Source organism: Drosophila kikkawai, chromosome 3L, assembly GCF_030179895.1.
Source record: "Drosophila kikkawai strain 14028-0561.14 chromosome 3L, DkikHiC1v2, whole genome shotgun sequence".
Lineage (NCBI taxonomy): Eukaryota > Metazoa > Arthropoda > Insecta > Diptera > Drosophilidae > Drosophila > Drosophila kikkawai.
This window is the reverse complement of record NC_091730.1, coordinates 30823146-30886725: the sequence shown is the minus strand read 5'-3', so window position 1 is coordinate 30886725 and position 63580 is coordinate 30823146. Positions and strand designations below refer to the sequence as shown.

Sequence of the window (63580 nt, the reverse complement as noted above, 5' to 3'; positions counted from 1 at the left end):
TATATCTATATTCTAGATGGTTGTCATATCGAAATAAAACCATCGGCTGCAGATGCAGTCGATCATCACAACTATAGAGGTTGGTACTCAATAGTACTATTCGCTCTTGTGGATTACAGGCAAGTTACCTGCTGTTTAGATGTGTCATAATTTGCTAATTGTATTAAATTGTATATTAACTATAGGTACAGATTCACCTATGTAAACATCGGCTCTGCAGGGCGTTGCAACGACTAGACTATTTTTCAAAAGTCTAGCCTTGCAAGGAAATTGGGGTCGTCTACATTAATTTGGGAAAAATAAAAGGAAATTTGTGGCGTACAAGTTCCGCTGCTGCTTATTGGAGACTCAGCTTTTCGATTTTCCCAAACGCTGATGAAACCATACCCATTTTCGGCGACCGCGAGCATAGAAGAGCGCACATTTAACTACAATTTGTCCAAAGCTAGGCAATTTTTTGAAAAGGGACTTGACAGCCACTACAAAAACAATAATGCAATTGTTCTAACATGTTGTATTTTGCATAACATTTTAAATGAGCACAACAGCGTTATTAATGATAATTGGCAACTGGCTGCCAGTGACCTTCGGGAACAACCCAATCGAACCAATATGTCTGCAGATTTTAGCCAGCCAATGGCTGTCCGCCATTCGTTGCAGAATTTCAGTCTGCGTTTTCTGCTCCTCCAGCCTCTCTCGAGCAATTTCGACCAGCTCACTCTTTTGGTCTACTCTTGCTCTTGTGGCCGGAGGCAAACTGCCGGAACGACGACTTCCGCTCAGATTTGATTCCTCCGGGTCCTCCAGAACTTCCTCTAAAAAATACTGCGTCGTATCTGCAATAAAAACATGTTAATTATTGAATGTACATAAAAACTATCTGGGAGGGAACATACTCTCGTTGTCCACCGTATCGTGCTCCATATTGTGGACACGGAACGAACCGAGGAACGCGTGCAGCGCCTCAAAATGCTGCCACCCAGATGGAGCCCCACCGCTTGGCCCCATTTTGTTTTTTTCCTGCCTGCAAATAAGAATAATTTCGAGGAATAACACAATTAATGTAATGTGTTCTGGTACTCATACTTACTTGTACTTTTTCGTCATGTTCTCCAGCTTCGTTCTGACGTCCTTCCATGACACATCATCAAGGTCTGGGCCATCTCCATGTATATATGGAAGTTCTTGCGAGATCCTCGCAACTGCTCTATGTTCTCTTGCCATACACCGATGAGCAGGCACTCCATATGCAGGGTCCACCTCAGCTTCCTACCGGCGGTTCTCTAATCATCTGAAAAATTAAAGACAATTATTAATATTAAAATGTAATCAACCTGTTGATATACAACTTGTTGCTTTGGCGCCTTCCATTTTTCATTTGTTCCTCGCCAAGTTTGTTTACATTTTCGTGGTGAATGGTCAAATTAAGAAGAAGAATCAGAGTTGCACCGAAAAACTATCGCCTAACTATCGCCAAAAAAACAGTGGAAAGATTTTAACGAGTTCTAACGGCGGTCCATTTGGGAAAATTCGGAACGGTAAAACCTTATGGACCGTTTGTTCAACGGACGGTGAATGTGCTTTGACGGTGTGGGAGACCCTATAACCAAGTCTTCAGACCTCCTTTCTTGTGTATTAATATATCCTTGAATGCGTCAATTAACTTTAACGAACATGATGACGCGCTGCTAAAGTAAGTTCACGCTTGACACAGGCACGTTCTCAGCAGACAGAAACTTCGTAAAAAATATTAAAAACTGATGTTTTGCGGATTTTAGGCTCAAGAACGATAAGACAGTAAATTACCTGTCCTGGGGTTTGTGGCAGCAAAAGCTATAATTTTCGGAACCCGAAAAAGTACCGCTTGCGGACCTGTGGCGATACCGGAAAAAGTGAAGCTTGCAGACCCTTGTCGATACCCAAAAAAGTACCGTTTGCGGACAAGTGGTGATACCGAAGAAAGTACTGTTTGCTGACCTTTGGCGATACCCGAAAAAGTACCGTTTGCGGGACAATACGTTTCAGATACATATTTGATATCTATTTCCAATTCAAATTTTTTTTTTAAATGTTGGGGTTTTTAAATGTGAATAAAACATGCATTTATTTATGTTTATTATTATTTATTATTTATCATTATTTAACTTAAAAAATAAACATTTTACTTAAGATTTGTTCATTTCCTTAAAACTAATAATACTTAATACTAATACAAACCGTCCTGTGCATTCTGCTTTTGTGTCGCTCTATCGAAATCTGCGTCCTCCAACGCAAATTTGTTTATAAAAGCGGCTGTAAAAATATAAATTATTATAAGTATATAAGTATTAAAAAATAGACGAAAAATATACATACCTTTGACGGATGACGTAATAAGCATCTCTCGAATGCACATTTTGGACTCTGTCCCGGAAATTAAGTCTCGCCAGCATAAATGAATATAAATCAAGTCAATATTAGTTGATTAGTAAGAGATTGTACATATTAATCAATTTAAATTTAACACTTACCATTGAAAACACGTGCGACTTATAAAAAACTGTTCACTCACGTCCGCACAACCCGCCGGTCAAAAGGAAAAGAGTCCCGACGGTATAAATTCCTCAAACCAAAAGTGTTGAAAGATGATGCAATAATATTTGCCTCTCGCTCATTTGCAGCGAAATAACAAAAAACAGGCAAGCGACAAAAGAAGGAAGGAAAAGAACCGTTCACCGATTTCTAAAAATTTTGCTAGCGACATGATTTACAACGCGTGCACTGCGTTTTTGTGTCCGTTAGCGGGACATTTGCGGCAATTGCACGGGTCCCAATGTTCGCCCGTTTCAGTATTCGTTTTCGGGTCAGGTTTCGACAATCAAGCAAACCTATTGCGGTAAGTCCGCTATTTGGCCGCCCACTGTACGTTTCAGTGTCCGTTAGCAATAGGTTTTCGGCACATTCACGAGGAACGCCACAGTTTTGTTTTTCGTCCATTTGCGTGTTTGACGTTTTTGAGCATTCCCCGAACCTAATGCGGAAACTCCAATTTTTTGTCCGTATTTTATATTTTTATCGGACATTTCTCGGATCCATCCGCACTGAGACCGCTCTTTGTCTGCTGGACCAGCTCACATTCACATGCCGCCGAATAATGTAAAGGTTGCACTGCAATTATCTTCATTCAAATTGTGATTATTTAAAGCAGTGGAAATGGGCTATATAATACGTTATCGATATCAAAAGCAATTTAGTGTATTAGTAATATAAGTTCTGATTTAGTATATTCATTCCTTATTTTATAATATAGTGTGGGCACACTATAATGTAAATTCATTAATATATTTTCTGAACTGTTCACGTTTTGGAAAATATGGTCGACGAGGAGGTTATTTAATAAATTTGGTTAAAGCGTTGGACCAGACCAATAATAATAAATTATATTTCAGTTGTCAAGTGCTTTAAGAGATTTGCCCGGCAGGGCTCTAAGTGTGCCTGTGGAGGAACGGCAAGCTCTTTTTAGAAATGTGTCTGCAGTTTTACGAAATCCTGGTAAGCAATCTAGGTTGCTCCTGTAATCTTAAATTATTTTCTTATGTGTATATATGTATGTGCATACAGTGGCGAGCAAAACTGAGTGCATGTTCACGACTCTGACTTTGGCCATCAATAAAAACCAAACCACACAAGCAAATCAAATAAATTCAAATACTTAGAATAGAAAAACGAAATAAACTCAACTCAACTCAACTCAACTCAATTTTGCACGTCTTGTACCTACACTTGCTCTCATATCTCTGCGTACAGGGAAATAAAAAATCATAACATTGACTTTAATGTCAAATAACTCTGCAAATATTTTGCACTGCGAATCAAAAATTGGTTCAATCTATTAGTCATTCAATTGACGTCGCCTCTTTATTTTTCAAGAATTATGAGCCTAGCGGTTTTCTTATAATGACCATTTTACCCAAACCCATTTAAAAATAGCAGTCTCAAAAGTTTGCGTACAGCAAAGAATATCGTCATTTATTTACTGATTAGTAACTTGTCGGGTAGCCTTTAGTCTTCAAAACTTCCCTCAGACGTTTAGGCATCGATTCCACTAGTTTTCTTATATCCTCTGCTGTTATTTTCTGCCATTCCTCTAAGATTACAGCCTTTAGCATAGGTTCGGATGTAATGATGCGTTTCCGCATAGGACGCTCCAAAAGATCCCACAAATGTTTGATTGAATTCAAGTCTGGTGATTGTGGAGGAGTTTGCAACTGTTTTTTTGTATTATACAGAAGCCAAAGCTTGATATTGTGTGTACTTGTTATTTTGGCCAACCCATTTTCATGCTTTTTGGATAAAATTGACCCCTGTCTCTAAATTTGAAATGTAAAATCCTTTAGGCAGTTATTTTTATTATCTGGAATAAGTACGGAAACTAAAAATAAAGTGGGTTTTTTCCTTAAGTTTATCAAACAAATTTTATAGGACTTGAAACAAACCACATACGCATGTACTTATTATTTCGGCCAGTAGTGTACATACCTACACTGAGCCACAAAAGTATTCGTTGCAAGGTATCCGAAATGTTTTTTTTTTATTAATTAAGTATCAAATTGATCATTTTAGTTTTTATTTTATGTTACTCAGATACACAAGTCGGCATAATTATTTTGACAAATTAATGTCTGAATTTTTCATTACAATTTTGAAATGGCTTCATTAAGAATTCCTATTCCACAGAACTTATTTATACTTTAAATTTTAAACTACTAACTAACTACATTGTAGTGGCATAAATATTTTGACAAGTACTTAGAAATTAAAAAGCAAACAAGTTTCATTCGCTTCGACAACTTTTTGAATACGTCTCGGCCTCAGATTTACCAAATTTTGAAGGATTTTTTAGGATATCTCTTCCCGGGGAAGAGAAATGACCTCAGATGCGGTCTCCCCTCGTGTTTTTTCAACGAATTCTTCATTTTGAGTTGTAAAAGAGGCCACATGAACCCAATAATATTTAAGTCTAGACTTTGGAACAGCCAGTTGAAGATGGCCAGTCAAGATGGTAACGCCAACATCCTTTAAACAACTGGTAATTGGGTTTTGTGGCATGGAGCATTATCCTGTTGCAGAATAAATTATGATAATTGTTTGGCCCTTCTTTACAGAGATAGCAAAGGATTGGCGTAAGCATTCAGAGTCTCCAAATATTTTCCTTGGTTCATCAAAACGGTTTTGGGAATCTAAACCCAGTGGTCTACATGCTTACTATTTGCAACGCATATCTACAGAGTGACCAAAGCCCATGGTTCACCTTTTGTCACTTTTGACACTTTTTTGGCTTTTGTACTTTAAAAATAGAAAGAGTTGTATTTGTTTAAAAATTACCTCTACAGAACTTCTTCAGCTTGTTCAACCTTTTAAGCTTACTTGCTAATGGAATATGTGTCAACTCTTCAGCTCTTAGTATCTGAAGGTCCTGTTCCCTTATGCGTCGACGGACTCTGGTTCCACTTACTGTTTTTCACCCACTTTTAAGATTTGCAGCGTAATTAGGCTTGAGAAAAATATATTTTATATATGTATATATATTAAATATTTAAATTATTAAATAATAAAGCGTTCTTTGATTTCATGCGCTCAACTCTCTCAGAAAATTTTCTCAATGGGTTTGTCAAAATACTTATGCCACCTTAAAATTCGACGTCTGCACGCATTTCTATTACCAGAAAGTGAACGGTAACGGTAAAATGAGTAAATTTGGGCATGCATAGAGCTAAACATAGCTTCTTTATTTTGCGCATAGTTTTATCACTGAGCAGGACTATGCTCAACAGTCATACCAAGGTTTTGTCAAAATATTTGTGCCGACTAGTGTATTAAAAATAAGGAAAACAAGAACAATTTATTTCTAAGAAATTCATTTGAACTACAAAACTTCATGTCACAAAAGTATTCGTTTTTTTTTGTTTAGGCATTAAATATTTATTATTTTTTTTATTATTTTATATCTTTTGTGCAAACCTTTTTTTGTCTTTAATAGTTTATAATCGTCGTACATTGGCTCTACCTATTTTGGGCACCTCTTATAGGATATATTCGACCATTTCTTCCGCATTATGTCTTTAGGTTCCTTTTTAGGTAGAAATCCGATGTTCCTGGAATGTTAGCTTAAGATGGTGTCATAGATTTTCAGTAAGGCTAACGTCTGGGCTCTGTGAAGGAGTTTAAGTCTGGTTTCAATAGTACAACACCCAATTCTTGACTTTCAAAGTCGTTCGTTTGACGCTATTGTACTGTTGAAAATTGAACTTGTCGGGTTGTGGACCCATTAGGGTGGCACTGTAGATTAAATTACACCTTACTATATTTAAATATATATCAGCAATTATTATCCTGTCTAAAAAAAAAATATTTCCAAGTCCTGGGGTGGACAGACACCCCAAACTAGAACAGAATCTTTGACGTGGTTTACTCTTGCTGTATCATTTTTTAACTTGAGGGCACCTTGAAAACATTGAAAAACTTTTTTTAAACTCAATATTACTTGCTCTGAATACTATAAAGTTTGGTTCAAATACGACTTATCAAATAAAATAGCTTCGGCATATTGACGGATGAAAACAAGGATTTTATTTTAGGGCTTCTACCAAGCAAATCATGGCTTCTAGGAACTGTTCCGATAGTTTAAGTGGATACATTTGTTCCTAAGGATGTGGTCATGGCGGTGTTATTTTTTGCAGCCTATGATGTATATTTTTCCTCGTTTTTTTTTTTTGAAGAATTTTTCTATTTTCTCTAGTTAATTACTGTATTCGGTCAAAACGCGGCTAATTTTCCAGAGAATTTCTTGATTTCAGTCGAAACACTACGCTGTTTTTGAAAAACAAAAAATTATAAAAATATATTGATAAAAGCCCAAAAATAGCAAACATTTTGGGATAAATTGAAAATAATGTTGTAAACCTGACAAAAAGTGGCTGTTTTACTCGTAAAATCGCCAAAGGACTTGGTATCATCCAATCCCCATTCAGAAAAGTCGAAAGTTGACCCCCAAGACACAAGTCCTTGGCCGGAAAAAAATTATTAAAGGACTCAGGTGCTCGTCTAATATGTTCTAAAATGCTGACAAAAAAAACAAGGTTTTGATGCCGAAGGTTGCTTGTCTGGCCATGAACAAAAATATTAGCAATTGGACTGCTAGAAGTGCATTCCAAGACATCGGATACATATCGAGCGTAAAAAATAATAAACCTGCGTTTTCTAAAAAGAATGCCAAAGCTTGTTTAAATTGAACTAATTTTTACAAAGATTGGATCACTGACGATTGAAAACAAGTTGAGTACTCTGATGAGTTAATGTTATCCGGTTTCACAGTGATCAAAAACAGTATTGTTTGATTCGACCAGGCGATCGAATTCAAAGAAACCATGTAAAGCAACCCGTTAAACATGGCGGCAAAAATATAATGGTTTGCATGGTGCCATAGTGGACATTTACAATTAGTTGAAGGAATTATGAAAAAGAAGCATGACCTTCAAATCCTTCAAACTAATCTTCCCAACTGTTTTGAGAAATGTGCCTACCCCGAAATTAATATCGTTTTTTAACAAGATGGGTCCGAAACATAAACAGGAAAATGTATATAGAATGGATTAAAAAGCATCAGTTTTAATTAAGGATTGGCAAGCATAATGTCCCAAACTCAATCCGATTGAAAGTCTTTGGTCAATTGTGAAAGGACGGCTTGGACAGTACGAATCAGCTCCAAAGTTCATGGGCAACCTTTGGTATCGTGTTGCAGTGGCATGGAATCGAATTTGGAAGTAAACTCTTACAAATTTGGTTGAGAGTATTCTAAAACGCATAACATAAGTCTTTGTAAATATGGAACTACGGACTAAGTACTAAAATTAATTTAATTATTCAATTTTGTTTGAAACGTGCAAAATTGAGTTTATATGAGTTTATTTCGTTTTTTTTTTTTATAAGTATTTGAATTTCTTTGATAAGTTGCGGTTTCTTTCCTAAATTAAGAAAAATAATAAACATTTTTTTTCTTGATTTGCTTGTGTGGTTTGGTTTTTATTGATGGCCAAAGTCAGAGTCTTGAACATGCACTCAGTTTTGCTCGCCACTCACTTTTGTACTCACACTATTGAAAGCTTATTTTTTGTTGATGACCGGCCGCTGTATTATGGTCCCCGGCAATTATTTAAACCACCACATTCATATGTACACAGCTTTTAGACATAGATCTCGTTTGACACATTTTCGACTGGAACGAAAATACGCAATAAGTAGCTTAAAGAGAGGTTCCAAGAAACTTGGTATAAAATAAGGAGTTAGCGAGCTGGGAAACTTGGTAGTTTAATGCCTAGAAGACTAGATGCAGTTATGTGTGTATTTATTCCCATGGCAGCCATCAAAAAATATTATATCATAAAGAAAGGAAGCTAACCTTGACACGCCGAAGTTTGTATACTGTTGCAATTTGCAATTTAATTATTAAGAATCGATCCATTTTGGTTAATTGAATAGAAAAACTAACATATGTAAATATGTAAGTACATTGTAAATTAAAAAAAAAATTACTTTCCTTATTATTTAAACCAGACAATATCAAAAAAAACAAATTTATCACTTTTTTCACGCCACAGTTTATTTAATGCAGCTAGTTAAAATGTAAGAAATGATTAATTTTGGGCTTAGATATTGGTTTTTTTTCTATTTTAGCTTTAGTATTGCCAGTCTATATACATATATTCTCTTTATTGGCCTGATCACATTAATGGGCCGAAAAATTCGTATTCTTCCTTCAAAGTGAACGGACGTGTTTTTTTCTTGCGCTCCCGATTTGTGTAGAATTTACCTAAAAATCACCGGGGTTTATTAATATTTCATATTTGGTGTTTCTAATAATTCCCGTTCACTTCACGTGTGCATGCTACTTTTCTATTTGTGTTGTTTAACTCAATGCTGCGGTTGCTTTGCATTTTTTTTGCATTCCATTTTGGGCCTATTGCGTTTGTTGTTGTTTACGTCGTCGCTCTTCCAGTGCCTGCACTTACATAAGCCCTTGCGCCCTCTCTTAAATAACGAGATACAGTGGGAAGTCCCTAAGATGTCTGTTAATATGGTCTGCTTCTCAAATACTTGGAAAAAAAATATTATTTACGGTGAACTCACCATAACCTGTTGGCTGTGTGACAACATAGTACATGCCAAGTGCATTGGCGTTATTGCACGGACAGTTAATTCGGTGCAAAAAATTATTGTGGCGGAACGGCTAAAGTTAGCTTAATGAATTAAATACCATATAATAACACAACATTTGAATAATTTTTGATAAATTTTGTATTGAAAAATATTTAGACGTAGAGAAGTTATAGGGAATCTCCCGAGTCGCCTCCAAAAAAAGTTGTTTTGCGGTGTACATCCTAACAGTCCACAGGATCATCCGATCTAAAAAAATTATACCTCATTCGTTAAAGGATAAGTGTCCCGAGGTAATCAGGAAGCGTTTTTTTTTTTAGTTTTTTTTTTGTGATTTTTTAGGAAATTTGAAAGTAAAAAACCCGATTTTTGACTAAAAAAAAACGTTATTTCTTAATTTAAAAATATATAAAAATTAAAAATTAAAAAAAAGCCGACGTTCAGACCATACCAAAAAAATGTTGCAAAGCTTTTGCTTCATCTGAAAAAATTTTCCTTGAAGTAATAGAACTTTTTGGGGTATACGTCCTTGTAATCCTGTCTCATGCAGTCTACGACAAACTGTTCGAGCTCAAATTTAAATGTCAATTTCGCTGGAAATGGCCTTGGATGACCAAACAGGTCCTTTTTGGCAAGAGAGAGGTAACTGTTATGAGCTGGTCAAGTCAGTCTCCTGTCATAAACCTAAACTAAACATTATGGGGAAACTTAAAACGTCGTATTGTAACCAATACATTTTAAAATGTTGAAGATTTGTGAAGATTTGCTGAAGAAACCTGGTCTCAGCTTCTAGTACTGACTTGCCACAGACTTCCTGCTAGAATGCCAAAAATAATAGCGAAAGTTACCTAAAACGAGTGTGGTTTTATTGGATACTAATCTAAGTTTACTTATAAGAAAAAATAAGTACAAAATATCTAATACGTTCTGAGTTCTAGGCTTAGATGAATGGGTGTACTTGTTATTTTGACCAACCCATTTTCATGCTTTTTGGATAAAATTGACCCCTGTCTCTAAATTTGAAATGTAAAATCCTTTAGGCAGTTATTTTTATACCCTTGCAGGGTATTATAATTTCAGTCAGAAGTTTGCAACGCAGTGAAGGAGACGTTTCCGACCCTATAAAGTATATATATTCTTGATCAGCATCAACAGCCGAGTCGATCTAGCCATGTCCGTCTGTCCGTCTGTCCGTCCGTCTGTCCGTCTGTCCGTCCGTCTGTCCGTTTCTACGCAAACTAGTCCCTCAGTTTTAAAGCTATCTGAATGAAACTTTTCATATAGTCTTCTATATACTCTCACTGCTATATATGTCGGAACGGGCCGGATCGGACGACTATATCATATAGCTGCCATACAAATGTTCAATAAATTTTTAGAAAAATAATTTTAACTTGGCTGTTTTTCAATATTATTCCATCATTTTTGAGATATAGCCTTTTTATATTATTCCAGAATTTTGGTAAAAATTTTATGAAAATCGGACCACTATATCTTATAGCTGCCATAGGAACGATCGGGAAATTAATCAAAAAAATTATAACTTCGTTGTTTTTCAACGTATTTTAATCTACTTTGACACATGAGCTTCTGGTATTATTTCAAAATTTTGGTAAAAATTTTATGACAATCGGACGACTATATCTTATAGCTGCCATAGGAACGATAGGGAAAGTAATAGAAAAAATTATAACTTCGTTGTTTTTCAATGTATTTTCATCTACTCTGAGATATGAGCTTTACTTATTATTATAGAATTTTGGTATACATTTTATGAAAGTCGGACAACTATATCATATAGCAGCCATAGAAGCGATCAGATGTAGAGAAAATGTAAAGCTGGGAATGTATAACTGTAACTGTCAAACTGCAAACATAATAAGTATAGGTAAAATGGTATGTAACTCAGTTTAGTGTCTGTTTTCGGCATTATAATTTATGACATAAATATGAAAACCAATCTGCAAGGGTATACAAACTTCGGCGTGCCGAAGTTAGCTTTCTTTCTTGTTATTATCTGGAATAAGTACGGAAACTAAAAATAAAGTGGGTTTTTTCCTTAAGTTTATCAAACAAATTTTATAGGACTTGAAACAAACCACATACGCATGTACTTATTATTTCGGCCAGTAGTGTACATACCTACACTGAGCCACAAAAGTATTCGTTGCAAGGTATCCGAAATGTTTTTTTTTTATTAATTAAGTATCAAATTGATCATTTTAGTTTTTATTTTATGTTACTCAGATACACAAGTCGGCATAATTATTTTGACAAATTAATGTCTGAATTTTTCATTACAATTTTGAAATGGCTTCATTAAGAATTCCTATTCCACAGAACTTATTTATACTTTAAATTTTAAACTACTAACTAACTACATTGTAGTGGCATAAATATTTTGACAAGTACTTAGAAATTAAAAAGCAAACAAGTTTCATTCGCTTCGACAACTTTTTGAATACGTCTCGGCCTCAGATTTACCAAATTTTGAAGGATTTTTTAGGATATCTCTTCCCGGGGAAGAGAAATGACCTCAGATGCGGTCTCCCCTCGTGTTTTTTCAACGAATTCTTCATTTTGAGTTGTAAAAGAGGCCACATGAACCCAATAATATTTAAGTCTAGACTTTGGAACAGCCAGTTGAAGATGGTCAGTCAAGATGGTAACGCCAACATCCTTTAAACAACTGGTAATTGGGTTTTGTGGCATGGAGCATTATCCTGTTGCAGAATAAATTATGATAATTGTTTGGCCCTTCTTTACAGAGATAGCAAAGGATTGGCGTAAGCATTCAGAGTCTCCAAATATTTTCCTTGGTTCATCAAAACGGTTTTGGGAATCTAAACCCAGTGGTCTACATGCTTACTATTTGCAACGCATATCTACAGAGTGACCAAAGCCCATGGTTCACCTTTTGTCACTTTTGACACTTTTTTGGCTTTTGTACTTTAAAAATAGAAAGAGTTGTATTTGTTTAAAAATCACCTCTACAGAACTTCTTCAGCTTGTTCAACCTTTTAAGCTTACTTGCTAATGGAATATGTGTCAACTCTTCAGCTCTTAGTATCTGAAGGTCCTGTTCCCTTATGCGTCGACGGACTCTGGTTCCACTTACTGTTTTTCACCCACTTTTAAGATTTGCAGCGTAATTAGGCTTGAGAAAAATATATTTTATATATGTATATATATTAAATATTTAAATTATTAAATAATAAAGCGTTCTTTGATTTCATGCGCTCAACTCTCTCAGAAAATTTTCTCAATGGGTTTGTCAAAATTCTTATGCCACCTTAAAATTCGATGTCTGCACGCATTTCTATTACCAGAAAGTGAACGGTAACGGTAAAATGAGTAAATTTGGGCATGCATAGAGCTAAACATAGCTTCTTTATTTTGCGCATAGTTTTATCACTGAGCAGGACTATGCTCAACAGTCATACCAAGGTTTTGTCAAAATATTTGTGCCGACTAGTGTATTAAAAATAAGGAAAACAAGAACAATTTATTTCTAAGAAATTCATTTGAACTACAAAACTTCATGTCACAAAAGTATTCGTTTTTTTTTTGTTTAGGCATTAAATATTTATTATTTTTTTTATTATTTTATATCTTTTGTGCAAACCTTTTTTTGTCTTTAATAGTTTATAATCGTCGTACATTGGCTCTACCTATTTTGGGCACCTCTTATAGGATATATTCGACCATTTCTTCCGCATTATGTCTTTAGGTTCCTTTTTAGGTAGAAATCCGATGTTCCTGGAATGTTAGCTTAAGATGGTGTCATAGATTTTCAGTAAGGCTAACGTCTGGGCTCTGTGAAGGAGTTTAAGTCTGGTTTCAATAGTACAACACCCAATTCTTGACTTTCAAAGTCGTTCGTTTGACGCTATTGTACTGTTGAAAATTGAACTTGTCGGGTTGTGGACCCATTAGGGTGGCACTGTAGATTAAATTACACCTTACTATATTTAAATATATATCAGCAATTATTATCCTGTCTAAAAAAAAAATATTTCCAAGTCCTGGGGTGGACAGACACCCCAAACTAGAACAGAATCTTTGACGTGGTTTACTCTTGCTGTATCATTTTTTAACTTGAGGGCACCTTGAAAACATTGAAAAACTTTTTTTAAACTCAATATTACTTGCTCTGAATACTATAAAGTTTGGTTCAAATACGACTTATCAAATAAAATAGCTTCGGCATATTGACGGATGAAAACAAGGATTTTATTTTAGGGCTTCTACCAAGCAAATCATGGCTTCTAGGAACTGTTCCGATAGTTTAAGTGGATACATTTGTTCCTAAGGATGTGGTCATGGCGGTGTTAATTTTTGCAGCCTATGATGTATATTTTTTCTCGTTTTTTTTTTTGAAGAATTTTTCTATTTTCTCTAGTTAATTACTGTATTCGGTCAAAACGCGGCTAATTTTCCAGAGAATTTCTTGATTTCAGTCGAAACACTACGCTGTTTTTGAAAAACAAAAAATTATAAAAATATATTGATAAAAGCCCAAAAATAGCAAACATTTTGGGATAAATTGAAAATAATGTTGTAAACCTGACAAAAAGTGGCTGTTTTACTCGTAAAATCGCCAAAAGACTTGGTATCATCCAATCCCCATTCAGAAAAGTCGAAAGTTGACCCCCAAGACACAAGTCCTTGGCCGGAAAAAAATTATTAAAGGACTCAGGTGCTCGTCTAATATGTTCTAAAATGCTGACAAAAAAAAACAAGTTTTTGATGCCGAAGGTTGCTTGTCTGGCCATGAACAAAAATATTAGCAATTGGACTGCTAGAAGTGCATTCCAAGACATCGGATACATATCGAGCGTAAAAAATAATAAACCTGCGTTTTCTAAAAAGAATGCCAAAGCTTGTTTAAATTGAACTAATTTTTACAAAGATTGGATCACTGACGATTGAAAACAAGTTGAGTACTCTGATGAGTTAATGTTATCCGGTTTCACAGTGATCAAAAACAGTATTGTTTGATTCGACCAGGCGATCGAATTCAAAGAAACCATGTAAAGCAACCCGTTAAACATGGCGGCAAAAATATAATGGTTTGCATGGTGCCATAGTGGACATTTACAATTAGTTGAAGGAATTATGAAAAAGAAGCATGACCTTCAAATCCTTCAAACTAATCTTCCCAACTGTTTTGAGAAATGTGCCTACCCCGAAATTAATATCGTTTATTAACAAGATGGGTCCGAAACATAAACAGGAAAATGTATATAGAATGGATTAAAAAGCATAAGTTTTAATTAAGGAATGGCAAGCATAATGTCCCAAACTCAATCCGATTGAAAGTCTTTGGTCAATTGTGAAAGGACGGCTTGGACAGTACGAATCAGCTCCAAAGTTCATGGGCAACCTTTGGTATCGTGTTGCAGTGGCATGGAATCGAATTTGGAAGTAAACTCTTACAAATTTGGTTGAGAGTATTCTAAAACGCATAACATAAGTCTTTGTAAATATGGAACTACGGACTAAGTACTAAAATTAATTTAATTATTCAATTTTGTTTGAAACGTGCAAAATTGAGTTTATATGAGTTTATTTCGTTTTTTTTTTTTTTATAAGTATTTGAATTTCTTTGATAAGTTGCGGTTTCTTTCCTAAATTAAGAAAAATAATAAACATTTTTTTTCTTGATTTGCTTGTGTGGTTTGGTTTTTATTGATGGCCAAAGTCAGAGTCTTGAACATGCACTCAGTTTTGCTCGCCACTCACTTTTGTACTCACACTATTGAAAGCTTATTTTTTGTTGATTACCGGCCGCTGTATTATGGTCCCCGGCAATTATTTAAACCACCACATTCATATGTACACAGCTTTTAGACATAGATCTCGTTTGACACATTTTCGACTGGAACGAAAATACGCAATAAGTAGCTTAAAGAGAGGTTCCAAGAAACTTGGTATAAAATAAGGAGTTAGCGAGCTGGGAAACTTGGTAGTTTAATGCCTAGAAGACTAGATGCAGTTATGTGTGTATTTATTCCCATGGCAGCCATAAAAAAATATTATATCATAAAGAAAGGAAGCTAACCTTGACACGCCGAAGTTTGTATACTGTTGCAATTTGCAATTTAATTATTAAGAATCGATCCATTTTGGTTAATTGAATAGAAAAACTAACATATGTAAATATGTAAGTACATTGTAAATTAAAAAAAAAATTACTTTCCTTATTATTTAAACCAGACAATATCAAAAAAAACAAATTTATCACTTTTTTCACGCCACAGCTTATTTCATGCAGCTAGTTAAAATGTAAGAAATGATTAATTTTGGGCTTAGATATTGTTTTTTTTTTTTTCTATTTTAGCTTTAGTATTGCCAGTCTATATACATATATTCTCTTTATTGGCCTGATCACATTAATGGGCCGAAAAATTCGTATTCTTCCTTCAAAGTGAACGGACGTGTTTTTTTCTTGCGCTCCCGATTTGTGTAGAATTTACCTAAAAATCACCGGGGTTTATTAATATTTCATATTTGGTGTTTCTAATAATTCCCGTTCACTTCACGTGTGCATGCTACTTTTCTATTTGTGTTGTTTAACTCAATGCTGCGGTTGCTTTGCATTTTTTTTGCATTCCATTTTGGGCCTATTGCGTTTGTTGTTGTTTACGTCGTCGCTCTTCCAGTGCCTGCACTTACATAAGCCCTTGCGCCCTCTCTTAAATAACGAGATACAGTGGGAAGTCCCTAAGATGTCTGTTAATATGGTCTGCTTCTCAAATACTTGGAAAAAAGAAATATTATTTACGGTGAACTCACCATAACCTGTTGGCTGTGTGACGACATAGTACATGCCAAGTGCATTGGCGTTATTGCACGGACAGTTAATTCGGTGCAAAAAATTATTGTGGCGGAACGGCTAAAGTTAGCTTAATGAATTAAATACCATATAATAACACAACATTTGAATAATTTTTGATAAATTTTGTATTGAAAAATATTTAGACGTAGAGAAGTTATAGGGAATCTCCCGAGTCGCCTCCAAAAAAAGTTGTTTTGCGGTGTACATCCTAACAGTCCACTGGATCATCCGATCTAAAAAAATTATACCTCATTCGTTAAAGGATAAGTGTCCCGAGGTATTCAGGAAGCGTTTTTTTTTTAGTTTTTTTGTGATTTTTTAGGAAATTTGAAAGTCAAAAACCCGATTTTTGACTAAAAAAAAAACGTTATTTCTATGCTATAAGATTATGGAACCAATTACCAAGCTATCTAAGAAATATTAGCAGTGCCGCGCAGTTTAAGGTAAAACTTATTGCACACTTTCAAGAACAAAATGTGACAGAAAATAAAACAAAGCGACCGTAGTTTTTAAGTTTAGTATAAGAATAACTAAAAATTGTGTAACATATAGATGTGATCTGATAAGGAACTTGTCCTGTGTGACTAGCGCATTAACTTATAAGTATCTTGTACTTGTAGCGTTAGGAAGAAATCTTCAAATAAATAATAATAATAATAATAATACCTTACCCCTTGGGACTGTTTCACGGAATAAATCTGATTGTCCAGCCCAAAAAGTCCTTTGCTTTAGCAAGACGGACTTCGTACGTCTGAATAATTTCATAATTGATTATAATTGGTCCGATCTATACATATGCACTAACATGTCGGAATCCGTGGATATTTTTTACATGAATTCATTTTTTATTGAATGTGTTCCGTTATACTGTCCGTCAACATCAAATAAGCCTCCTTGGTTTACCAAAGAGTTGACCCCCCTCAAAAATAAAAAAAATCAAATCTGTATGCTAAATTTGAAAGTACCTTTTCTTCAACGTCCTATTTAGTTATTTATCAGCTCGGTCCACTTTCACCGTGCATAACACGCAGTGCTACAATAATTATTTAACTCGTTGCAGGTCTCAGTTTTCTGAGGACCCAAAACAGTTTTATAATTTTGTTAAATCTAAGCGTAAACCCATTACTCATCCTTCCTCGCTCTCTTTTGATAATACAACAGCAGATAATGATCAAACAATAACCGATCTTTTTGCTTAGTTTTTTCAAACCACTTACTCCAACTTAATAGACCCAAATCAGGCTTATTCTTACATCATCCCCAAATCGAACCAAATCTTCAGTCCTACCTTAAACGAAAGCTCTCTTTTTTTAGATATTCATCGGGTTTTTTTTTACCTGGTCCCGACGGAATACCTGGCTGTGTGCTTAGGAATTGTGCCGAAGCCCTGTGTAATCACGTTTTCAAATTGTTTACCTTATCCTTAGAAACCTCCCACTTTCCCCTTATTTGAAAAGAATCATTCGTTATCCCTCTCCACAAAGAATTAAGCAAATTGGAGGCCAACAATTACAGAGGAATCTCTAAGTTGTCGGCCATCCCAAAACTGTTCGAAAATAGGGGTGAGTGGGGATAGGTGAACCACTTTTTTTTATTAACATTATTATGTCTGAACAATTCTACTTAGGGTCTGCTGTATATAGAAATCTAAAAGAGCCCACATTCCTTGGAATATTAAGTATTATGCAAATTTTTGTCTCGAATGGTTCATCTATCCCCGTGGTTCACCTATCCCCACTCTCCCCTATCATTACTTATCTGCAGCACCTGGGTAGGTCAATTATTTCTCCATGTCAACATGGTTTTATTAGGCGAAGATCAATTACAACTAATCTATTGGAGCTCACTTCCTTTATTATAAAGGGCTACCGAATTAACTTTCAGACAGATGGGATATCCGATTGATCTTCTTAATTGTATCTCATGTTATTTAAATGGCAGGACGCAAAAGGTCCTTTTTAAAAATAAACTATCTAATGTTACATCTGGCGTCCCGCAAGGGAGTCATTTGGGTCCCCTATTGTTTACATTATTTATCAACGATCTGACCGAAGTTTTGACTAATTCCAGAGTACTTATGTACGCTGATGACGTCAAACTTTGTGTGCAATATAACGACGCTACTTGCCAGTCAGACTTACAGACAGATCTTAACAATTTTCAAACATGGTGCCGTGTGAACTTATTAAACTTAAATGGCTCTAAATGCAAATAGGTTGGGTTAGGTTAGGTTAGACCCCACGGCCCTCGAGGGGCCACACATAGGCCAATATGGCCCATAGCTATCCGGGGAAACTCCTGGATGGACCTGGAGACTATTTATGCGGGTTTCGAGATCCTTGAATCAAGTTTTTTTCGCAGAGGCAAGGAGTTCGCCTTGCTTCCTCTTGGAGGCATCTTCTAGCGATGCCAGAAGTGGAGAGCCTAGGTATCTCATTCTTGCCCTCGTTAGGGCCGGACATTTGCAAATGGTTTCGATTGCCTCGGATTCATCACATTTCCGGCATTTGGCGTTGTCGGTAATACCCAGCTTGACTGCATGTGCAGCAGACAGAATGTAAGAATACCCACTAACATTCTGCAGTCCTTCCGCGGAAGAAGCAGCACAGAGTGGGTGAGTTTCTCGTTGTGCTCTTTGGACATGATTTTTGATATTCTGCACCACCTGCTTTTTGCTCTTGCGTCAGCCCGTCTCTCTAGCTCGCTTTGGAGCATTCTTAGGGAGATAGAGACGTTTTCTGCTCTTTCACTCGCCAGTCCGACGCCTTCCTTTGCAAGTTCGTTCGCGGTTTCGTTACCGTCTATGCCTTGGTGGCTGACTTGATCCTCACTGAATTAGTCGTGCTTAGGCTATCTAGTGACTCCCTGCTTGCCAGTACATTTTTGGAACTGACCGCTGATGACAAATTGACCGCCTCATGTGGACGGTTTATGCTCTGCGCAAGCTCTGCTGCTTTCCTAATGGCGAATACTTCTGCCTGGAATATACTGCAGTAGCTTGCTTATACGACAGCCTCATTTCAGGGTCTGAACAGTATATGCCCGCTCCAACTCCTGCCATCTTGGAGCCGTCGGTGTATATATTGAGGTATTGAGCATGGCCTGACTTCCAGTCATATGGTCCCATGAATACTGTTGTGTTTACATCCGGGCACGTTCTGGGTATCATGTAGTCAGATGTACTGCTCATGTCTCGACCAATTGAACTCTGCCCGAAACCTTGTAGCGACCAGTTTACTGATGCAACCAGACGTTGTGCCGCCTTTCCTGCTGTCAGTTGCGCTTGGAAATCTAGGGGATATATACCGATTATGGTTTCGAGTGCTTTGGTGGGGGTTGGCCTCAGCGCCCCTGATATGCAGTGCAGTGCCTGCCGCTGGGTTCTCTCCATAAGCTTATTATACGTTTTCTTCTCCGTGGCTTGCCACCACACTAAGATTCCATACAGCAGAGTCGGACGCACCACCGATATGTAGACCCAATGCATTAGAGCGGGTGAGAGGCCCCAGGTGCTGCTAAGCATCTTCTTGGATGCATATAGCGCTATGGTGGCCTTTTTTAGCCTCTACTACATTGGCCTTCCACGTCAGCTTGCTGCCAAGTACAATGCCGAGGTATTTCACTTGTGTTTTCGGTGTCAGCCTGGTTTTGTTAATTTTCGGCGGGATCCATTGCGGCACCTTGTATATATTGGGGAAGAGATTGAGCTAAGTCCTATCCGTCTTGATATTGAGTCCTACCTTTTCCGCCCACTCACATGTCTCCCTGAGTGTTGTTTCCATGATCGAGCTGAGGGTCGATGGACAGACTCCCGAGATAATTATGCTTATGTCATCCGCATAAGCTGTTGTCTTTGGTGCTTTCCTTTCGAATCTCTTGATTAGGTCGTCTACCACCAGATTCCATAGGAGGGGCGACAGAACCCCACCTTGCGGCGTGCCTCTGTGCGCTCCTCTCACCATGGAAGCGGTGCCCCAATCTGATTGTACCCGCCGGCAACTTAGAAGATTTTTTATCCACAAGTTAATAGCGGGGGACGAGTTGGTCGCTTCTAGGCGATCCATTATTGCGTCCGTGCTAACGTTGTTGAATGCCCCGGATATGCCCACAAACACTCCAAGTGCTTATTCCTTATTGTATAGGGCTCTCTCAATGGTGGCTACCAACGAATGTAGTGCCGTCTCCACTGATTTCCCCTTCGTGTAGGCGTGCTGGTTGGTCGACAGTTGTCTCCCTACATCGTTCCTGATGTATAGGTCCAGCAGCTTTTCCAGCGTTTTAAGTAGGATTGAATTGAGGCTTATCGGTCTGTAATCCTTGGGGCTCATGTGGCTGCACTTTCCTGCTTTGAGCAGGAAGAAAATCCGAGAGGACCTCCATTGGATAGGGATATAGCCCGTGCTTAAACAAGCTGTATATATTGCGTAGAGCCATGGGGTGATCACCTCCTTGGTCACCTGCAGCATGGCTGGGAATATTCCATCTGGTCCTGGTGCTTTTATCCTCGCAAAGGAGTCTATAGCCCAGTGGATTCTACCAGAGGATATTAAACCTTTTGGGAGATGCTCTACTCCAGTTGCTAGGTCCTGGTGCTTATTTGCATCGGGTACCTCAGTGCATCCTGGGAAATGCGCGTGCATTAGTGCTGTTAGGGCCTCTTCGCTGCTCTCAGTCCACTGTCCGTCGTCGCGTTTGAGCTGACTCTGTATGGTTGGCTGCTTCGATAGCAGCTTCCAGAGTCTAGCTGTTTCCGGGGCAGTCTCTATATTGGAGCAGAAGTTTCTCCATGAGTTTCTCTGCGCCTTGCGTATTTCCTTCTTGTAGTTCCTAAGTAGGACTTTGTATTCCTCATTGATGGTGTCATCTTTCGCCTGCTTGGCGATTTTGAAGAATTCTTTAAGTTTGTTGCGTCGGAGTGAAAGGTCCTTATTCCACCAGGGTGGCCTGGTCCTCTTTCTCGTGTCCGATATAGGGCATGATGCGTGGTACGCATCCAGCAGTTCTTTGGAGAGGGTCTCTAGGGACTTTTCTTGTCTTCCGCGGATTCTACTGTGCCCGGAGAGATCGCGAGCCGTGTCACGATAGTCTCCTTGAACTTTCCCCAGTTAGTATTCCGGGGGTTCCTGAAGACTGATTGTTTTGGAGAGTGTTCGAGTGCGTATTGGAACCGTATGTACTTATGATCTGAGAAGGATTGTCTCTCAAGGACTCTCCATTCTGATACCAAAGTACCTTGTCCCCTTACCAGAGTAAGATCTAACACGTTTGAGGAGGTGGGACCTACATAGGTGTGTTCCTTCCCCAGGTTTGCTATACTCAGGTTGGTTGAGAGTATAAAGTCTAAGAGGAACTCACCTCTGTCGTTTATGTCGGGGCTCCCCCATACGCAGTGGTGCGCGTTGGCGTCTGCACCCACGAGCAGTTGCTGGTCCTTCGGGCTGGCTTCTACCAAGCTCATGAGTTCTTCTGGTGGGGCCGTCCTGTCGTGTGTCATGTAGCAGGAAGCTACCAAAAGGCGCTTTTTTCCGCTCTCTGGCATCACCACGGTCAGGTCATCAGAGCTGTAGTGAGACATAAGGTTAGCGTGGAGACCCTTCCGTACAAGTACGGCGGTTATATTCCTGCTTACCGTTGGTGGATAGAGCAAATTGTAGTTTGCGGACTTCAGTCCGGCGATGGCATTGCCTGAGGCGATCCATGGCTCCTGGACCAAAGCTATGTCGGCGGATCCTTGCTCCGTGACTATGTGACCTTGCCCTTATGGAGGTTGAGCTGCAGCACCATTAGTGTCATAGGTACTGGGCTCACCTCCATACGACAGATTGACTACTTCGGTCAGGTCACCGTCCTTTCGTTCGTCGCACTCATCCAGCATAATTCCCTGGGCGGCATCCACGATGGTTTCCAGACCTAGGTCCTTCTCCACCACATCTGCCTTCAGGGTGTGAGCAACCTTATCCCCGGAGTGGCGCTTTTTGAGGCGCAGGTATACGCTACCCATGCCCCACGCCATCTTCCCGTATCTGGGATAAAGGATGTCTTCTGCCTTCTTGTTTATCTGCAGGACTGCACTTTGGCGAAGTGAAGCCTCCCTTCAGCGATCCTCTCCTCGGCCTAGGTAAGCTTTACTTTCTCCTCTGGGGATAGGGCGGCATTTTCCTGGAGCCGACTCTGGATGTGGAGGGCAGCCTTGTACTGTGCCTTAGCTTTCATCCCCTCGCTTGACCGCTTTGTCCCGTCCCTGCGCTGGGAGCTGGTGCCTGGTTTCGGCGAGTAGAGAAGGCCTTCTTCCTTCTCTTTGGAGAGCTGCACGCTCTTAAGGTCCGAGTCTGTATCGACTATGGCTTAAGGGGTTATATATAGTTGTGATAGTCGAAAAAATCGATTTTTTATTATTGCATATTCTTAAAGTATATACTGTTGAGAATACTCTCACAAAAATTCATAACGATCGGAGCATTAGAACCGAAGTTGTAGCTATTTATAGAGCACTACCTGCACATGGGCCGAAACAAACTTGAAACTTTAAACGCGATTATCTCAGAATCTTGTTTTTTCGAAATTACCTTTGCGATGGACACGATTACTAAAAAACTATTAATCCGATCAACACAAAATTTTGACCACTTATTTATTATAATAAAAACTAGTCCGTGAACGAAGGATTTTTAATTTTTTAGAGCATAAAAACCGAAAATTTTACCCCTTAAAAAGGACATTTTTGTTAAAATCGTCGCCATTTTTTTTAATCAAAATTTTTACAAATCCTTCGTTCACGGACAAGGCAATTCAATGTACTAACGAAATTTTTTTGAATTTTTTATTTCTGATGAACCGTTCTCGGGATATGATGTCAACCGCAAGTCACTATCGGAAAAAGAGGGTATTTGAATTCGGCCATAACTTTTTATTAGTTAATATTTTTTTATAAAAAAATTGCAATAAGTACCCAGAAAGATGTACTAAACAACGCCGGCAAAACATTTTTAATAAATATTCTTTATGGTGTCAAAAAAAAAATCGACATAACTTCATATTTTTGTGCGGTACAACTGTATATAACCCCTTAACTTCCTCTGCGACTTTTTTTCGGCAGTAGCGTTGCAACTGACATGACCCGCTCCCGTCACATCAGAGGTGTAACCGCTTGCGACACGCAGAGAGGATTGCTCGGTGGTAGCGGTCACGCCTTCCACCGACGATTGGGCTGATATCCCAGCCCCGGTTTCTTCTTTAAAACCCTCGAGAATGGTTTCTTATTCAGGGGTACCACCCACTTGCGTTTTAAGCCTGCCTGCATTTTCCGTATCCGGGTTAATACAGTGCCCATTGCCCAGCCGGCACCATCGAGGAAGAATCAGATTCAAATAAAAAATAAAATAAATAAATAATTAAAAAATGAAGTTCATAATGGGGTTATGGCCAGAGAACGTCAAGGGTGTCACTTTTTGTCACCCGAATCACACTTATAAGTTTGGAGTGCTTGTCGCACTCACAAACAACAAGAATAGAATAATACACCCAAACGCACAAATCGCTTTCCGTGTTTCGTGTTTTTGCATTTCGTCACTCACTCAAAAAGTTTGCGTAGATTCTATTTCACCAGACATTCAAAAATGTTGCGCAGATAAGTGTACTGCACAATGCACTCAAAGCAAATGGACCAAAAGCAACGGTAGATCACGAAATAATAATTATAAGCATTTGTTATTTGTATGACTTTCTTAAAAACATTAAAATTAAATACGCGCAATGAAGCAGCAAAACACGGCTTTTTGTTCTCTCCATTTCGCTCATTCCTTTTGCTTTAGCATACTGATCGGCGTCAACTCATGTATACATGCAGAAAAGAGCACGAAATCGTTTTGCGAGTGTGCGTATGAGCATGTCCGAAAATGTCAGAGCAAGGCAACACACCTTATTTAAGAGTGCCGATCACACTCTAAGTGCCAAAAACGCACAAATGATTCGGGTACACTTATTGTTTGGGTGTACCCTTGCCGTTCTCTGGTTATGACTTTGTAATTCAGTTTTCATTAATTCCCTACTTTATTAAAACCTTAAAAGAGAGAATTATTTTGGTAACACGCCCACGGTCAAACCGATCGAAAAAGGTAAACAATAAAAACGATCGCCATTCGCGGCGTATTACTATGAATTTCTGAATTTAACGTCGAGGTATTCACACATAAATGAATTCGTAAAAACCTTTTAATTTATGTTTTTGACCTATAGTGCCTACAATTATTTAAATTATTACAAAAAAAATATTTGAATTAATTTTACAGCGCAAGAACCTTGCCACCGAGAACATATTATTTTTCCTAATTTTCTAAATTTTTTCTGTTCAAAAACCAGCGAAATGATATAAAAACAAGAAAGGAAGCTAACTTCGGCACGCCGAAGTTTGTATACCCTTGCAGATTGGTTTTGATGTTTATATTATAGATTATAATACTGAAAACACTCACAAAACAGTTTCAGTACATTTTACCTATACTTATTATGTTTACAGTTTGACAGTTACAGTTTTACATTCCCAGCCTTTGTATTCTATATACAACCCTAGTCAAAATTATTTTCACAACACACAATTATTTGCACATTCCAACTTCTTTTAGTTGTTATTCTTGTTGTTGTTGATTAATTTTCCTGAAATAAATTTTATCGCTTAGCTTGATCTATGCTGAAGCAACACAAAAAGAAATGCAAAAGATAACGGTTCATAGGACAAAGATAAAAGCAAAAGAAAAAAGGCTTATCAGTTGTCAAAAGTATTTGCACACGTTTTCGGTGTGTCAAAATTATTTTCACAAAACTTAGTTTGAATTATTTCAGCTTAATATCTAATTTTAACAAAACATTTTTTTAATTTTATAAAAATACATTATTAATATTTATTTACACCACCTTTGGCATCAAAAACAGCTGGTAGTCTTTTATGTATTGACCTTACCAAAGTTTGGGCAAATTCAAGGGTCAATATGGGCAAAATTTTCTCAATTTCAGCGCGTATTCTATTTTTTTCGATGGTTCTTTGATTTTTTATAAAAGCCCAAACGTTTTTGATGATATTTAGGTCTCGGCTTTGTGAGGGCCAAAAAGAGTCGCATGATTAAGGTCGCTGAAAAATTTGGTCGGTATCCAACCCTTGTGGCATGGAGTATTGTCTTACTGAAGAATCCATTCATAAGTAGGGAAAAGTCTATATCCTGACATAAAAGCATGCTAATTAAGGATTAGAAAGTATCCGTTCTGGTTTAAAGAGTCTTATATCGGTACGAGGTCTCCGAATCCATAGTAGGAAAGGCATCCTCAGAACATGATTGTGTCACCACCAAACCTATTGATTGGCTGAGCTGCCAAATGCTTTTGGTTTTTCTTCAAATGCATAGCATGATGGCTGTAGGACCACCTGGTACTGAAATGCAGCCTCATCCGTTCATAAAACATTAAATCAAAAGTCAAGAGGCTTCTTAATATATTCCAATGCAAATTGACACAGTCATGTTCTGAGGATGCCTTTCCTATTATGGCTTCGGAGACCTCGTACCGATAGAAGGAACCTTAAACCAGATGGGATACGTTCTAATCCTTAATAACTATGCGTTTATGTCAGGAAATAGGCTTTTCCCTACTTATGAATGGATTCTTCAGCAAGACTATGCTCCATGCCACAAGGGTAGGATACCGACCAAATTTTTGAGCGACCTTAATCAGGCGGTTCTTCTTGACCCCACAAAGCCCATACCTTAATATCATCAAAAACGTTTAGGCTTTTATAAAAAATCAAAGAACCATTGAAAAAAAAAGAAAACGCTAAAATTGAGGAAATTTGGTCCATATTGACCCTTGAATTGGCCCAAACTTTGGTAAGGTCAATACATAAAAGACTACCAGCTGTTTTTGATGCCAAAGGTGGTGTAAATAAATATTAATAATGTATTTTTATAAAATTAAAAAAATGTTTTGTTAAAATTAGATATTAGGCTGAAATAAATCAAACTAAGTTTTGTGAAAATAATTTTGACACACCGAAAACGTGTGCAAATACTTTTGACAACTGATAAGCCTTTTTTCTTTTGCTTTTATCTTTGTCCTATGAACCGTTATCTTTTGCATTTCTTTTTGTGTTGCTTCAGCATAGATCAAGCTACAAGATAACATTTATTTCAGGAAAATTAATCAACAACAACAAGAATAACAACTAAAAAAAGTTGGAATGTGCAAATAATTGTGTGTTGTGAAAATAATTTTGACTAGGGTTGTATTTACCGATCGCTTCTATGGCAGCTATATTTTTATGAAATTTATACCAAAATTCTAAAATAATAAAAAAAGCTTATGTTTCAGAGTAGATAAACATACAGCTGTGTTCACTGAAATAGCAGTGCGACAGAGGAACAATTCAAAACGTTTTTTTGTACATATTCCTTTTTGCAAGCTGATCTATTGCACATTGTTTTTGTAAAATGGAACATAAAGATAAGAATCGAGAAAAAATTCCGTTAGATTTGCTCTATTTTTATGTTTTATTGATATTTTTTCACATATGTAGCTCGTTTTGGCCGATCACTGAAATAGCAATGTTTAATTTTCTTTCGCAAAAAGTGCCGAAATTTCTTTTAATTTTGTAAAAAATGAGTTTAATTATGGTCGTTATTATAGTTTATACTATAATACACCTTTACAACGCAAAAAAAAATATTTTTGTGGGCGCAGGACCTCACTGCTCCATGAGAGAAAGGTATCAGATAACTTAGCCTAGAAAGAAGGGCAAAACATGTAAAGAGTCTCCAAATCTTTCAAATTGTTCTTTTAAAATAGTTTATAAGTCATAAAATATGAACCGAACCCAAAAAAAACCGAGGTACGATTCGCAAAACCACAATTGTACAGGCTCGACGCGTACTTCGCTTCAGCAAAGCTCGCCCTTTTGCATCCTCTAGGGATATATGAGCGGGAATTGGCATGGGAATCAGTCATGGGACCATTCGCCGGGGACTTATTGAATAAATTTTAGATTCGCGAAGTCCATGGAAAATGTCACTGCTTGGTTAAAGGCATATCAAGGCCAGATTGGAGTTCGCCAATAGCCACTTTAACTGCCACTATTCAAATGGCGTGTTATCCGTTGGACAAATGACTCCAAATTGGTTTTATTTGGTGGAATAGGACAAAATAATATGTCCGTCGACCTCCAAATACATAGTACCCCCAAAACCATACGCTGAAGACAGTAAAACACGGTGGCCTAAAAGTCATGGTATGGGTATACTTTTTATACAACGTTATAGGTTCCGTATATATGATCTGCGGGATCAAAGACCATTATGTTTATGTCTAAATATTAAAAACTGTCTTGCAGCCGTATCCTTATGGGGGACATCAAGGGCTACGTATTAAAGAAGTTTTCGACTTCTAAGATGCACCTTTGGCAATTTGTGCAGGAGGAATGAGGCCATATTCCCCTTAAGCCTTGCTAAGACTTGGTGGACTCCATGCCACCCAGGTATGAGGCTATGATAGCTTCTAAAGGCTATTTAACAAAATATTAGATCATAGTCAATTAGAATTTAAGAAGAAATAGGTTTCTTAAACGATATTTTTAAATTTATGAAGAATTTTAGTTTTTCACTGCTATTTCAATGATCGGCATAATATAGACCTCTTTTGTTGTTATTAGCTATATCTTCTAAAAGGTTTATGTTACATAAATTAAATGATTGTGGTATTGTTAATAATTAAATACACTAAGCCCTTATGAAAAAAATTTTTATGAAAATAGTGTTTGTAACAGTATTTTCCAATCTTAAACGTGCAGGTCGTGGGGCACTGCTATTTCAGTGAACACAGCTGTATATCCCCCCTTAAGTTTTGCGATTTCCAAAAAAAAATTTGAAAAAAGTCAATTTTCTGATTTTTGAAAATTGTTGAACTCTTTCGAAGTTTTATATCTTCCAAACTGGACGTGGGCAAACAAATTGTGGGCAAACATGTGCAAACGATTAACCAGCCTTCAAACTTCGAAAAAAAAAAAAAAAAATCCGAACCTGGATTCTCTGAGCTAAAAAATTGCACTAACTCATGAAAAAAAAATTACCAGAAACGAATACTTTTGTGATCATAAAAATTGTGACTCACTGTATTTTGAATAGGTCAAGTTTTTTTTTCTCTTTCTCTCTCTGTCGAAAAAACAAAATTTTCAAAGGCACATCAAATATTTTCTTTTAATATTTTTAAAATATCCTAGTCTATATCATGTCCGTATTCATCCAGATCATTACATTTAAATTTTTTAAATCGATCTTGCCTGTTTGCCAGAATCTTGTTGACCATGACACCTTTACTGGGTGACAATAAATAACCCGGACAAACAATTTTGATCATAACTTTTTAAGGAACTGTATCTGAGAAAAAATGCAGATACACAACTATTAAATAGCTATTGTGTTATCATATATTCAGCCGGTTTTGAAGTGGCTTCCTTGGGCTGCGATGCAGAGCCCTAAACGTTTCTGGAAATTTAGCGCAATGGGCCACAGGTCTTCTTCCGATAATCGATCCCATTCTTGGAGCAATGATTGCTTCAGCGCCTCCAAACTTATTTGGCGTTTAGCACATGCCCTGGACGCCAAATAGACCACACACTGTAGTCCATCGGATTAAGATCTGGCGAGTAAGGTGGCCATTCACTGGATATGATAAAGTCAGAAAAATTGGCTTTGCACCAGTCCTGAGTCAATTTGGCTGTTGAAACATCCACTCCGTATCACCGAAGTGCTGCTGGGCCCAAGGAAGCACAATAGTTTCCAAAATGTCCCGGCGGTACGCTTCCTGATTGATTTTGACCCCTTGATCGATGAAAATAAGGGGTGTTTTGCCGGTGGCGCATATTCCTCCCCAAACCATTAAGGACTGCTCACATTGACGGCGCTCGATTATTGCAGAGGTACCTGGAGCTTCAGCCGACCAGCTTCCGTCATTTTGGTGATTGTGCGCCTGTTCGATGGTGAATATCTTCTCGTCCGTGAAGGGAATACGGGGGATTAAGTTCATTTTTTGCAATCAACCGAATAGTTTCTCGATTCACTCCGATTTTACGGGCTATTTTTCTGACCAAGACTCTGCAATTCCGAGTGATCCTCTTTTTCACGATCTGGCGAATTCTGGAAGTTTTAGCGGCGCATGGTCTGCCTCGTCCGGGACGGTCACCTTCATGGTCAAGCTCATTAAATCGCCGGATAGCGTCAGATACCGTTTGTTTAGGTATGCCAAGCAAACGAACAATGTCGCATTGGTGATTTCCTTGTTGAAACAGTTTTAAAATTGCACAACGATTGTTAGACATCCCGAAACAAATATCAAATTGATGGAAATCACAAAAATGTAAATATATTTGTTTTAGAAAAGTACAAGCTATCTATAAATGCATTTATTTAAGGGCTATAATCGATTTATAATCGATTGCTTCAAAATTTGGCCGGGTTATTTATTGTCACCCTGTATTTATTTATTTTTTAGTTTAGTATTTTGGAACTCTGTATCTCAAAAATTGTATAATATATTAACTTCAAACAAGTAAGGAAGCTAACTTCGGCACGCCTATGTTTGTATACCCTTGCAGATTGGTTTTCATATTTATATCAAAAATTATAATGCCGAAAACAGACACTAAACAGAGTTTCATAACATTTTACCTATACTTATTATGTTTACAGTTTGACAGTTACAGTTACACATTCCCAGCTTTACATTTTCTCTGTGGATCGCTTCTATGGCAGCTATATGATCGGACAACTATGTCCGATTTTCATAATATTGTTACCAAAATTCAACCCGTCGTATGGAGGGGAGGCCAGTACCCATGACACTCAGGGTGCTGCAGCTCAACCTCCATAAGAGCAAGGTCGCGTCGGCGGAACTCCTCATAGCCATGGAGCAAGGATCCGCCGACATAGATTTGGTCCAGGAGCCATGAATCGCCTCAGGCAATGCCATCGCCGGACTGAAGTCCGCAAATTATAATTTGCTCCATCCACCAACGGTTAGCAGGAATAGAACCGCCGTACTTGTACGGAAGGGTCTACAGGCTAACCTTATGTCTCACTACAGCTCTGATGACCTGGCCGTGGTGATGCTAGAGAGCGGGAAAAAGCGCCTTTTGGTAGCTTCCTGCTACATGGCACACGACAGAACGGCCCCACCAGAAGAACTCATGAGCTTGGTAGAAGCCAGCCCGAAGGACCAGCAACTGCTCGTGGGTGCAGACGCCAACGCGCACCACTGCGTATGGGGGAGCCCCGACATAAACGACATAAACCTGAGTATAGCAAACGTGGGGGAGGAACACACCTATGTAGGTCCCACTTCCTCAAACGTGCTAGATCTTACTCTGGTAAGGGGACAAGGTACTTTGGTATCTGAATGGAGAGTCCTTGAGAGACCGTCCTTCTCAGATCATAAGTACATACGGTTCCAATACACATTCGAACACTCTCCAAAACAATCAGTCTTCAGGAACCCCCGGACTACTAACTGGGGAAAGTTCAAGGAGACTAGTGCGACACGGCTCGCGATCTCTCCCGGCATACTAGAATCCGCGGAAGACATTGAAAAGTCTCTAAAGATCCTCTCCAAAGAACTGCTAGATGCGTACCACGCTCATGCCCTATATCGGACACGAGAAAGAGGACCAGGCCACCCTGGTGGAATATGGACCTTTCACTCCGACGCAACAAACTTAAAGAATTCTTCAAAATCGCCAAGCAGGCGAAAGATGACACCATCAATGAGGAATACAAAGTCCTACTTAGGAACTACAAGAAGGAAATACGCAAGGCGCAGAGAAACTCATGGAGAAACTTCTGCTCCAATATAGAGACTGCCCCGGAAACAGCTAGACTCTGGAAGCTGCTATCGAAGCAGCCAACCATACAGAGTCAGCTCAAACGCAACGACGGACAATGGACTGAGAGCAGCGAAGAGGCCCTAACAGCACTAATGCACGCGCATTTCCCAGGATGCACTGAGGTACCCGATGCAAATAAGCACCAGGACCTAGCAACTGGAGTAGAGCATCTCCCAAAAGGTTTAATATCCTCTGGTAGAATCCACTGGGCTATAGACTCCTTTGCGAGGATAAAAGCACCAGGGCCAGATGGAATATTCCCAGCCATGCTGCAGGTGACCAAGGAGGTGATCACCCCATGGCTTTACGCAATATCCCTATCCAATGGCGGACCTCTCGGATTGTCTTCCTGCCCAAAGCAGGAAAGTGCAGCCACGTGAGCCCCAAGGATTACAGACCGTTAAGCCTCACCTCATTCCTACTTAAAACGCTGGAAAAGCTGCTGGACCTATACATCAGGAACGATGTAGGGAGACAACTGTCGACCAACCAGCACGCCTACACCAAGGGGAAATCAGTGGAGACGGCACTACATTCGTTGGTAGCCACCATTGAGAGAGCCCTAAACAATAAGGAGTATGCACTTGGAGTGTTCGTGGACACTCGGTGTCCCAATCTTTGACACCGCAGACTTATAAAAAACTGCCCAGGGTCAAAAAATGCCCGGATTACCAGCTGAAATTGATAATGCGTTACAGCTGTTCGAATCGCATCGGAAAATGTACTTGTCTATATAGAAGGTCGTAAATGTGAAGGAGGAAAAATTTAATTTTCGTGCGCCAGAGACATCTCATTGTTTAAGATAAGTATCTCGGTCGAAGTCTGATTACTTCTGGCACTTTATAGTGGTAAGACGTGGCACCTGCCCTTCCCAAACCTAACCAGTTCCCTCCAATATTTCTATCAGAATAATAGAAGCTTACGCAGCAAGCTACGGAATTGTATTCTGATAGTTTTTGTTTCGCTTACTAAGACCCGGTTAAAGCCGGGCAGCATTTGTTAGAGTAAGTACATTATTTATAGATTTGACCATCTTTCTCAGAGAGGAGGTGCCGTGTCGTTGACTCCAACGACATTTCCGAATTAGTTCTTATTGAGGAACTTACAGATGAATTTATCTGTGTTAAATTATAATTTCCAGTTAGCTTATTCTATTTAAATTGTTCTTACGTCCTCTATCTGCTGAAGAGCCTATTCATGGGAAACACCGTTTTGAGTTAATAGAGTAAAAGGACTTTAAAGGTTTTAATATAAAATGCTCTATCCAATTACTTCAGTGTCACATCTGGCGTTCCACAACGTAGCCACCACGGCACAAGGAAATTTACATTGTTTATCAATGACCTTCCGTGTGTTATAACGAACTTTAGAGTATTTATATACGATTACGGCGTTATCCAACGCTTGTAGCATAAGGACAGCTCTTCCCAGTAAGATTTACAAACGGATCTTAATAGCTTTAATTGCAAACTTATGACAGTTTCACTTGTCACTTCCCAGTTTGCCACCTACGAGTATATGCTTAAGAGTCCATTCTGATTAGTTTTGTAAACAAAAAATCTTTTCTTTTTTTGATAGATACAAGTGTCTAGAATATCATACTATTCGAATGCGAATCAAGATACGTAATATTTGAAGAGTTATGAGCCTCCGAGCAGGCAGCAGGCCTTTAGGCTAAGCTAATGTTAGTACCAAAACGACTGTCAAATATATGCAACAGGCGCTCCAATGTCCAATGTAATTTTTTCGACCCCCAATTTCTGCATTTCCTTTTACGTTGTGGAGTATTTTCCACTGGATCCTTTTTTTATACAGCGGCGCTAAAAGCGGTAATTTAATGTTCTCTTATTCAACGCTTGGGTGAAGGTAAGGTCGGTTTCTCATCGAAATCAAGAAAGAAAAAAAACCTTGGGTTCAGACTTTTTTTATGTGGGCTAGTTACGACTTAAAACATATCTTGTTTGGGAAAATTTCTTAAATGTTTTGAAGACTCATTTAACGTACAGAAAACGAATATTTAATTATTTATATTAATAATATTTTTTTCTTTTATTTTAGGTATAACTTCAGCAATAATACGAGGCATATGTAAAGTAATTGCAACCACTATAACCAAATACAAGGATTTCCAATCTCAACGAATAGTTCGAGACCTCATAGTTGATCTCTTAAGCGTTCATCATGATTTAACCATAGAACATTTGCTAAACGTCTTTAAAGCCATTTTATTCAAAGAGTTTGCAGGTGTGTCACCTCAAAAGACTTGCAAGTCGGCTCTTATAGTCTTGGGATGGATTTGTATCATAGAAAAGTCAGCAAATCGCGATTCTAATATCTACAAGACAGAAAAAAAAAGGCTAATTGAATATCAATCATTATTATTCCAAATAACTTTGCTATCTTCATACCAACGAATTAAAGATGCAAGAACTAAAATATTATATGAATTATGGGAGAATAAAACGATTTTTAATGAAACCTTGGACACAATATTTCAAATGGAAGCTACGACCAACATTACTATTATTTTAATGACTATGGTTCAGTTTGAGTTAAAAAACGATCAGTCATTAATTTTAAAGAAATATACGGAAAAGCTATCAGAATACTTCGTCAAGAGTATGGTTTCATGCAAATATAAACCGGATAAGGCTTTAATTAAGGCATGTCGTCCTTTATTGGAATCGCTTACCGAATCTGAATTTGATTCATTTATATATCCCCCTTTGCAAAGGTCAATTTTACGCAGTCCCGAAAATACTCTTGAAAGTATTGGGCTAATATTTGACATGGTTAATTTTGACTGCAGCCCCTATGCCCAGAAAATGGGATCCGTGCTAATAAAAAATTTATACAGTAACGCGGATACAGCACGGCGGGAGTCACTTGAATCATTAAAACTGATATCTATGAAATGCTCTGATTGGATTATAATAAAGGAGTTATTAGAGCATATTTTTTCAGTGTTAAACGGCTCTGATGGAAAAATAAATGTTATTGAATATCGTCTAAATATAATACAGGTAACTAAATAAATACAATTTTCGTAGAATTTGTTACAGAAAAAAATTGAAAACGATTGATTCATTAGATTTTGGGTTATCGTGTAAACCGACTTTCAAAAAGGCTCTTTTCAGTAGAACTCTTTAAACTTCTCTTTACTTACTCTTACTCTTACTCTTACTCTTTACTCATACATTGAACACCAACGAGTTCCGATCACCTAAGCATAACTTATTTAATTTTCGATGTAAAACTTTGACAAACCATTCTTAAGATATTCGACATTAATAATAACACTAGAGAATGGTGACCGCAGCTTTGCTTGGGGTGGATGTAGATATATTTATTTGGCGTGTAGATATATCCGTATATTTGGCGGATAGGTTTGTAAATCAGTATATCGCCTGTCTCTCTCTCCCTCTACCTCTTTCTCTCTCTATCTCTCCCTCTCCCTCTCTCTCTCCCTCTCTCTCTCTCTCTCTCCCTCTCCATCTTTACTATATTTTCTGTCTCCCTCTCTCTTCCTCTTTCTAGATATATCCGTATATTTGGCGGATAGGTTTGTAAATCAGTATATCGCCTGTCTCTCTCTCCCTCTACCTCTTTCTCTCTCTATCTCTCCCTCTCCCTGTCTCTCTCCCTCTCTCTCTCTCCCTCTCCCTCTTTCTCTCTCTCTCCCTCTCCCTCTTTCTCTCTCTCTCTCTCTGTCCCTCTTTTTCTCTCTCTCTCTCTCTCCCTCTCTCTCCCTCTTCCTCTCCCTCTTTCTCTCTGTCTCTCTCTCCCTCTTTCTCTCTCTCCATCTTTTCCTCTTTCTCTCTCTCTCCCTCTCCCTCTTTCTCTCTCTCTCCCTCTTTCTCTTTCTCTCCCTCTTTCTCTTTCTCTCCCTCTTTCTCTTTCTCTCCCTCTTTCTCTTTCTCTCCCTCTTTCTCTCTCTCTTCTTCTTTCTCTCTCTGTCCCTCTTTCTCTCTCTGTCCCTCTTTCTCTCCTTCTCTGTCCCTTTTTCTCTCTCTCTCTGTCCCTCTTTTTCTCTCTCTCTCTCTCTCCCTCTTTCTCTCCCTCTTTCTCCCTCTTTCTCTCTCCCCCTCTTTCTCTCTCCCCCTCTTTCTCTCTCCCCCTCTTTCTCTCTCCCCATTTCTCTCTGTCCCTCTTTCTCTCTCTCCCTCTTTCTCTCTCTCCCTCTTTCTCTCTCTCCCTCTTTCTCTCTCCCTCTTTCTCTCTCTCCCTCTTTCTCTCTCTCCCTCTTTCTCTCTCTCTCCCTCTTTCTCTTTCTCTCTCTCTTTCTCTTTCTCTCTCTCCCTCTTTATCTCTCCCTCTCCCTCTCCCTCTTTCTCTCTCTCTCTCTTTCTCTCTCTCTTTCTCTCTCTCTTTCTCTCTCTCTTTCTCTCTCTCTCCCTCTTTCTCTTTTTCTCTCCCTCTTTCTCTCTCCCTATCCCTCTTTCTCTCACTCCTTCTTTCTCTCTCCCTCTTCCTCTCTCTCTCTCCCTCTCCCTCTTTCTCTCTCCCTCTTTCTCTCTCTCTCTCTCTCTCTCTGTCTCTGTCTCTCTCTCTCTGTATCTTTGTCTCCATCTCTCTGTATCTTTGTCTCCATCTCTCTGTCTCTGTCTCTCTTTCTCTCCCTCGAAATGCTGATTTAATATTTTGAGCAACATGTGCCAATAAAAACCCGATCAAAACCATTTTGAATTGTTATTATATTTTGTGGAAATAAGAATAAATATTCATGCATATATCCAACGGATTTTTATAATATACTAAGACTTACTTAGAACAATGACCCAAAAGTATTTTGAATTTGTATGATCTACTGAACTAAGAACACATTCATCGAATTTACATATTTTATTTATGTTTTTTAAGTTTTTTATGGCCCACTGCACTATGGGCGATTTGTCGATTTTGGCAGCATAAAGTCTAAAAATAAAGCTAGAGACATAATTTTTTTTTTTTAAATGTTTGTTATATTTAACTCCAATTTCGGTTTTTTTTTTTTGACAATTGGGTCACTCCTTTTTTTCCGCATATGGGTAGGCCGCCAATAATAAGTGCATTTATGTAAGGGGGGGGGGTCTTTTTTTAATTTTTATATATTTTTAAATTAAGAAATAACGTTTTTTGACTTTCAAATTTCCTAAAAAATCACAAAAAAAAAACAAAAAAAAAACGCTTCCTGAATATCTCGGGACACTTATCCTTTAACGAATGAGGTATAATTTTTTTAGATCGGATGATCCTGTGGACTGTTAGGATGTACACCGCAAAACAACTCGGGAGATTCCCTATAACTTCTCTACCTCTAAATATTTTTCAATACAAAATTAAAATTGGTATTTAATTCATTAAGCAAACTTTAGCCGTTCCGCAACAATAATTTACAGCGCTTGCGTTACGAGTGTTGCCGTTCCAAATATCGGCAAGCAAGGGGGAAAACGGGGAAATGAGATTTTTACCAAATGAAAATAGACATTTAAGTTAGTAACTTGTCATTATTAGTTGCCTGCTCTGGCTTGCTCTTGATATAGAAATACTTCACGGAACACGATTACAATTGTTAAAATTTTAGTTCAAATACAACCAACAACACTGGACAAAAACAACACAAATATTTATGTACTTTTGCCATAACATACTTGATCTTTGTTTTCCATACTAAATATATATATTAAACTGCATAAAAACATACGCACACTAATCAATTGCAGAAGTAAAATTTTCGCGGTAACTTTTACAATCGAAAGCTGCTTGCTATCAGCTGACTTTAAGAGGCTGCCACATAAAGAGAGTTGCCACCCAGCAAAAAACAAAAATTTTTTTAAGCTTCCTGAAGTGTTTACTATTAATAAATAACAAGGTTTTTAATATTCTATCATACATTTTTTGACTTTATGCCACTTTTTTGGGAAAATCGCCCAATGTGCACTGAAAGAAACCCAACAAAACTTTTTTAAGTTAAAATAGTGTTTGTCGAAGTAAATAAATAAAATTAATTTTTATCTTTTGAATTATAATAATTTTCGTTAAAGTAAATACATAGTTAAATTTTGTGCGCCACACTGAAAAACCACAATCAAACTCTTGAATTATAATAATTTTGGTCACAATAAATAAATAGTTCAATGCTGTGCGTCACACTGGAAATAACCCACCCCAGCTCTTTTAAACTATATTAATTTTGCAAATTAAATAAATATTTTAAATTAGTGCGACACACTAAAAAAAAGCAACACAAACTCTTTTGAATTATAATCATTTTTGTCACCGTAATGCCCATATAATACACTAATGCAGTTTTCATTAATTAGCTACTTCATTAGAACCTTGAAAGAGACCACTATATGTGTAATTTTGTGTAATTTGGCTTGGATTTTGCTTGGATTATTTTGGTAATACGACTACGGTCACACCGACCGTAAAAGGTAAACAAAAAAAAACGGCCGCCATTCGCGGCCTATTACTATGAATTTCTGAATTCCTCGTCGAAGTATTCTTGCATAAATAAATGCAGAATCATTTAAATTTATGTTTTTAACCTATGATGCTTAAAATTTTTTTAATTATTACCAAACAAAAATTTTAATTCATTTTACACCGCAAGAACCTTGGCACCGCAAAACATATTATTTTTCCTAATTTTCTAATATTTTTTCAGTTCAAAATACCAGCGAAAATGATATAAAAATAAAATTCTCATTGTGAGACCATACTGTCAATGAGCTGGCTAATACATTTTTCAATTAAAATTTTCTTCATTAAACCCGTATTTTGTTATCTAGTATCTAGTATTTTTATGTAGATCTATCGATTGTCGCGGCAATGAAGTAGCTAATGCATTATTCTAATGCATTTGTGTAAAACGCTATAGCGCTGTCAAATCTTTAATGAAGTCTCTAATTAATGCGCCAGTGTCATGCCCGTATAAATAATAATTAACCCTTTCATGCCCACTGTTGCCTATAGGCAACATTGACTTTAAATTTAAATTTCGGTTACGATTCAAAATTTTTGTGAACTTTTTTTTATGGGGGATTCCCTTTATTAATGTTCTTTGATTTTTGGTAATTTTTGCGAATGCAGCTGCAGCGTGTGCTCAGTTATCACTAATTATTCGAAGCGACCACAGCTGCCGAAAAATTTTGCCAAAAAGTGTCCGTGAAAAAAGTGCGATTAACTAAAATTAGTGACAAATATTAAAAAATTAAGTACGTACACATCTTTAAAATAGGTAAGACTGTGATAAAAGTATAAAGATAGGCTTGAAAATTGTTTTATAAAGAGTGTGGATGGACAAATGTTGCCTATAGGCAACATTGCAGTAAGGACATACCAAAGGACTTAGAGTATCGAAAATCAAAATGAACGCTAATTGGGGCTCCTATTAATCATTTATGGCGTTAAATATTGTCTATGTGTTCCCAGTTTAATTTGGGCATGAAAGGGTTAAAACAACATTTTGCTTCCAGCTTTTCTTCTATTAGATTCTTTCTCCTTGTCTTTCTCTTTCTCTCCCGTTAAAATAAAAAAACACTAGCAACATAACAAAAAGAAATCAACTTTTATTTATTGTTATTATTTTGTTTGTCATTATTATAAAGCTGTTGTTAGATTTATTATTTTTTGCTGTTGTTTCTTCGGCTCAGGTAGTAGGTGGTTTCGGCTGCGGCTAAAGCTGTTGCGAAGTTTGTTTAAGGGGGGGGGGGGGGGGGGGGGGGGGGGGTAAGGTTAATTCGGTGCAAAAATAGCCACTTTTCAAAAAATTATTGTGGCGGAACGGCTAAAGTTAGCTTAATGAATTACCATATAATAACACAACATTTGAATAATTTTTGATAAATTTTGTATTGAAAAATATTTAGAGGTAGAGAAGTTATAGGGAATCTCCCGAGTCGCCTCCAAAAAAAGTTGTTTTGCGGTGTACATCCTAACAGTCCACAGGATCATCCGATTTAAAAAAATTATACCTCATTCGTTAAAGGATAAGTGTCCCGAGGTATTCAGGAAGCGTTTTTATACCCTTGCAACGCAGTGAAGGAGACGTTTCCGACCCTATAAAGTATATATATTCTTGATCAGCATCAACAGCCGAGTCGATCTAGCCATGTCCGTCTGTCCGTCCGTCTGTCCGTTTCTACGCAAACTAGTCCCTCAGTTTTAAAGCTATCTGAATGAAACTTTGCATTTAGTCTTCTATATACTCTTACTGCTATATATGTCGGAACGGGCCGGATCGGACGACTATGTCATATAGCTGCCATACAAAAGTTCGACAAGTTTTTAGAGAAAAAATTATAACTTGGCTGTTTTTCAATATTATTGCATCGTTTTTAATATATAGTCATTGTATATTATTCCAGAATTTTGGTAAAAATTTTATGAAAATCGGACCACTATATCTTATAGCTGCCATAGGAACGATCAGGAAATTAATCGAAAAAAATTATAACTTCGTTGTTTTTCAACGTATTTTAATCTACTTTGAGACATGAGCTTCTTATACATAGCTGCCATAGGAACGATAGGGAAAGTAATAGAAACATTTATAACTTCGTTGTTTTTCAACGTATTTTTATCTACTTTGAGAAATAAGCTTTTAGTATTATTTCAGAATTTTGGTAACCATATTATGAAAATCGGACAACTATATCATATAGTTGCCATAAAAGCGATCCGTAGATGTAGAGAAAATGTAAAGCTGGGAATGTAAAACTGTAACTGTCAAACTGTAAACATAATAAGTATAGATAAAATGTTATGAAACTCAGTTTAGTGTCTGTTTTTGGCATTATAATTTATAATATAAATATGAAAGCCAATCTGCAAGGGTATACAAACTTCGGCGTACCGAAGTTAGCTTCCTTTCTTGTTTTTTTTCGTTTTTTTTGTGATTTTTTAGGAAATTTGAAAGTCAAAAACCCGATTAAACCCGATTATTAAAAAAATATATAAAAATTAAAAATTAAAAAAAGGCCGAAGTGAATACCTGAGGAATTAGTTAAAGAATGTGTGTGCCAAATTTCAAATCTATCGGTCCAGTAGTTTTTCTGTAATCGTGTACACCGATTTGAAAAATTGAATTTTTCAGGAGAGCGCTTTAAACTTTGTGATTCTCATGCATTGAACACCAACCGACCTTCGTTCAACTCTGCATAACTTCGTCAACTTTCCCACGATCGATGTAAAACTTGGACACAATATTCTAAAGATGTTAAACTTTCAAAATAAAAAATAAAAAAAAATTAAATACCTTACCCCCCCCTTAAAAAAATTGGAAAGTACGGCAGAAGCATTTGTTGTTGCAGGTGTTGTAGTTGTTGCTGCTGATCTAGTTGTTGCTGCTGTTGTTGTTCCTGTGCAATTTGCCCGCTTGACGTTGATCCGCATTAAAAATTCATTTTGGCAATGAGATCGTCTGCCTTAATTATTCATAATTCCGTAGAGCAAGAAGGCCAGAGCGAGGCCGAAAGAGCAAGGTACGAAGAACCACAATAAGAGAAACCGAATAATAAATAAAGAGAAAGCGCATTTAACCTTGACGCGCATTTTTCTTCGGTTTGAAAAATTAAGAAATTACAGTTAAAACATTTGGGAAATTTTTTTAAAATGTTGTATTATCGTACTTACATTATCAATGAGTCTCAGCAAAAATCAAGAATCTCCTCCATAAATACAACCATAATTATTTAACAGAAAAAAGGGCATAAGACAACAGAAAAAAGGGCGTAAATGAATTCTTCAAAGAGTTAAATAAGTTAATACCTAATATATTCGTTTAATTGACAACTAACAAATCTACATAACTAACAAATGTGAATTGACGGAGTATTGACGGGGCACGGGCCCGTCCCTTTCCTCGTCGAATCCGCGACACTCGAAGAAGACATGTCTCGCATCCTCAGTTATACCGGATCCGCAATCCGGACAGCCCTCATCTGTGTCGTGGCCGAACCTCTTAAGGTAGCTACGGAAGCAGTGATGTCCGCTTAGCACCTGTGTTAGGTAGAAGTCTACCTGACCGTGCTTTCGATCGACCCAGGTTTCAATATTGGAGATCAGCCTCTGCGTCCATCGTCCTTTGGCCTGCCATGTTTCGTAGCCCTTTCTCCTGGCCGCGCTTTTCAGACCGCGCTGTGCAATGCTCCCTCAAAGGAACGGGGTGGCTAGCACCACCACTGCCTTGTCCGAAATCGTTCGGAAGGCGCTCGCAACACGGATGGCACATAGTCGATAGGTGGACTCTATCCCACTCATGTACGACTTCGTTTTCGCCGACCCCCTTTGAAACCCCCTTTCCACCTTGTTCCTGCGATCACGTCGACTTCCCTTTCCTAAAGCCGAAGTGGCTCTGAGAGAGGCCACCGGCACCCTCGATGGCGGCATTTAGCCTTGCTGCTATTACCTTCTCGAGAACCTTGCCAGTAGGCAGAAAGGAGGATAGCCTCCCCTGCGGTTTTCCCGCCTTGGCCAGTAACAAAAGCTTTTACCTCTTCCACCTCTCGTAAAAGGTACCCTCCGCGAGGCACTTCGATTACATGCTGGCGAACTCCTTCGGATGAAGCGCGATGGCCAGCATCAGTATCCTGGCCAGCATCAGTACCAATCTGTAGGCACCACCCCAGGGGTTGTTTTCCGCCTCATCGCAGAGACGCAGGAAGCAGTCCCCCTTCGCATCTCTGATTACCGTTTTTCGGCGACCCAAGTGGAGCCGCGTGCCCGGTCATTTGCCTCCAAGCGCGAAGGCAGCTGGTCTGGGTGTCAAGTCGCTCCACCGGAACATATGCTTCTGGTTATTCCGAAATGCCTCTCTTTACCGCATATTCTGGTCGCAGGTATGCTCCACCAGGGCTGCGACTCTATTCGCCGTCTCGGTAGCTCCACCCGCTGCCATACCATCCAGCGCGCCGGCGAATGCTTGGGTAGCGTGTCCGGTCAGTCCGCTTTGGTGGGTGATCCCACGAAGCACAGAATCGCTTTATGGTCGCTTCCAGCATTATGAGAGATTGCAGTGCTGGCAAAGGCAGGTCTATAATAAAGGCTGCTCGTGCTCTAGGAAAGGTGTGCCGCGCTTCGTCGTTCAGCAGCACGACGTCTGTCTAACGCCTCCAGCACCTCCAGCGTTGAAATCGCCTCAAATTATCACGTTGGAGCTCCCGCATACATCGCAGCTCAGGGCGACCACGATCCGGCAGAAAGCTCCCAGCGGAAGGCTTGGAGTCAGGTAGCGGCTATAGATACAATCCGCCCTCACGAATCCATCGGCAGCAAGAACGCTGGACATTGGCCGCTTCTTGTCTCCGCAGAGCCTAAGGACCACCTTGCCGGTAAGGTCCTTGGCCCACTCAGATCCCCCCTGCCTTATATGGTTCGCTGAGGATACGCACGTCTTCAGCAGCAAGTCTTGCGCTGCTCTGGAGTACTGAAACCATTGCATGCCGTCCTTGGGGGGCCAGCACCTCCGTTCCTGACCAATCTGCCATTGCTGCCGGGTCGATAGTTGGCCTCTCCGGAACCGGCTCCTCTGCCTGGAGGGCTCACTGTCTCCATTCTCTGCGTGCTCTGCGGGTCTGCCTTCTTTTCTTGACCACTGTGCTCCACAATTCCGCGACTGTCACGGGCTCGGCTTCAGAACTTTCTGCATTCCCTTGCCGACGATCCTGTACCCTAAGCATCGGTGGGGAAGCTGGCCCAGCCTTATTGGCACCGCTCCTCGGTACTGTGGGGCTGTGGCCTAGATTGGAGGAGCTCGCCTCTGCCTGGAGACGTCTCTACTACCGACTAGGCCTTCAGGTCTCTGCCCCTCTTGGCTGAGTCCGTGGGATCGTCTTATCCTCTTCAGCGCTGGAAATGGCCCGAGTGGTGGGGATTGGGCCATCAGACTGCTGGGCCTGCTGCCAGGCTTGATCTTCTGCCGACCTCTATTTCACAGACGCAGATCACGTAGCCACTCATTATGGGACAGACGCTACGTAGAGGGGTAGGGAGGGACGGCATGTGCACTAGCGAGATCACTCGTTGGCCGAAGAAGAAGAGTGAAATGGTAGCAACATTTAAAGATTTGTTAGGAAGGAAATACTTAAATTTTGTTTCATAAAATTTATTCTTATTTTATTATTTTTTTATATATATATTTACCTCAGTACATTGATGGTAGATTGGCTAAATCAGAAAATACACACATGCTGATACAGCAGTTTTAGTGCAACGAGAAATACAGTGACATCCGCCTGAAATAAGGTACAAAAAACGGGAGTCGTAATAAGAAGACCCGTTTAGTTTATAATCCACTATAGTATATTAGTCTAGTTCCAAGTATATCAGGTCAGGTTAGGTTAGTCCTGGTGGACCTCACGGGGCCACGCATTGGCCAATCCCTCTTAATCCCTTGCCCCCTCTCTTATCAACTGAAGTATAGTGGTTAGTCGTTACAATGTGTCACAATATAGTCTGCTTTGCTAAAAACTGCAAGAAATATATTTCCTATGGTGAACTTACCGGCATAGCGACATAAGTCCGCGCTTCATATCTCCGCCTGTCGTTTTCAAGCGACATAACTCCGCGCCGAAAAATATACATTATATCGCTCAGAAAGAGATCTAAAAAAAATATATTTATAGATTTTTTTAAATGTATCACTTCGTTAAATATAAACAAGAAAGGAAGCTAACTTCGGCACGCCGAAGTTTGTATACCCTTGCAGATTGAAATTGGGTCATTAAAAATCGAGCCATTTGGGTTAAATAATTAAAAAAATAATAATAAAAGAAAATATATTATTGTATATTTATACATAGCATAAATAAAATGCTGAAAACACAAAATAGAGTTTCATAACATTTTACCTATACTTATTATGTTTACAGTTTTACAGTTACAGTATTCGATTCCCAGCTTTACATTTTCTCTACATTTACCGATCGCTTCTATTGGAGCTATATAATATTGTTGTCCGATTTTCATAAAATTGTAAGGTAGTTTCGACGGCTGGGTTAAAACTCAGTCACGCTATGGTCTCTTTACAGAAAAATTTATAAAGGTCTGGGACAAAAAGGTCTTTGACGAAACGGTGCTGACGTGAGATGTAGAGTGTCAGCCACCGGGATACTGAGTGAGAAAAGTAATTGATTTGGTATTGGCAGAAGAGCGAAAAGGGTCAGCGGTAACGGGTATTGGGTCTGGCTCATGGAACTCGCCACAAGGAGACCGAGAGAGGGGATCGATTATGGGAACACCTTTTCTAAGGCAAAATCTTCAGGCTAAAATCTAGGCATCGGATGTGCCTTCTTCAGCACTCGCTGCCGTTTTGCAGTTTTTGGCCGGCTAAGCCTTGCCCTGAACAAGAATCGGATTTCGCAATACATATATTTATGCGTGGCCAGCTTTTTTATTCTTTGCAGTGTGCGTGGAAATAGTCGAGAAGTATTTATTTTAGCATTTTATTTGGGGCCGAGTTCATTTTTATTTCTCTCAGTGAAGACCGGTTCGACTTTCCTAATACGTATTTTTTCATAAAAATATTTATAGAATTATATCCGGGGAGAAAACTTGGCCAAGTATTGCGTTTTAATATTTGAGAAAATATTTATTATCTAACTAGCAACGTGTTCTAGAATTTCTGGTCATCCATTTCTCTCAGTGTCCCGGCAGAAAATCTTCCCGAATTTTATGGGTGAAATTAAAAGAATCATGGCGACGGAATTTATGTTCATATGTTAAGAAAATATTTTATTTAATTCATTTGCATTATTTTGGTTTCTTTTATATTTCAGGAGTTTCTCTCAGTGTTCAGGGGTTAACAGGTTAGGTCAGGTTAAGGGGACAAGTTTAGCCTTCTCTTTGGTGACACCGAATCGAGGCCTTCGAGAAATCTGTGCACGTGATATTCTCGCTGGCCAAAATGCGGTTTCACTCTGTACACTTACCCGTCTCACTCTCACGCACATACACACGCGTGAATCCGTAGGTGCTCCGCCGCTGGTCCTGGGCCGGCACACTCTGCTCCTGATCTCCTGGTTGACCTTCGTCCAACGTCAGCCGGCGGCTGGGAATATGTTCGCGTGATCTCCGCTGCTGTTGACCTCGCGCCGACGCTTGGCTTCTCGCTGGCCACTGGTGGGCTGCGGCGAATCTCACTTGGCACTTTGAGACAAAATAATCCTCGGGTTTCGTCTGGGTTTTCGTTGGACTCATTTTCCTGGCACTTTGATTGGCATCTCTTGGCCAAAATCCGAAGTTCCTCTGGTTCCTCATTCCAGCACGTGGAGTGGCAAAACGCCTTTGCCCGCTCCTCTCGCTCTTCCTTTTGGGCGCGTGCCAATTTGCGGGAGTTGCTTGTATGCACGATCCTGTGCTCTCTCGCTTGCTCTTACGTGGCGCTCGGTCACGTGACCACTTCTCGTGGTGAATATTTCGTTGCTCTGCTGGTGTGAGAACGAGTGGGTAATGGAACTATCGAAGGTATAGCTTAAATTTAAATATATACAGCTTATTCTATACTTGTTTTAATATTTACTTGTGGAAAGTCGGTTGACTCCTCACAAAATGTATACCAAAATGTTGAAATAATAAAAGGAGCTCATATCTAAAAGTAGATAAAAATACATTGAAAAACAAGAAAGGAAGCTAACTTCGGTTCGCCGAAGTTTGTATACCATTGCAGATTGGTTTTCATATTTATATTATAAATTATAATGCCGAAAACAGACACTAAACAGAGTTTCATAACATTTTACCTATACTTATTATGTTTACAGTTTGACAGTTATACATACATTCATTCATTATTATACATTCCCAGCTTTACATTTTCTCTACATCTACGGATTGCTTCTATGGCAGCTGTATGATATAGTTGTCCGATTTTCATAAAATGTATACCAAAATTCTAAAATAAAACTAAAAGCTCATGTCTCAAAGTAGATTAAAATACGCTGAAAAACAACGAAGTTATAATTTTTTTTCGATTCATTTCCCGATCGTTCCTATGGCAGCTATAAGATATAGTGGTCCGATTTTTTTGTGTGCAGCATCTAAGCGAATCCCAAATACCAGTGGCAGGCTCTCAAGAGCAGCCTCCCTCGGCACAGCCCTCGACCTCAAGACAAATACCAAGAATCCTCAGATCGAGTGCTAGAAAAGATTTGGTATCCGAATGTGTCGCGGGTGAGACCGTGCCCCCAGTGTTACCCATTTCCGTTTTGTCCCCTGGGGGGTCCCAACAGTTATCCTCTCAGAGCCCCAGTCCAGTTCCCTTTCAGGGTGTCCGGCCCGGACTACCGGCCGAAATTGGTTAGGCGGATGGCAATACCACCAACGAAACAGTTATTTGTTTCGCGGCTTACCCCTGACCTAACATCGGAAGATGTAATAGCTTTTATCCAAAGCAAAACAGGATCCGAAAAAAATAAGGTAGAAAAATTTAAATGTTCTTATCCTAGAAACATTTCTTCTTTTAAAATAAATGTTCCTGACGAATTCTTTGACAAACTATGCTCTGTCCAAATCTGGCCACAGCATGGTGTTGTCAAAGAGTTCGAGGGAAAGAAAAAGGAAAAGCGGCCAGTAGGAGTAATTACTCGTCCTAGGCCCGATTTAATCTTTGCGCCTTCTAAGTCTTCCAATTCCGTCCCAAAAAACTAACCAACTCCCTTGGTCTCCTATCAGAATGCAAGAGGCTTACGGAGTAAGCTTCCTAAATTGTATTCTGATGTGTCTCATTTGCTTCCCAAGTTATTGTGTTCACAGAAACCTGGTTAAAGCCGGAAACTCTGAGCTCCGAAGTTTTTCCAGATGTGTCCGGAATATACCGGCTGAATCGGCCTATCAGACGTGGGGGTGGTGTCCTTGGAGCTCACGTCCGAATTAATAACTTTCAAGGAGTGCAACGATGTTAAATTCCGTTGCGTGAAACTATTAGTTAATGGTAGTTCTATTTTTATTACATGTTTCCACATTCCTTCATTGTCGAATCTTCCTATTTAGTGGAACCATCTTTCCGCTATCCAGTCGGTTTCCAAAAGATTGTCTGATAACGACCATTTAGTAGTTCTTGGTGATATTAACATCCCAGGGCTATTTGATCCTTAGATAACTCCACTAATACACTTCTTACCACAACACATCATGATTTTATTGGTGGCGCCCCTGATGCAACCCTATTATCCCTTTCATCATACTTTCAATGTGACCATCGTCAGACTGTTTCACGGAATAAATCTGATTGTCCAACCCAAGAAGTCCTCTGCTTTCGCAAGACGGACTTCGTACGGCCGAATAATTTTATAATTGATTATAATTGGTCCGATCTATACATATGCACTGATTTCGCCTGATAAAGTAGATATTTTTTACAGTGCTATGAATTCTTTTTTACTAAATGTTTTCCGTTTCCGTTTTCCTTGGTTTACCAAAGAGTTGACCCACCTAAAAAATAAAAATTCTGATCTGTATGTAAAGTATAAACCGGTTCTCAAACAGTCCTATCTAGCTATTTATAGACTCGGTCAACTTTTACCGTGCAAAACGCGCAGCAGGGTTTGTATTTAAAAAAATAACAAGAAAGGAAGCTAACTTTGGCACGCCGATGTTTGTATACCCTTGCAGATATTATTTCATTACATTTTACCTACACATATGGACAAAATAATAGGTGTGAGTTTTTTTTCTTTTTTGACGTTTAATTTCTAATTTATTTCTTTATAAATCTTAACAAATCAAGTTTTTTTCATAACTCATAATATTTGTCTACATTTAAAAACTAAAAACAGCTTTACAAACTCTCTAATAAAAAAGAAAAACCATTTTATAGTTAAATTCACAAATTTTGGCTGGACAAAATAATAGGTGTAGGACGATTAATTTTCAAATTATATCGATTTTTCAATCAATTTGGTCCTGTTTCAGTTTTAAATCACTAATTGGCAGTCAATAATTGGTATATCCGCCATTATTTTTTAGAACTTTCTCCATTCGTCTTGGCATGGACAATATTAACTTGCGACAAGTTTCAACTAGGATGTTTTACCAAGTTTTTTGGACAATATCCTTAAGTTGAGCGATATTTTGGCAAAAAGTCCTTCCAACTTCTCTTTTAAGTTCACCCCAGAGATTCTCAATGGGATTGAGATCCGGGGATTGACTTGACCACTCAAGAACATCCACATTTTGCTCCCGGAACCAATCCTTTACATCTCGCGATGAGTGTTTCGGGTCATTATCCTGTTGGAACTTCCATAAAAATGGCATATTATCCTCGGCATATGGTAGCATTACATCAAACCTACCAGGAGGATTGCCCGAAGGGTTCCTTTGCTCCGGACGTTAAATTTACAGATGAGGCAAAAGTTTGCATTAGATCATAAGACCTGATGCGGCCCGCAGGGTGAGAAAAAATGGCGTAATATCCTTTGGAGTGACGAAACCAACATTAATTTATTTGGTAATGACGCTAAAAGGAATGTTCGTCGTCCTAAAGGCAAAACATTTGACGCCAGGTACACATGTAAAACCGTGAAACATGGAGGTGGTAGCTTAATGGTATGGGGCTGCTTTTCTTGGGATGGTGTTGGTCCGATTCATCGAATCGACGGAATCATGGATAGATTCGTTTATAAAAACTTATTGGAGACAGTAATGCCACCATATGCCGAGGATAATATGCCACTTTTATGGAAGTTCCAACAGGATAATGACCCGAAACACTCATCGCGAGATGTAAAGGATTGGTTCCGGGAGCAAAATGTGGATGTTCTTGAGTGGTCAAGTCAATCCCCGGATCTCAATCCCATTGAGAATCTCTGGGGTGAACTTAAAAGAGAAGTTGGAAGGACTTTTTGCCAAAATATCGCTCAACTTAAGGATATTGTCCAAAAAACTTGGTAAAACATCCTAGTTGAAACTTGTCGCAAGTTAATATTGTCCATGCCAAGACGAATGGAGAAAGTTCTAAAAAATAATGGCGGATATACCAATTATTGACTGCCAATTAGTGATTTAAAACTGAAACAGGACCAAATTGATTGAAAAATCGATATAATTTGAAAATTAATCGTCCTACACCTATTATTTTGTCCAGCCAAAATTTGTGAATTTAACTATAAAATGGTTTTTCTTTTTTATTAGAGAGTTTGTAAAGCTGTTTTTAGTTTTTAAATGTAGACAAATATTATGAGTTATGAAAAAAACTTGATTTGTTAAGATTTATAAAGAAATAAATTAGAAATTAAACGTCAAAAAAGAAAAAAAACTCACACCTATTATTTTGTCCATATGTGTATACTTATTATGTTTACACTTTGACAGTTACAGTTTTGCATTCCCAGCTTTATATTTTCTCTACATCTACCGATCGCTTCTATGGGAGCTATATGATATAGTTTTCCGATTTTTATGAAATTTATACCAAAATTGTGGAATAATAAATTAAACTTATATCTCAGAGTAGATAAAAATACGTTGCAAAACAACGAAGGTATAATTCTTTTCCTATTAATTTTCCGATCGTTCCTATGGCAGCTATAAGATATAGTCGTCCGGTTTTTATTAAATTTTTATCGAAATTTTGAAATAATATAAAATAAAATGGCCATATCTACAAAATTGTGCAAAAATGTTGAAAAACAGCAAAGTTATAATTTTTTTTTCTAAAAATTTATCGATCATTGGTATGGGAGCTATATGATATAGTCATCCGATCCGGCCCGTTCCGACATATATAGCAGTGTGAGTATATAGAAGACTAAATGCAAAGTTTTATTCAGATAGCTTTAAAACTGAGGGACTAGTTTGCGTAGAAACGGACAGACGGACGGACAGACGGACGGACAGACGGACATGGCCAGATCGACTCGGCTGTTGATGCTGATCAAGAATATATATACTTTATAGGGTCGGAAAGGTCTCCTTCACTGCGTTGCAAACTTCTGACTGAAATTATAATACGAATTTTTATTTACTCCGAAATATAAGCTTTTTTTATTATTCTAGAATAAATAATAGAATAATAGAATACATTTCATAAAAATCGGACAACTATATCTTATAGCTGCCATAGAAGAGATCGGTAAATGTTAGTGATGCTAGTTCGACAGAAAACATCGATGTCGATGCCCATCGATGTTTTCAAAATAGACCATCGATATATAACTTAACATCGGTATCAAAAAAACATCGAAAAACATCGGAAAATAACGCTAAAAATAACATCGATGTTCGATGCATCGATGAATTTTGTAATAAATCACAAAGGGCTTATTTTTATTATCTTATGTGTGATTAAAAACTGAAAATAAGCTACCGTAGTAATTATATATATTTTTCTTATTTTTTAGATATGAAATGACATAATTAAAAATTATATCAATATTGATGCTTCCATAGCACTCTTTAATTTTGTTTGAAATTATAAAGAGGGCAAAAAAAAAATATAACAAATCTTTTATAGAAGTCTTTCAATTTGTAAGTAGTTATCCAGAGGCACAAAAAATTAAAAATAAATAAATAATAAATATTGTGGAATCAGAGACCGATGTTTCGTCAAACATCGATGCATCGGTTAACATCGACATCAACAAAAACATCGCTAAAAAAAACATCGATGCTCGATGCATCGATGTTTTTAGCATCACTAGTAAATGTATAAAATATATAAAGCTGGGAATGTAAAACTGTAACTGTCAAACTGTAAACATAATAAGTATAGGTAAAATGTAATGAAACTCTGTTCTGTGAGTGTTTTCAGCATATAAATCTATAATATAAACATAAAAACCAATCTGCAAGGGTATACAAACTTGGGCGTGCCGAAGTTAACTTCCTTTCTTGTTAATAACTACTTTACACTTTTTATTTATTAACTTTTCCTATCATATTAATATAAAAATATATGGGACATTGGGACATCTACCATAGGAAAAACTTGCATACGTACATTTAATTTCACTTATCTCATTCATCAATTTTTAATTTAATATACATATCTGTACTTTTTTATTTTCAGGGAGCTGGCTATATGAGCTTTAACAACATTGACCAGAATAATTTGCCCCACATTTTAAATCAAGCTGTCACCATGTTTCGGAAAGCACTGGAAGTTGAAGCACAGGATAAAGTTATTTGCTGCATTTTGGAAATGTTTGCTTTGTGGACCCAAAAGTTCAGAAATGAACTACCTATTGTCATTATGAACATTTTTAAAAGCGGTATCGGACAAAAAAACTCCAATCAAATAATAAGGCAAAGTTATCTTGAATGGTTTCTATTATCGGTAAAAAATGCAAATATGATCAACCATGGCTCAATAGTACCAGATCTGATATCTTTATATACTAAGGCTTTACAAAATTCGTCACAGTTATGTAACATGTCGGAAGCAGCCTGCATAGCTTGTATACTGCTTATTTTGGAAAAGCCAAACGAAAGTGAAAATTTTTTTTGGTCTACAGTTTTTGATATGAACAAAAAATATTTCTTTAACGAAAAATTTATTGCAACAGCTTCAATTGATACACTATGTAACTTATCATTGATGAGTAAAATATTGCTTAGTTCCTATCCTGAAAAAATTAAAGGAGACTTGTGTCCTTTAATTCGTGCTCTAGTCTATAACTTGTGCAGCAATTCATTAAAAGTTAGAAGGCTTACAATTTTAGAGATTAAACAGATAATCAATGTTTCAACAGGCGTAGAATTCGTAAGGTTAGCTTTATCTGAATTTGATAAAAGAATTAATTTGATCAGCATTCAAACTGATGGTGACATTTCGACCGATCAATTTGGCACACCGACGCAAGCATATGTGGATGCCTTACAAGTTTTAACAAGCTTAACGGGAATAAAGCATAATGAAATTCTTGAAGTTGCTGAAGATCTATTGCTTATTTCAAACCATCCTGCAATCGTACTAAATAATCCACATTTATGGGAAAACACAATCGAACGATACTTTCAAATATCTCCGGAAGACTTCATCTTTACAAAAAAAAAATATATCTTTGATAAATATATCGATAATTTCCAACCTTTGGCCCAATACGAAAATACCATATCAGCGCTTGTTCGTATTTCTCCCAGTGTAATAATTCCTTTAGTTGTTATGCATTTAAAAAACTATCTTGGTGATTCCAAAAACTATGATGCTTCTAATGATGAATACTTGACATATTTGACTCCGGAAGGCGAGTTATATGATAAGAGCGTAATTCCTCACATAGACGCACAGTATGATACTGTCCGTATTAAAAGGGAAAACAAGGTATATAGCTACAAAGAACAATTGGAGGAGATTCAACTTCGACGTGAAATTGATGAGAAAAGACAAAAGGAAGGAAAATCAAAAACTATAAAGCTTACTCAAAAACAAGAGGAACAAATTAAAAATCAAACTGAAAAGGAGCTACGCATAAGATTACGTTTGAAACAGTTACATGATAAACTGATTTCTAAAATTCACTTGCTTAAATCATCGTGTTATGGAAATGGAGAACAGCTTGCACTACATTTTTATACTTTATTAAATGATGTCTTAAATGCTTCTAAAAGCCCTTTAAGTGCAAAGCTTCTTACAGATCTATATTTGTTCTTGCATACCTTGTGCTTCAGACTGCACCCAAAGCTTGGCCGTAGCATTGGTGTAGCTACAATAAAACTTCAAAATCCGTCATGTATATTAGGAGAGGAATATGATGATCTAAACTTACATAATTCTATCCCAGATATTATTTCCGATCTTGACAATCATATGATATCCAGTATTTTTGACTCGCCTTCATTTTCGTATGCGTTTGAGTTTATAAAGCGGGCATTATTGTTTTTAAATATTGATTCAAATACTGAACTAATTTTGAAATGCATTCATATAATAGCTTCACATACCTCGGAAAATGCTGTAACTAATTGTAACCCGAAATTTATGCCAAGATTGGGCATGTTCGAAATTTTGCTATATCTTTTTAAAAACAATACAAAACTAAGAGAACAGACCTCCTCTGCTATTAAAGACATTGCGAGATATTCACATGAAGATGGTTTTTGTGCTGGGACTTATAACCAAATTATAAGTATATTTTTAGATGACTTGCAATATAATGCAGACCCTGTCAGAAACATAGCATTACAAGCAATAGAAATAATGGTGGAACCAATAAAAAAACATTTACAAGTTGATGATAGCCATCAACAACAAATTATAAAAAGATTGTGGATAGCAAAATTTGATTCAGCTGAAGAAAATAGGGATCTTGCCATCGATATCTGGGATAAGGTCAATCTGACTTCACCGAAATTTAATGAAGTTATTTATGATATTTTACACCCAGAGTTGTGTATTCAAAAATCAGCTTCAGAATCCCTAATGCCTCTTATAGCTGGGGATGAAAATGCAATTAAATGCGCAATAAAGATACTTTTTACTATTTATAATGAAATGTTAACTCTTATACCACCTGTATTAGATAAATTTGACCGTGAAATTAAACCCTCTACTGATCAATGGAAACCCCGAAGAGGTGTTGCTATTGCTTTCTCTACACTTGCGCCTATATTATCCATTGAAGACATTAATGATATAATGAATTTTATGGTGTCCCAAGGACTTGGAGACCGAGAGGATGTCGTTCACAAAGAAATGCTAGCAGCAGCATTAAAAATCGTTGATATACACGGTAACAGGATAATAGTATATTTATTGCCAGTTTTTGAAGATTTTCTCGATAAAGCGCCAAAATCTCAAAGTTATGACAACATTCGGCAAGCAGTTGTCATACTTATGGGCTCGTTAGCGCGGCATTTAGAAAAAAACGATAATAGAATTGATCCTATAGTAAAAAGACTTTTAACTGCACTATCTACGCCATCACAACAAGTTCAAGAAGCGGTATCCAATTGTTTACCGCATCTTATGCCTTCTGTAAAAGATGAAGCCCCTGCCATGATAAAAAAACTTTTACATTCTTTGGCAAAATCCGATAAATATGGTGAAAGGCGCGGAGCTGCTTATGGCATTGCTGGAATTGTCAAAGGCCTTGGAATTTTGTCTTTAAAACAACTGGATATAATGTCCAAGCTGACGTCTTACATACAAGAAAAGAAGAACTATAAATCAAGGGAGGGAGCTTTATTTGCCTTTGAAGTGTTATGTACTACACTTGGTCGTTTGTTTGAACCGTACATAGTTCATGTACTACCACACTTGCTTCAATGCTTTGGTGATTCATCACAATACGTTAGACAAGCAGCGGATGATACAGCCAAAGTTGTCATGGGTAAATTGTCCGCACATGGAGTTAAATTAGTACTTCCATCACTTTTAGAAGCCCTTGATGAAGATTCCTGGAGAACTAAAACGGCATCAGTTGAATTGTTAGGAGCTATGGCATTTTGTGCACCAAAACAACTATCTTCTTGTCTACCTAGTATTGTTCCGAAATTAATAGAAGTTTTGGGAGACTCCCACACGAAAGTACAAGAATCCGGCGCGGAAGCCCTGAAAGTAATAGGGTCTGTAATTAAAAATCCCGAAATTCAAGCCATTGTTCCGGTCCTCTTAGATGCTTTAGAAGATCCCTCTAATAATACATCAACTTGCTTGCATAGTTTACTGAAAACAAAATTCATTCACTTTATTGACGCTCCTTCCTTGGCCCTAATTATGCCAGTGGTGCAACGTGCTTTTATGGACCGCTCTACAGAAACTAGAAAAATGGCTGCACAAATAATAGGAAATATGTATTCACTAACAGACCAAAAAGATTTAGCACCTTACCTACCTAGTATAATTCCAGGTCTTAAATCATCTTTATTAGATCCTGTGCCTGAAGTGAGAGCTGTATCTGCTCGAGCTCTTGGAGCAATGGTTAAGGGTATGGGCGAAGGTTCATTTGAAAATTTATTACCATGGTTAATGGAAACATTAACTTCAGAGTCAAGCAGTGTGGATCGCAGTGGAGCAGCCCAAGGACTATCCGAGGTAGTTGGAGGACTTGGAGTCGAAAAAATGCATAAACTTATGCCGGAAATAATTTCGACTGCTGAAAGAATTGATATTGCTCCACACGTAAAAGATGGATATATAATGATGTTTATATACATGCCAGGAGCTTTTCCTGAAGAATTTACACCGTATATCGGACAAATTATTAATCCGATCTTAAAAGCATTAGCAGACGAAAGCGAATATGTGCGGGAAACAGCCCTAAAGGCAGGTCAGCGAATCGTTAATTTATATGCTGAGACAGCAGTGGCTCTTTTACTTCCTGAACTTGAAAAAGGATTATTTGATGATAATTGGCGCATTAGATATAGTTCAGTGCAACTACTAGGAGATCTGTTATATCGTATTTCTGGAGTATCTGGAAAGATGACCACGGAAACAGCAAGCGAAGACGATAATTTCGGAACTGAACATTCACACACTGCTATTATCCGCTTTTTAGGCGATGAACGTAGGAACCGGGTATTATCGGGACTTTACATGGGTCGTAGTGACGTTTCGTTAATGGTCCGCCAAGCTGCGTTACACGTATGGAAAGTAGTTGTCACAAATACTCCGAGAACTTTGCGCGAAATTCTTCCCACGTTATTTGGTTTACTTTTGGGATGTTTAGCAAGCACAAGTTATGACAAAAGACAAGTGGCTGCACGAACGTTAGGCGATTTAGTTAGAAAACTGGGTGAAAGAGTTTTACCCGAAATTATTCCTATTCTTGAAAATGGATTAGATTCTGATTATCCAGATCAACGGCAAGGAGTATGTATTGGCTTATCAGAAATAATGGGATCTACATCAAAAGAAATGGTGTTTACATTTGTGAATAGTTTGGTTCCTACAGTACGCAAAGCCTTGTGCGACCCGTTGCCAGAAGTTCGAGAAGCCGCCGCAAAAACATTTGAATCCTTGCATAGTACAGTTGGCTCACGGGCATTAGATGACATTCTGCCATATATGTTAAAAGGGCTCTCAGACCCGGACCCTTTAGTGGCTGAGAATACATTAGATGGTCTTAGACAAGTAATGTCCATTAAATCAAGGGTAGTATTACCATATCTTGTACCACAATTAACTTCCAAACCTGTTAATACAAAAGCATTATCTATTCTCGTATCTGTTGCTGGTGACGCATTAACCAAGTATTTGCCTAAAATATTAGCTGCTTTATTAGAAGCATTATCAGAATCGTATGGATCTCCACATGAGCAGCAAGAGATTGATTATTGCCAAACTGTCATATTGTCAGTGACGGATGAAACAGGAATCAGAACAATTATGGATATATTACTTATTTCAGCCAATTCGAATGATCTTTGCACACGAAAATCATCAGCCAGTTTGCTCTCTGCATTTTGTATTCATTCGCAGGGAAATTACTCACAATACATTCCGCAGCTATTGCGATGCTTAGTTAGATTAATGGTTGACTATGATAAAGATATATTACAAAAGTCATGGGAAGCTCTTAATGCTGTAATTAAAGGTCTAAATTCTGCCCAACAAATTTCTCACGTATCTGATGTTCGTCAGGCAGTAAGGTTTGCAGCTAGTGAACTAAAAGGCCCAGAGCTACCAGGTTTTTGTTTGCCTAAGGGCATTACTCCTCTTTTGCCTGTTTTCCGAGAAGCTATTTTAAATGGTTTGCCTGAGGAAAAAGAAAACGCAGCACAAGGTCTTGGTGAAGTTATTTTTTTAACTAATGCACAATCCCTTCAACCCTCTGTAGTCCATATAACGGGTCCGCTAATAAGAATATTAGGGGACCGTTTTAATGCAGCGGTTAAAGCAGCTGTATTAGAAACATTGGCCATATTGCTTCATAAAGTTGGTGTCATATTAAAGCAGTTTTTACCACAGCTTCAGACTACATTTCTAAAAGCGCTGCATGATCAAAACAGAACCGTAAGAATGAAAGCTGGAAGAGCTATCTCTGAGCTAGTTGCGATTCACTCAAGACCAGATCCATTATTTAATGAAATTCATAACGGCATAAAAAATTCGGATGATTCCTCAATTAGGGAAACAATGCTACATGCCCTTCGTAGTATTCTGAGTCCTTTTGGAGATAAAATGACTGAGCCAATAAAAAAACAGATTTATTCTACCTTATTAAGTATGATCGGTCATCAGGAAGACGTCACTCGGAAAGCTGTTGGTGGATGTTTGGGTGTAATGTTAAAGTACATAACGCCAGTGCAAGTGGATAATTTATTCAGTACTTTAATATTACCTGATAATTCAGATGATATATTAGTAAAACATGGATATACTGTAGTTTTGTTTGTTGCTTTAAAAGAATGTCCCGATGAAGTGCTTACGATAAACCTAAAAGAAAAAGTAACATCATATATTCTGGCCAATATTTTATCAGACAAAGTGCCGATTGCTTGCAATGCTATCAGAGCTGCCACCTACTTTTTGGAGTATTTTCTAGTAAATGATTATAGCCCTCCAAATAATGTGATAGTTGCGTTAGCAAGAGCTATGAATCATAGCAGCAATGATGTCAAACAATTGGTTCCGAAAAGTTGCACTTATCTATCTAAAAGTTTAATAGGCTATGAATATAATCTGGATGTTTTAAAGTGTCTGGTACCAATGTTAGTAAATGGCACTAAGGAAAAGAATGGATATGTAAAATCGAATTCTGAGCTTGCATTAATATCTATTTTAAGATTACGAACTGATGACTCGACCCTAACGAAAATATCAGATATCTTAGAATCGGGTGCTAAGGACTCATTAAATGACGTTGTGATAAAAGTTTTAAAACGTACAGCGTCCCAGGCTACAGTTAAAGAAGAAGAATTAGATGATACATTACAAACATAATGATTAAACTTTTAAATTGTAATACAGAAAATTTGATAAAAATAAATGTTAAAACTATTGAAATATATTTAAAGTAAATATTCTATTATATTAAGGTAAAGTAAGGTAAGTTATAATTTTTTTTCCTAATTTGTTTCTTATTTTAAAGGCTTTTAAAAATATTGTGCGAAAGTTTTACAACGATCATAGCAAAATTGACGAAGTTTTGCCTTGTTGAACAAAGGTCGTTTAGTATTCAATGTATCAGTATGTTTAAAGTAAGTTTAAAGTGCCATTTTGAAAGCCGGTGTACACGATAACTTAAAATTTACTGGACCAATCGGTTTGAGGTTGTGGAGATCTGTTATATCGTATTTTTGGAGTATCTGGAAAGGTGAACACAGAAACAGCAAGCGAAGACGATAATTTCGGAACTGAACATTCTCACACTGCTATTATCCGTTTTTTAGGCGATAACCGGGTATTATCGGGACTTTACATGGGTCGTAGTTTTGTCAAATGAAAACAATCGAAAATTTTTAAAGTAGGTTTTTTAATATTAGATGTAAAGTACAAAATAATTTTTTTTTTAATAATTCGAAAACAAAATGGCGGCTGTGCAGCATTTCTTTGTAGACCCTTTTTTGTTAAAGGGGGTCCATGACCGAAAACCTAACGTCCTTAATTTTTGATCTAGAACAATTAATCCAATTTTGTTAGTTTCTGTATCTCAACCGCTATCGACACACGTAGGATTTTTTCGATATATTGATATTTTGCAAAATGGTGAGAGATTAAAAATAATTTTTAATTTTCGCGAAAAAAACGTCTCAAAATTGTTGATTAAAAAAAAGTAAGCAAAAAAAAAAAAAAAAAATCCTACGTGTGTCGATAGACATAGGTATTTTAAATATATACTGTCAAAATTTCAAATCGATCGGCTAAGATTTGTTCGAGTTAGGTTTCCGGCCGACTCAAAAAAAATGGTTTTGAGAAAAACGCGTTTAAGGGTCCGTTCTGGTTAGTTGGGCCAAAAAATAGGCAATCTTTAGGAATTTTTTTGACATAGAAAAAGACATAGAAAGTTCAAATATTGCATGTTTATTTCTCATAGTTCAGAGATGATTTAGCACAAATTTTCAAAATTTTTAGAGCATGTCCTGAAGCAGGACACAGGACGACATAAGCTTCTGCAAAAAAAAGGTACCCCTCTGGCGACAGTCCTGCAGGACGTAAAAATCGACTGAAACAAAAAATTCAAAGATGTTCTTGTTTAGTATTAATGTGGTTATGGAATAGACTACAATACAAGAAAGGAAGCTACGCATAAGATTACGTTTGAAACAGTTACATGATAAACTGATTTCTAAAATTCACTTGCTTAAATCATCGTGTTATGGAAATGGAGAACAGCTTGCACTACATTTTTATACTTTATTAAATGATGTCTTAAATGCATCTAAAAGCCCTTTAAGTGCAAAGCTTCTTACAGATCTATATTTGTTCTTGCATACCTTGTGCTTCAGACTGAACCCAAAGCTTGGCCGTAGCATTGGTGTAGCTACAATAAAACTTCAAAATCCGTCATGTATATTAGGAGAGGAATATGATGATCTAAACTTACATAATTCTATCCCAGATATTATTTCCGATCTTGACAATCATATGATATCCAGTATTTTTGACTCGCCTTCATTTTCGTATGCGTTTGAGTTTATAAAGCGGGCATTATTGTTTTTAAATATTGATTCAAATACTGAACTAATTTTGAAATGCATTCATATAATAGCTTCACATACCTCGGAAAATGCTGTAACTAATTGTAACCCGAAATTTATGCCAAGATTGGGCATGTTCGAAATTTTGCTATATCTTTTTAAAAACAATACAAAACTAAGAGAACAGACCTCCTCTGCTATTAAAGACATTGCGAGATATTCACATGAAGATGGTTTTTGTGCTGGGACTTATAACCAAATTATAAGTATATTTTTAGATGACTTGCAATATAATGCAGACCCTGTCAGAAACATAGTATTACAAGCAATAGAAATAATGGTGGAACCAATAAAAAAACATTTACAAGTTGATGATAGCCATCAACAACAAATTATAAAAAGATTGTGGATAGCAAAATTTGATTCAGCTGAAGAAAATAGGGATCTTGCCATCGATATCTGGGATAAGGTCAATCTGACTTCACCGAAATTTAATGAAGTTATTTATGATATTTTACACCCAGAGTTGTGTATTCAAAAATCAGCTTCAGAATCCCTAATGCCTCTTATAGCTGGGGATGAAAATGCAATTAAATGCGCAATAAAGATACTTTTTACTATTTATAATGAAATGTTAACTCTTATACCACCTGTATTAGATAAATTTGACCGTGAAATTAAACCCTCTACTGATCAATGGAAACCCCGAAGAGGTGTTGCTATTGCTTTCTCTACACTTGCGCCTATATTATCCATTGAAGACATTAATGATATAATGAATTTTATGGTGTCCCAAGGACTTGGAGACCGAGAGGATGTCGTTCACAAAGAAATGCTAGCAGCAGCATTAAAAATCGTTGATATACACGGTAACAGGATAATAGTATATTTATTGCCAGTTTTTGAAGATTTTCTCGATAAAGCGCCAAAATCTCAAAGTTATGACAACATTCGGCAAGCAGTTGTCATACTTATGGGCTCGTTAGCGCGGCATTTAGAAAAAAACGATAATAGAATTGATCCTATAGTAAAAAGACTTTTAACTGCACTATCTACGCCATCACAACAAGTTCAAGAAGCGGTATCCAATTGTTTACCGCATCTTATGCCTTCTGTAAAAGATGAAGCCCCTGCCATGATAAAAAAACTTTTACATTCTTTGGCAAAATCCGATAAATATGGTGAAAGGCGCGGAGCTGCTTATGGCATTGCTGGAATTGTCAAAGGCCTTGGAATTTTGTCTTTAAAACAACTGGATATAATGTCCAAGCTGACGTCTTACATACAAGAAAAGAAGAACTATAAATCAAGGGAGGGAGCTTTATTTGCCTTTGAAGTGTTATGTACTACACTTGGTCGTTTGTTTGAACCGTACATAGTTCATGTACTACCACACTTGCTTCAATGCTTTGGTGATTCATCACAATACGTTAGACAAGCAGCGGTTGATACAGCCAAAGTTGTCATGGGTAAATTGTCCGCACATGGAGTTAAATTAGTACTTCCATCACTTTGTGAGGAGTCGTCTGACTCCCCACCAATACTGGCGGCGGCACCAACATCAGCCTTAACACCGGCCACCCGCGCCAGCAGCCGACGGCAACAACATCAGCCAGAACAACGGCCACGTCATCAACAGCGACGTCAGAAAACAGCGGCCAGCGGCCTCAACACCGGCCCGAGCAGCGGCCACAACAACAGCGCGCTCTCGCCGTCAACAACAACGACGGCCGCCACGTCACCAACGTCGACGTCATCGACAAAACGGCCACAACACCGGCCGTCGACGTCATCAACGCCGGCCACAACAAAACCGGCCAGAACAGCGGCCAACAGCAGCGGCAATGGCAACGGCCAGCGCGACCAGCGAAAACAATACTTCGCGCCCGTAGCCAACAAAAAACAACCGCAGCTACGTCATCAACAACGGCCACGTCATCAACAGCTCACCAAGCCAACAACAACGGCGATCAGGAGCCGGCAGCGACAACAACAACAGCCGACGGCAAAACAACCGCCGCCAACGCTCATGGAGAGCCACCGCAGCGAGCAGCGAAAAAAAAAAACAACAAAAACAAACCGGCAAACGCCCAATTATTCTCTTTGTCAATATTTAAATAATCTCTTGTAAAATACTTTATTCACTTCTCCTTTTGTAACCTTAAGCTTTGTATAAATAATTCATTGTAGATATAATCATTTTCGTATACATTCTTTATAAAATGGGCAACGTATATTTTAATATAATAATATAGTCATTTATAAGCTGTACAAAAGTTAAGCATAGAAAAGAGTTTGTAGTTATCTTTGGTTCCCCGTTCTCACATCTCTAGACCCCGCACACACACACACACACATCTACACGCGGAGAGCAGAGAGAGCTATTCACCACGAATAAGTGGCCACGGAGTTAGCGCCGTATGGGAGCAACAGAGAGCGAGCATACGATCGAGCGCAAAGCAACCCCCGAAAATTGGCACGCGCCAACAGGAGAGAGCGAGAGGGAAGCTGATGCACCGCAATGCAATGAGCAACGGAAAATTACCGGCGCGGCCGAAAATTTGGCAAAGCCGCGTGGTCTGATTTACTTTTGCGGAGGCGCCGAAATCGAAGAGACGTGCGAGCGGACGACGGAGTTCTTTTCACAGCGAAGCCAAAACGGGAGTGTTTTTCCAAGCGACGGAGTTATATATTTTTTTCTTGCGACCAACGAGTGCAGAAAAGTGCCTATTGACAGTGACAATTTATACCAAGTGCCCCAACGATCGTGAGGCAGCCAGTGAAGTGCAGCGGAGTTTGATTTTTCTCGACGGCCAAGGAGGCAAATTCTTTTGGAAGCGGACGGCGAGGACGTGGCGGAAGCAGCAGCCACCGGCAGGCACGTGTGTGTGTGCGGAAAAACGGAGACGGGTGAGTGTATAGGAGGATCGCATTTTGGCCAGCGGGTACCGGTGTAAATAGAAATTTCTCGATGGCCAGGATGCGGTTTTCGCTAGAGTAGGCTAGAAATAATGCCCCGACATCTAACCTTATTTTTTTTGTTAAAAATCCCTGCGAACTTTATTATTCAAATAAAACCAAAACGAAAACTAAAAGAGAGAAATTTTGGGAAAAATACAACTTGATTTAAATAAAAATAAAACCCAATGAAAACTGAAAAATAAACATTTTGAAGAAAATACAACTCAAGTAAAAATAAATAAATAATGAAACTGAAAAACTAATTAAACATAAACTCGGATGTATTTATAATTTTTTTTCTTTGGTGCTTGCGGGGGATGGCCTACACTGGGAGAAATTTCTCCGAACTCTTATAATGAGACCTAAGTAAATTTTATTCAAAATATATTCCTGCTCTCGCGGATTATCTAACCACGGCCCACACTGAGAAAAATAAACGCAGATAAATTCAAAGTGAGGAGAAATTAAATAAATTCAAGAAAGCTCTCATAAATATAAATTTTCTTCTTTGGTGCTCGCGGGAAAGGCTGAGTTTCGCCTACACTGGGAGAAATTTTACTCCGAAATTTAATAATGAGATATAAGTAAAAAAAAAAAATCTTATTTAATATATATATTTTTGTGCTCTCGCGGAGGAGTTAATCACTGATCGCCACTTCCGAGAGGCCGTATGCTGTCCTCAGTGGGGAAAAATAAAATGCAGAGAAATTTAAAATTTAGAAAAAAAATTAAATAAATTCCAGCAAAGCTTTCTCAAGTAAAATCTTCGACTCCGATCGAGTCCAGCTCGCGAGGGAGCGACCCACCGGCACGCTGGCCATGAATTTCGTAGAATATTCGCCCAAAATGCCTAGATCTTAGGCCATAAACTCTGCCCTAGGAAACGGTGGTCCCCAAAATCGACCCCCCTTTCGGTCTCCTTCTAGCGATTGCTATGGGCCCGACCCAAAACGCGCTCCGACGACTATTTCGCTCTATTGCAGAGACCGACTCAGCCATTTTTCTGGCTGCGTATCCCGGTAACTGACCATTACCATCTCATGTCAGTTTGCCGTCCGTCAAAACACTTTGTCCCACATCTTTACAAATTTTTCTGTTAAAGAGGACCTTGGACGTGACTGAGGCTTACCCCCAGCCGTCGAACTTCCTTACAGAATGGCGCCCGAACAGGG

The 63580-nt window shown here is 38.0% G+C and overlaps 3 protein-coding genes and 1 long non-coding RNA gene across 5 annotated transcripts; 2 read left to right on the top strand and 2 right to left on the bottom strand.

Moving 5' to 3' along the window:
* The first annotated feature begins 3284 nt into the window (after positions 1-3284).
* l(3)80Fj (lethal (3) 80Fj) lies at positions 3285-57817 on the top strand. Of its 2 annotated transcripts, XM_041776426.2 has the most exons (4): positions 3285-3367; positions 3429-3531; positions 33003-33967; positions 50932-57817. In XM_041776426.2, the coding sequence occupies exons 1-4, from the start codon at positions 3353-3355 to the stop codon at positions 57748-57750; spliced, it is 7902 nt and encodes a 2633-aa protein (XP_041632360.2). In that variant the 5' UTR covers positions 3285-3352; the 3' UTR covers positions 57751-57817. The 2 variants fall into 2 exon arrangements, with proteins under 2 accessions (XP_041632360.2, XP_070141519.1); XM_070285418.1 differs by lacking the exon at positions 33003-33967 and having other exon boundaries at positions 50932-51090.
* LOC138928281 (uncharacterized) lies at positions 43027-45185 on the bottom strand. The gene is made up of 3 exons (XM_070284958.1): positions 44858-45185; positions 43431-43531; positions 43027-43162 (listed from the first exon to the last, which is right to left on the bottom strand). The coding sequence occupies exons 1-3, from the start codon at positions 45183-45185 to the stop codon at positions 43100-43102; spliced, it is 492 nt and encodes a 163-aa protein (XP_070141059.1). The 3' UTR covers positions 43027-43099.
* LOC138928370 (uncharacterized) lies at positions 45254-50995 on the bottom strand. The gene is made up of 3 exons (XR_011444898.1): positions 50863-50995; positions 45448-45516; positions 45254-45383 (listed from the first exon to the last, which is right to left on the bottom strand). It is a non-coding gene; the product is annotated as an uncharacterized lncRNA (long non-coding RNA).
* Positions 57818-59259: 1442 nt separating the features above from the next.
* Positions 59260-61593, top strand: LOC138928369 (stalled ribosome sensor GCN1-like). The gene has a single exon (XM_070285420.1). The coding sequence runs from the start codon at positions 59395-59397 to the stop codon at positions 61576-61578; it is 2184 nt and encodes a 727-aa protein (XP_070141521.1). The 5' UTR covers positions 59260-59394; the 3' UTR covers positions 61579-61593.
* Positions 61594-63580: the final 1987 nt, after the last annotated feature.

Bases quoted from the DNA above. Each gene is read 5' to 3' on its own strand.
- LOC138928281 (XM_070284958.1), bottom strand. From the start codon at position 45,185: ATGAGGAACCAGAGGAACTTCGGATTTTGGCCAAGAGATGCCAATCAA. The intron at 43,532-44,857 runs GTAAGTGTACAG...TATTTTTTTTAG, and splicing joins TGTGCGTGAGAGTGAGACGG to ATCTCTTTCTGAGCGATATA. The intron at 43,163-43,430 runs GTAAGTTCACCA...ACCTTATTTCAG, and splicing joins GGACTTATGTCGCTATGCCG to GCGGATGTCACTGTATTTCT.
- LOC138928369 (XM_070285420.1), top strand. From the start codon at position 59,395: ATGATATCCAGTATTTTTGACTCGCCTTCATTTTCGTATGCGTTTGAG.